The sequence below is a fragment of the Ovis canadensis genome, chromosome 3 (assembly GCF_042477335.2).
Source record: "Ovis canadensis isolate MfBH-ARS-UI-01 breed Bighorn chromosome 3, ARS-UI_OviCan_v2, whole genome shotgun sequence".
NCBI lineage: Eukaryota > Metazoa > Chordata > Mammalia > Artiodactyla > Bovidae > Ovis > Ovis canadensis.
Genome location: NC_091247.1, coordinates 139,616,938 through 139,686,761, shown reverse-complemented (window position 1 = coordinate 139,686,761; position 69,824 = coordinate 139,616,938). Strand labels below are relative to the sequence as shown.

The 69,824-nt window shown below is 48.4% G+C and overlaps 3 protein-coding genes and 1 pseudogene across 3 annotated transcripts; all 4 read right to left on the bottom strand.

The window, feature by feature from the left end:
- Nucleotides 1-4,454: 4,454 nt before the first annotated feature.
- Nucleotides 4,455-16,538, bottom strand: KRT82 (keratin 82). Its single transcript, XM_069586386.1, has 9 exons — nt 16,134-16,538; nt 14,232-14,440; nt 11,662-11,722; nt 11,020-11,115; nt 10,486-10,650; nt 7,866-7,991; nt 5,876-6,096; nt 5,635-5,666; nt 4,455-4,684 (listed from the first exon to the last, which is right to left on the bottom strand). Exons 1-9 carry the CDS (start codon nt 16,536-16,538, stop codon nt 4,455-4,457), a joined length of 1,545 nt encoding a protein of 514 aa, XP_069442487.1.
- Nucleotides 16,539-20,749: 4,211 nt separating this feature from the next.
- On the bottom strand, nt 20,750-32,750 carry LOC138438192 (keratin, type II cytoskeletal 5-like). The gene is made up of 9 exons (XM_069586385.1): nt 32,271-32,750; nt 30,319-30,527; nt 27,640-27,700; nt 26,715-26,810; nt 24,338-24,502; nt 23,436-23,561; nt 22,755-22,975; nt 22,119-22,153; nt 20,750-20,952 (listed from the first exon to the last, which is right to left on the bottom strand). The coding sequence occupies exons 1-9, from the start codon at nt 32,748-32,750 to the stop codon at nt 20,750-20,752; spliced, it is 1,596 nt and encodes a 531-aa protein (XP_069442486.1).
- Nucleotides 32,751-34,868: 2,118 nt separating this feature from the next.
- LOC138438191 (keratin, type II cytoskeletal 75) lies at nt 34,869-44,612 on the bottom strand. Its single transcript, XM_069586384.1, has 9 exons — nt 44,127-44,612; nt 43,378-43,592; nt 42,366-42,426; nt 41,920-42,015; nt 40,958-41,122; nt 38,898-39,023; nt 38,537-38,757; nt 36,957-36,991; nt 34,869-35,095 (listed from the first exon to the last, which is right to left on the bottom strand). The coding sequence occupies exons 1-9, from the start codon at nt 44,610-44,612 to the stop codon at nt 34,869-34,871; spliced, it is 1,632 nt and encodes a 543-aa protein (XP_069442485.1).
- Nucleotides 44,613-62,228: 17,616 nt separating this feature from the next.
- Nucleotides 62,229-63,855, bottom strand: LOC138436310 (keratin, type II cytoskeletal 6A pseudogene; annotated as a pseudogene).
- Between the last annotated feature and the right edge of the window lie 5,969 nt (nt 63,856-69,824).

Genomic DNA, 69,824 nt, shown 5'->3' with positions numbered 1-69,824 from the left:
CGAGCTAGGTGTGGGGATGCTAGCCAGCTGGGTGCAACCCTCTTCCGTCTATCAGACACCTAGATCCTAGGTCCCCTCCTCCACTTACAGCTCCATTTCTGTGGCCATTTCCCCCAGCCCAAGCCCCAGGAGGACAGTGGCAGTAGTGAGTCTCCCTGGAACCCCTGATGGGACCAGGATGAGGAAGGGATCCCAGGGGACTCAGAGTGTGGGGCAGAGCGCAACTGAGGGAGAGGGCAGTGGGGCAAGGAAGGGTCTCCCGGGGGTAAGAGGAACAAGAAAATGGGAGACATTCTGGGGAGACAGAAACAAAACCAAGGAACCTCGTTTCAGGTCCTCCACCCAGGCCTCTTTGGGCTGTTCCCCACCTGTCCTTGTGGGGGCGCTCTGGGAAGGGCTGCGATTTGAACTCCGGAGACGGAGTGGAATGCAGGGAGGCTCTGGCTTCAGCGGACATCTCTCCCTTCCTCTGGAGGGCAGGGCGGGGGCCTGATCCTCCCTGTATCCCTGCACCTGGGGCAGGGCGGGTCCCGGGAGAAGCTTGGGAGGTGTTGGCCCAGCTGATGGAGTGAAATTCTGGAGCACCACCAGGAGGCACTTTCATCCCGCCTGCCTGGCATCACCTCCTCTCTGGGGGGAAGCGGAGAGGGAGGGCGCAACTGCACAGCACTAAGGGGGCTCTCCTGGGGGGTCCTCTGAAGGGGCATGCTGGCGCCTGGCCTCTAGCTCATGTCCAGGACAGGGCCACCCTGGGATGGGAATTCCCGCAGGGATGGCCACCGGGCCGGAGCCCACCTCTCTGTGAAGGTGGAGGGATCTTCCTCTCTCCTCCTTTACTCCACTGGGGTGTTTCCTGGGCTGTGGATAGTCATCTGTGGGACAGAGGTGGCCTATTGTCATCTCTCTTTTTGCTAACTCCACACTGGAGTGTCTCTGTAGTTTTCAGAGCTTTGGGTTTTTAATCAGCAAGCAGCTTCCTGGCTCTAGGGCAGGTCCAGGGTGGCAGGGCTTCAAGTGGGAATGGAAGCTGTAAGGCCCTTGTTGTCCCATCTCTTCTCTTTCCCTGGGTGTGGATGTGCGTCCCTGAAGTCACCAGCTCTCACCTGTCTGACTCTGCGTGTGCCCTGACTCAGGGTTGCTGATCCCTCAGCCTTGAACCTCACCCCCCTGACCCTGCCACCACGGGCTTCCTTGCCTCCTCTCAGTCTTGCTGGCTTTTGGGGTCCAGCTTACCTGCCCCTCCTCAGGGGACCTACCCGAGGCCCGTGGCCAGGGTGGGAGCCTCAGTTCTGTCCTCTTTCACAACAAGCCTGACATCTATAATTTCATGTCTAAGTCTGTACCCTCAGGTAGGCTGTAAGCCCCCGAGGTCTGGATTGGAGCCAGGGCCCCATTTTTGAAAGACAGTTTTTTTAAAGATACAATTCATGGATCATATAATTCACTCATTTAAAATGTACAAGTCAATGGTTTCGGTATATTCCCAGATAAGTGCAACCAACACCATAGTCCATTTTAGAATATTTTCATCACCTCCAGAGAAACCTTTAGAATATTTTCATCACCCTTACCCCATCCTCTCCTTCCTCCAGGCCTAGGCAACCACTAACCTGCCTTCTGTCTCTATAGGTTTTCCTAATCTGGAATTTCGTATGAACGGAATCAGACTATCTGGTTTCTGTGTCTGATTTCTTTATTTACCTTATGTTTTTGAGGTTCATCCATGTTGTAGCACACATTAGTACTTCACTCCATTTTTATGGCCAAATAATATTCCATTGTATGGATAGATCAAAATCTTGATCACCCATTAGTCCATTGATGGGCATTCAGGTTGCTTTCACCTGATGGGGATTGTGACTAGTGCTGCTGTGAACATTCATGGATGAGTTTTCATGTGTACATTTATTTTTAAATTTTTATTGGCGTATAGTTGCTTTGCAGTGTTGTGTTAGATCCTACTGTACAACAAAGAAATCAGCTAATGTGTACATATATCTCCTCTTTTTTTAAATTTTGTTCTCATTTAGGTGACCACAGAGCGTTGACTAGAGTTCCTTGCATGCAGCAGGTTCTCATGAGCTATCTGTTTTATACATAGTATTAGTAGTGTGTGGATGTCAGTCCCAGTCTCCCAGTTCATCCTGCCTCCCCTCCCCTCCCTTGGTGTCCAGACGTTTGTCCTGTATGTGTTTTCGTTTTTCTTGGGTATCAACCTAGGCGTGGAGTCACTGGGTCACATGGTCACTCTAATGTTTCACCTCTTGAGGAATTGCTGACTGTTTTCCAGAGTTTACAGTCCCTACTGTGGGCTCTAGGTGCCCTGTCCTCTGTCCCTACAGGTAGGTGCCACGCCTATCGTCCCTAATGGGGCTGCCTAGTTCATCACTGTGACACCAGCCGCTGGGTGGCAGGACCCACAGCAGGTGCTTGATAAGTACATGGAGTGAATGAAAACTGAGTGGACAGGTCCTTTGGAATAAGACGCCCATAAATCAGTAACCCTCGCCTCTTCAAACCCTGTCCTTGCACTTTCTCCGTGAACCTCTCTCTGAGCCCCCTGCCCGGTATAATCATCAGTTGCTTTTTCTTGTCACTTCCATCCTCTCTGGCTGTCAGTACTTATGACTCCTCTCTGGGGCCGAGTCCCTCCAGGGTTCCGAGGGTGTTATAGTCACCTCTCTATCACCAGCTTCTAATGCAGGGCTTGGCACAGAAGAGCTGCCCCGTGAGGCAGGGCTGTGCGGTAAGGGAGTGCTCAGGACACGGGAGCACAGGGGGGCATCTATGGTGGGCGGATTGTTACAGGGGTCAGTGAAGCAACATGGAGCGTATCAGGGCCCCTCTGAGGGTGGACTTGCTGCCACCAAGTCTCAGCTCCAGGTCTTGGGGCTGTGGAGAGGGAGAGGCTCCTCGAGGATGCCCCTCCCTGGCCAGGCTGCTACCCAGCTTCCCTGTCAGCCCCAGGCCTGACTCTGTCCTGCTTCGAAGGTAGACGTGGTACACATAGTCCAGGCTGTGGAGGCAGAGTCCAGGCCTGGAGGTGAGTACAGACATGGCATAAGGGGCCCCACGGGCTTTCTCTAGGGCGTATGCAGGGGACCACGTGGTGAGGAGGCCTGTGGGGAATAAGACCGTGGTTTTTAACACGGCAAGTGACTTGTAAACTCTTGTGGTATGATGCACAGGCTTTAAGGGTAATTTGTATGGCTCCACACTTACTCCACAGGCCACTTGCCAATCATTCACATGTAGTTTCCCCGTTTGTTTAATAACCTCTGTTTCCACTCCCAATGCTCCCAACTGGCCCCCAGGCCCCCAAAGCTGTTCATCAGTGTCCCTTCAACCTCACTGTCCTCAGAGCAGGGGCAAACAGTGCTGATTCCTGTAGCCTGGGAACAGTTTATTGGGAATAGACAGGCCCAGAGGCTCATGGAAGAAACGTGGATCCCTGGGTGGGCAGGAGGCAGCACTATTGGGAGGGGAGTGCTCTGGGGAGGTGAGGTCAGTTCAGCACTTTCTCCTCCCTCACAGCCCTGAGGCAGAGCCTCCAAGCCTGCTGAGGCAGCTCCTTATCACTGTAGCCAGGAAAACATGCTCACATCAGACCCAAAGCAAGAGGAACTCAAGGGAGAGGGAGCTGGCAGGGGATGGCTATGTACAAAAGGCGCGGGCATGACTGATTCCATTGAAGGAATAATGTCAGCTCTTGATTGTCCCTTTTGTTTTAGGCATTTTTTTGCCATCAGCTGCCAATATCAGCTCAGGAAAGAGATGTATTTTTATAGTGCCAGTTCAACACAGCTGAGCAGGTAAGTCTATTGCCCAAATACCATCTCCTGATTCTGTGTGCCGAGAACAGCGTTGGCAGATTCCGCGTGATCCTGAAATCCTGGCATTTGGCTTGGGAATTTGGGATGGGATTTTGGGGTGTCTCCTTTTGATAGTTGCAACAGTGCATGTATTAGGTGGCAGCTAGAAGGAGTTGACTTTTCTCAGGTTCATGAGAGTCCAAGGTAAGAGAGGAGGAACACGTCTGGGGGTGAGGGGAGGCAGAATTTGTGTGGCAAGTTCCATGGGATGACCCACAAAGCAGAACTGTGATGTGCCCCTTTGACCTCCTGGGGAAGAGAAGCGTTAGGGGGCCATTGCCATTTTCTTGGTCACACTACAGCCTGACTGTCAGCAGTCCAGGGAGACGGGAGATGTGTTTTCTTCCTTTGTACCCTACCCTCACCCGAGGGCCTCGCTCAGGGTCTGCACACAGCTAAGTGAAAAGAGACTCTCGAAGATACCTGAGGGGCAGCTCCCAGTGAAAACCCAAGGGGAATCTTTGATCAGTAGAGAAAGGTGGGATCTTGGAACAGCCTTGTCTTGAGCCCTGGTTGTGGGGGACAACATCCCAGCCTGGAGCTTGGGCCCTGTCCCCTGGGCCACTAGCCTCGGGGGCTGTACTAACACTTGTGGCAGGAGGCGCTGCCCCCAGCCCCTAGCTTCACAGCGGAGCTCCGCCTGCTCCCACAGACGAGGAGCCCCTGGGGCTCACAGGGGATGTAGATTTCACCAGTGCCCCCGATGCCGCAGCCCCCACCACTCTTGAGGACAGTGGTGCTCCCTGGACAGTACACAGGTGTGCTGACCACACATGGCTCGTACAGGATGGCACCTTTGGAGCTGCTCACAGCTGTGGGAACAGGAAGGGGTATTCAGGGCCCTGCCAGGCCAAGCCCCGTGCCCCCGCTGGCCCCGCACCTGCTGTCGTCGTGTCTAAGGACACCCCCATCCCAGTTACCAACTTCCAAGTCTCCTATTGTTCTTTAGTTGCTCAGTCGTGTCCAACTCTTCTGTGACCCCATGACTATAGCCTGCTAGGCTCCTCTGTCCGTGGGGTTTTCCAGGCAAGAGTACTGGAGTGGGTTGCCATTTCCTCCTCCAGGGGATCTTCCTGACCCAGCGATCAAGCCTTGTGTGAGGAGTCACTTGTGTCTCCTGCATTGGCAGGCAGATACTTTAGCACTGAGCCACCGGGGAAGCCCAAGTCTCCCATTCCAGTCTCATAAAATGCTTAGCAGTTCCCCGCGTGTCCTTCTCTTGCCCCAGAGCCCTGTCTTCTGCTTTCCCCTCTCTTTCTATTTGTCTGCACGCGTGCATGCATGCTAAGTTGCTTCAGTCGTGTCTGACTCTTTGTGCCTCTGTGGACTGTAGTCCATCAGGCTCCTCTGCTCATGGAATTCTCCAGGCAAGAATACTAGAGTAGGTTGCCATGCCCTCCCCCAGGGGATCTTCCTGACCCAGGGATCGAAACTTTGTCTCAGGTGTTTCCTGCCCTGGCAGGGAGGTTCTTTATCCCCATCACCACCTGGGAAGCTCCCTATTTGTCTGCTTCAAGTCTCGTTTCTCCAGGAAAGCATCCTCTTGTCTAGATGGTGCCTGGCAGACCACGCTGGGTGTCTGCTTCTGCTTCTGACTCCCGTAGACCTGGGCAGCCCTGAGGGAGAAACTCTCCATACACCAGGAGCTCTTTCCTTTAGGGCGAGGGAGGCAGGCTAAGGTTTGGGCAGGGGCAGTGTGGTCTATGTTTGGGTGGATCAGTTCCCAAGATCCCAGAGCCGCTGCAGAGTCCTCAGTACTCACAGATATTCACGGGTCCAACACCTTCACATAGCCTGGAGGTGAGAGGGAAAGGACACGCAAGAGAGCTGCATCAGAGAATGAGAAGAACACAGCACCCCCTGCCCCTGCCCACACCGTGGACCTGCCAGTGAGGAGGGGATGCAGACTGCATGCTGTCCCAGATTTCCTGTGGATGGGCTGAGAGGCGGGCAGCGGCTGTAGCAGCAAGCAGAGGGCAGGAGAACAGACATCCCTGACCCACCTCTGCTCCTCGCCCTCCAGCAGGCGCCGGTAGGTGGCGATCTCGATGTCCAGGCCCAGCTTGGAGTTCATCACCTCCTGGTACTCCTTGAGCAGGCAGGCCATGTCCTGCTTGGTCTTCTGCAGGGCCTCTTCCAGCCCTGCCAGCTTGCACTTGGCATCATTGAGGGCTGCCTCGCCCTGCTGCTCTGCCTGGGTCACTGCAGCCTCCAGCTTGCAGCGCTGGGGGAGAGGGCACAGAAAAGTATTACAGGGGCCCTGGGACCCTGGGCTGACTCTCAGAAGAACAGAGAGCATGGTCATTGTGAGATCACTGAAAATAGCATATATTGGTCTCTTCCCCCAGTTCCTGGCACAGAACTCCTCCAAACCTTGTAGTTTCTTAAGTGATGAGCACACCAGAGCATCCTTTGTCCTAACCTTTGGTCTTTGACCCTGTGTCTGACACAGAGTCCCAAAACCCCTTAGAATTTCCTGAGTATTGACAGTGTCTTTTGTTTAAATAAGGTGACTCTAGGTGGGCTCCTGGGTGGGGGCTGGTCACCAGAAAAACCAAGCCTTGATTAGAAGCTGGGAATTTTCAGCCCACCCCACCATTCTCCTAAGAGGGGAGAGCAGCTGGGAATGGAGGTGGTAAATGATGATGCCGATGTGAGGAAGCCTCCATAAAATTTCAATAGTAGAGGCTTCAGAGAGCCTTCAGGTTGTTGACCAGGTGGAGGTATGGGGAGAATGGCGTACCTGGAGTGGGCATGAGAGTCTTGTGCCCCTCCCACACACTTTACTTTATGCATCCTTCCCAGCTGGGTATTCATTTGTATTCCTTATCATATCCTTTTATAATAAACCAGTGCATGCATCGGTGCTCAGGCATATCTGACTCTTTGTGACCCCATGGACTGTACCCTGCCAGGCTCCTCTATCCATGGGGATTTTCTAGGCAAGAATACTGGAGTGGGTTGCCGTTTCCTCCTCCAAGGGATCTTCAAGACTCAGGGACTGAACCCACATCTCCTGCATCTCCTGCCTTGGCAGATGGATTCTTTACTACTGTGCCAGCTGGGAAGCCCATAATAAACCAAAAAAGTAAACTATTTTCCTGAGTTTTGTGAGCCACTCCAGCAAATTAATTGAATCCAAGGAGGATGGTCATGGGACCCTCCAATGTACAGCCAGCTGGTCAGGAGCACAGCCTAGATGTGTGATTGGCATCTGAACTGTCTTGTGGGACTTGAGGGGGCAGCCCCTAACCTATGGGATCTGATGCTATCTCCAGGTAGGTAGTGTCAGAAGTGAGATCAACTGTGGAACACCCAGCTGGTGTTGCAGAGCTGGTTGGTGTGGAAACACTCTTCCCCACTATCTGGTGTCAGAAGTGTTGTGAGTGTGACTGTGTGAGAGTGAAGGAGGGACACAGAAGGAAGAGTGAGTTCTTCCTACGGTCATGGATATGTGCCAGGTTCACATCTGCTGTGGGTTTCAGCCTAGAATTGTGACGTCTGGTTCCCCCAGGGGATGGAGGCCAGTTCTCCTGTCTATGACATTTCAGGGAGATCTGAGAGTTTCCTCTTATGCCAAGCAATTACTTTGTGGTTAATACATTTTAAGCATCTGCCTGGTCTTCACTAGCCTAGGAGGAGAGGGTGGGTCTGATTTTATGGACTCTACAGCATCACCTTGAATTTGAGGATCATGGAATTACAGTCTTTGGTTGGAAGGGGGTGTGGAGGACATCTTTTCTATACTCCCGCCTCATGAAGTGTTCTTGCTATTTCATCTTGATGAATGTAGGCTGCCTAGTCTCTGTTGGGGACCTCACTATTGCCCGACCCTGCTTACCCAGCTGTGGATCAGCTCTTCTGAAGAAAGGGCTCACTCCCTCTCGTGGGAAACAGTGCAAGTTTATTCCCTCCTCCTCAGGTCCCCCAGGGAGGATGAACCTGCCCTGTACAACCAGGACCAGGTGGCGGGTCAGCCTGTGATGGGCTCACCTGGGCTTTGACATTCTCAATGTCTTGCTGCAGCCGCTGGATCAACTTGTTTATTTCCAGGATCTCGTTCTTGCGGTCGCGGAGGTTGTCGCAGTGATTCCCAGCCGTCAGCTGAAGCTCCTCATACTGCCGGACAGGGAGGTCAGAACCTGGGCACCCACACTGTGGTCCCTCTCAGCCCTCATTCCCACTGTCCCCAGGCTCTGCTCTCCTGACTTCCTGCACTGGGTACTCTGGATTCTTATACTTGTTATGTTTCTCCAGCCCTTTCCCAATTCTGGTCCTTTTCTGGACTGCTTCCCATTCCCTTCTCACCTCCCAGCCCTGAACCTTCAAGCTTATTAAATTCTCCCCTAAGCTCCAAGCACCCTTCCTCTCTGTTTCATGGGTTCTGTGTCTCATCCTTTTCTCTCTGCCCTGGAATATCCCTCCCTTTTGCTCCATCTGTGCTCTGGACCTTGGAGGGGATTTCTGCCCTCACCCTAGGGTACCTAACAGACCAACAACAGAGAACGCAGAACATCTGCCCCCTCATGATAGATATATTTGTATGTTTTCCCTCAAAACAATTGAAAACAAAATTCAATGTTACTTCCTATCTTGGCTTAGCACTTTTTTTTAAACCTCTGCACATAAAAGCTAATTTCTTAATAGTGAATTATAGATTACATCAATAGATTTTTAAAAATTAGCCAACTATATTTTCTGCATATAATGCATTTTCTATGCAAAACAAGATAAGCATAAGTCACTCTCTTTGGTTATCGTGAAAAAACCGGTAGTTGCCTAATCACTATCCACACTTCTTTTCCTCAGAACCCCAGACAAAAGAATATTTCTGAGCTCTCTCTTCAATGAAGTGTAGACTGTTGCAGGGTGGGGCTTCTAGGAAAGCTGTATAAAGTCAGCGATGATTCACCTGCCATGTTCCTTTAGCCCCTCTTCTTCCTTCTGCTTGGAGTGGACATGTGAGACTGGTGGTATTGGAGCCATCTTAGGGCATGAGGGGACCATGAGGATTAATGTTCTTAACAGAATGGCGGAACAGCAAGCTCGAAGGAGCCTGTGTTTCTGAGGGTAACTTGGGGTCATCTATGGCAGTCTATTTTTGTACTTCAAGTTATTTGAGAAAAAAATAAAAAATCATATTTGTTTTAACCATTATTATTTAAAATTTTTGATCTTCACAGCCAAGTGCAATTGATAAATAATAGAGTTATCATTCTGATTCTAACTTAGAAGGATGGGTAATTAAGATTTCTTTCCTTAAGGCCTGATGGGTGGCCCAGGAGAGCAATCAGAGGAGGGGCCCGCCGGAGCGAACCCTGGCTGTGGATGAGCCACAGACTGACTTACGGGGAGCTGACCCCAGGCTGGGGTTTGATACCTTGATCACCATGGATCTGCAGAAAAAGGACAGAGCACTTCTTGGGACATTTCCTGAAAATTGGTATCCACGGCCTTCAGAAAAATGTGTAAAGCCTTCAGGGCAGCTCTGCCGATTGCTGTGATCTAGCTGTGTCTCCAGCCCCATATCCATCCTGTGCTTCCCGCTGGGGACACCTCCCCTTCATGCTTCTTGGCCTGCTCCTGCTGGCCCTCAGCCAGACACCCTTACCCCATGCTCTGCTTATGGAAATCATACTTGGCTTCCAAGACCCAGATCAAAGGCCAGTGCTCCTGTCTTTCCATACACAGTTTGTCACTTCCGGCGTCATCATGCTGCGCCCTGGGCCTATGGCTCGACCTTGGTGGCCGCGTCATGCTACCTCGTATGCTTCTGGCTGTTTACACCTCTCTCTCCCATGGACTGTGACTTCCTCGAGGATGGGAATGGTCTGACTCTTAGTATCCTCGTGGTTCCACACACCTCAGTAAGGCCCTCCTTCCCTGGCCACCCATTTAGAAACCGAATTCCCCCACACTCCCTGTGCTTCACCCTGATTTAATTTTTTCCATAGCACATGTCCATCTAACATACATCCGCTGTGTTTATATGTCCTGTTTGCCTGTCCTGCCCCTGCCTCTGGAAAATGAAAGTGACACAGAGGCAGCGATTATTGTTTGTTCTGCTTCCTGTTGGATCTCCAGCATCTGGAATGCTGCTTGGCACATGATGAAGGTGCAAGAAACGAATGAATAAATGAGTGAGTGAACGAATGAATGAATGGTACCTTTCATAGATGGGGTAGGTGAGACTGAGATGATAGTATCTGTTAGGTCAGATTGCCCTTGGGGGCACAGCTGCCCTCCCAGCAAGCCCCTAATTACCCAAGTCTGGGGCCACCTTAATCACAGTTTCTGCTCCACCATTAGTAACCATTCCATGCCATTAGCCTCCTCCCACACCTGGAAACTCTGAGACCTCTTGGCCATCACTGCCAATTAGTATTCCTTGAATGCTACTTAGGGAAGCCCTTCCTGTGAGTCTACAAGTGTGTAAAGCTGGGGAGCTCTGATGAACAGGTCTGGGCTGTCTGTGGGTCTCTCTCACACTCATGGGGACCTGGCCTGAGGCTTGGTGGAAACAACAGAGGCTGGTGTGGCATGGCTCACATTTTCTCTCCTGATTCCTGGAGGAAAGTGGTTCTGGGTCTCCCAGGCCCTGCCCAAGACTCACCCGGCTCTGGTACCAGGCCTCTGCTTCGGCTTTGCTGCGGTTGGCAATTTCGTCATACTGGGCCTTGATCTGGGCAATGATGCCATCCGTGTCCAGCTCCCGGCTATTGTCCATCTTCACAGTGACTGAGGTCTCTGAGATCTGAGACTGGAGAAGGTTTGTCTCCTGGCAGGGGAGTGGGGAGCCCAGGTGAGAATGGGTGAGCTCTTTGAGGATAAAGTTGGCGAGGGAGATGGGGAGAAAAGAGGAGACCCAGCCCTGACATTCCCATGGCAGATTTGCCTGGCCGTCCCAGCCTTCAATCACAGATCTGCTCCAGTCCCCACCCTCCAGGTGCGCCAAGACCTAAGAGCCAAGGTGTGGGCCCTGTGACTTCTGGGAGTCTCTCTGCCTGAGACCCAGTTCCACAATGCCTTCTTCACTTGCCCACTTTTAAGCCACAAATGGACCCACAGGGCAGGAGCTTTCCCCGCCCATCATCCCTCCAGAACTGTCCCCCGGCCGACCGCCCGTTGGCAGCATGGCTGCAGGTACCTCGGTATACAGGGTTTTCAGGAAGTCAAGCTCGTGGATCAGAGCTTCCACATTGATCTCCAGGTCAGAATTTATCAGGAAGGCCGTGTCCACATCCTGCAGCCAAGAAAGTGACAGTCATAACCTGGGGCCACCCCTCTGCCAGCTGCGCCACCTCCCAGGCAAGCTGGTAGCAGGTGACAGGTGTGGGACCCAGTTTCCTTACTTAGGCCCACATGGAAGTGAAGAGGGTGACAAAACCAAGGAACTCATGCCTGGGCCTGGCGTCCCAGTGGGGAAGGATCTGAAGGGAATGGGATTAAAGGAGATGGGAGTCCATTCCTCAGAGCTCCTATGGACCGTGGGCAACAAAACACATAGCTGTCCATGTGAGGGGTCGGCAGGACGGTTTTCATCTCTGGGGATTCATTTGCCACATCTCCACCTTGTTGGACAGATGCAAATACAACACTTAGCACGGGAGGCGCCAGTCACTGCCCTTCTGGGGCTGGAGGCTGGCCTTTCTCTCCCTGGGGGTCAGTGGGGCTGGTACCAGGGTCAGCAAGGTGGGCTGGCTGCAGGCCCGGTCCAGGGGTTGAGTGTCCCCAGGCCTGCTAGGCCAGCTCAGAGCGCCTTCTCCCTCCATGGGCCACCATTCCTCACCTTCTTCAAGGCAACAAACTCGTTCTCAGCACTGGGCCGCAGGGAGAGCTCCTCCTCATATCTGGTGGAAGGGGCAGGGGGAAAGTGTTTTAGTCACGCTGGTGGGATTTGGAAGGATGTGGGCGTGGGGCCTGAGAGTAGGAGCCTCTGGGGACAAGTCACAGATTCAGTGCCCTATGGAGGCACCAGGTCTGGCCCTGTCTCTGCTCACCTCTGGCCCCTTCAGCCATTCAACACAGATTTTTTTTAATCATAGCCTCTTATTTGCCACTCTGTAAGTTTATGTTCCACCCCAATGCCTGGTAGCCTTTTCCTGTAATGAATCATTCTCTGGGAAGTCCTTCTTTATTTTAATTAAAAAAAAATTGTTTACTGGCTGTGCTGGATGTTAATTGCAATATGTGGGTCCTTAGTTACATCATATGGGGTTTTTCCCTGACCAGGGGTCGAACCCAAGTCCCCTGCATTGGAATATGGAGTCTTAGCCACTGGATAGCCAGGAAAGTCCCTGGGAAGTCCTTCTTAAAGCTACCGTTATTCTATCTTGCTGCTGAGGAAGCTTATTTCAGCTGGCTGCCTGTTGCTGGCACACCTGTCTTTTCTTTTTGAAAAAATATTCATTTATTTATTTGGCTGCGCCAGGTCATAGTGGCAGCGTGCGGTATCTTTTGGTCGCAGCATGTGGAATCTAGTTTCCCGACCAGGGATTGAACCTAGGTCCCCTGCACTGGGAGCATGGAGTCCTAGCCACTGGGCCACCAGGGAAGTCCCACAGCTGTCTTTTCTGAGTTGTTCTGAGAGTTGGCTGAGGCCACTGCAAGCCCAGCTGACCCCGTGCTCCTCCTCACCAGGAGAGCGCTGAGCCTGGCCTCTACCTGCAGCTCACTTGCAGAGGTAGCAATTACCCATTTTACCAGATCCTCAGAGAGAGCCGGCTTATTTCCTCTAGGCTCCAGGGAGCTCTTCGCCCACTCACTATACCCCAAGGCAACAGAATCAGGGTCAAGGGTTTAGTCTGGTTGGAATGACTCAGTTTGATGAGCGACATCAATCCATTAAAAGCTTCTCTGTGCTTCCTGACGCCTGAGCTTCCGTTTTCCTGCAGAACTCAGCCGCTGCACAGGCGCTGGATGCTGAGCCTGCTGCCTAGGTTTCAATCCCACTCTGTCCTGCACTTGTCATATGACTTTGGGTAAGTGGCTTGGCCTTTCTTGGCCTCAGTTTCATCACCTGTACAATGAGAATATCACTGGTCCTGTCTCACAATTACAAACACCACACAAGTTAATGTCTGCTGAATACCAGGTCAGTACCTGGAACAGGGTACTGTGTGTTTGCTATTGGTGTTAAAATACCACTTGGCCTCATCCTTCTCCAACAGCCCCACTTTTACAATTCAAAGTCCTAATCTTGAGCTGCGAAATATGTCTCCTGATCACCTTGTATCCATGAAGAAAGGCATCGCTCCTGCCGAGAGGGCTGATCCCGCCACACCCTCAGCCTTGCCACATCTTGCCTACAGTCTGCTTGAGTCGTCCCCTCTCACTTGCACACTCTGGTCCTTCCTTGTCACCTGCTTCTGTCTCATCTCCTTTTCTGTGGTCTACTCTGAACTTCTCTTTTAGAAGAAGCAACTGGAATGAAACATATCCTTCAAGGCCTTGAGCAAACTGACACCTCCCCTGGGAAGCCTTCCTGGGCTGCTTCTGCTCTCTCACTCTCTTGGGCTTCCTCTTCCCTCCTGCCTTGTACCATGCTGTAGCTGTTGGTGTGCATACTGGGGTATCTTGCTGACTCTACCAGGCCATCTAGAGGGAAAGAGCCAGATTTTCCCAACTTTATCAAACCCAAACTGCCCAGCACAGCATCTGACTTGGACTAGACATGTGGGTATGTGTGTGTCCCCAGCATGGCTCCACTCTACTGAACCCTCGTTCCTAGTGTATTCACACTGTCTTTGGAGACGTGTTTCTCTCAACCCTCTCCCACCAACACGAGAGGCTCATCCAGGACCACGAGGCAATTTATCTGGGCCTCAGCTTCTTGAAAGAATCACTGAATCTGTGAATTCTTGCAGGTGATGATTTCAAGTTGGACCAGGAAGATGCGAGGTAGAATATACTAGCCCAGATGTTACAAAGAAATGCTGAGGTGGGACTTATCAGGAAGAAGGAACTGCAGGAGTCCAAGCTGGCAGGAAGGAGGGCTTGGGAATCTGTTTGGAGGCTACGAAGTGTTCAAAATCTGTCAAGGGATTGATGGAAGATGAGGCACAACAGGTATGAGGCAGAGCCCTGGAGCCCTGGGAACAGCAGGAGAAAACTTGTTTTACATGAAGAGAGGTCGAGTGTGGTGGGAAGGGGGATGGATACACACCTAAAATCTCAGAGCTTGTACGATGTGCCTAATGTGTAGTAAGGATGCTCTGCCTACGCTATCCCACCTGACTGTGGAACCCCCTAAAGGTCTACATTTCAACTTCCCATTTTATAGATGGGGAAACCCAGTGCCCAGCTTGTTTATGTCACTTGCCCTAGGTGCCCGGCTGGGTAGCAGTGGGGCAGACTCACTTTTTCTTGTAGCCCTCCAGCGTGTCTTGGAGGCAGCGGAACTCTGACTCCAGCTGGTCTCGGTCCCCAGTCAACAAGTCCAGCTGCCTCCGAAGGGTGGAGATGTAGCCCTCGAAAAGGGGCTCGATGTTGCTCGAGCAGCACCTCTGCTGCTGCATGAAGTTCCACTTGGTCTCCAGCAGCTTGTTTTTCTGTTCCAGGAACCGGACCTGCAGCCAAGAATAGGATGTCACGGGGCGGCAGGGACCCTGGGGACCACAGCTGGCGAGAGCAAGTGCTGCTGCAGGCAGTGGAATCCGTCTTTGCTCCGACCTCCATCGCATCGCTGCTGTGTCTCTGTCTCTCCTGCCTGGGGTGGCTTAGGGGACCCCCAGCTTCCACCAGGGGTTGTGTTGCAGTGGAAACAGGGCTGCCTCAAGAGGCCTGGGGTGGTTTCTCCTTCCAGCCCTGCCTGCCTGCCACCAGCCTTGTAACCTGGGCAGAGCCACCCAGCCCCTCAAGCTTGTTTTGCTGCCTCAAACTCATACTTAGGATTGCATGGGGAGAGCTTTGTACATCTTCATGCTAATGGAAGCTGGCGAAGCTACTGGAAATTGGGGTTTCTTTAATTACAGCCCAGGGGTGCTCAGGGAATAAAGCTCAAAGTTCGGTCCTAGCACTCACTGCTACTCTGGCCCATCCCCATCCTACATGGCCAAGTGCAAACCATGTCCCTGCCACAGTAACGCGGAGAGCTGCTGGCCTCCCCTTCATTTCCGTGGCTTGGAGATTGAGGTTAAGAGACGCTGAGTGAGCTGGCCCTGGTCACCCAGCTAAGCTAGTTGCTGGCTGGGCACACACTGTCTCCAGTCCTCACCTTGGGATTTTGCACCTTGTGCACTGTCTCTCAAGAAAATGATAGAGGAAGTCACATCATCTTCCTTCTGGCCAAAGGCTTGGTCAGCAGAAGGCCCCCAGCCTCCCAGACGGAGATGTGATGCAGCTGATGATCAGGGCTCACAGTGTTGGAATGAGTTTACAAGCAGAGCTTAATGAGCTTTCAAAATAAAACTGCAAGTTTAACATTTTCCATTTACTAAAACAAGTTCCTTTTGGGAACACTTTTGTGAATATTACCTCCTTTAATTCTCCTTCCATCTCTGCCCGCTTTCCTGGGGCTGGGAGTCAGGGTCCAGGTCTCCTGACTGCCAGCGCAGGACTCTGACCTAAACTTGGGATCACCAAGAACACCAGCTTAGCCCTCGGTGTGTATCCTGATCCCAAGCGCTTCCCTGGGATATAGGGGCAGGCCCAGAAGCAGCCGAGGTGACCGGCCAGTTCAGCGTCTTCCAAAGGCAGCGCATCACCCTTCTCTCAAGGCTTTCAGAGCCGTGACTTGGGGACTGAAGATGCTTCTCTCAAGGCTTTCAGAGCCATGACTTGGGGGCTGAAAGATATGATGCTTGCTCATGGCCACTTTGGGTCCCGAGCTCTGACTGCCCCACCTTCTCTTCATCACAGACCTAAGCTGATGGCAAATTCCAGGGTCACAGTGCCAAGGGTCTCACCCCAGTTCATGTCATCGGAAGGAAGCTCTTTCATTAAAGCCTCATCAGAAAGGGCAGGTCTCTGCCTCTGATTGCCCCATTCAGTATCTTATAGTTAAGATACTAAGGAGTTCCTCTTATAGTCTGACCTCAGGCCCTCTTGGTGAGTTTATCAGATAATACCCAGAGAGAAAGATAACATATTATAAAAAAAGACAGACAAGCAGAAATGTCCACTGCTGAGCCTGATCTAACCAGCTCTCAGCGACTAGGGGTCATGGAGCAGCCACCCAGCAGCCCCACGTTGTGGCTCCTGCGACAGCCTCAAGGTGCTGTCTGTCTCCCATGGCCTTGCACCTCGGCACCCACCTCCTACCTTGTTGATGAAGGATGCAAAGCGGTTATTGAGGCACTTGATCTGCTCCTTCTCATCCCTCTTCACCCTCTGGACAGTTGGATCGACCTCCAGCTCGAGTGGGACCAGCAGGCTCTCATTGATGGTTACAGGGGCGATGCAGGCAGAAGACCCACAAGTGGTGCCTGCTCGATACCCAAAGCCAGGCAGGCCACACCTGGAGGCCACCCGGGGCCGCCCGAAACCCACGTTGCACAGGCTCCGGGAGCCGAGACAGCCCAGGGCACGGAAGCTCCCACTGCCCCCAGTCCGGCATGGCCCCTGGCTCACTGCATAGTGAGTGACCACCCGGGGGAGGACAGCTGAGCAGGAGCTGAAGCTCCGGCCGCCACATCTGAAGCCCTGCTGGAAGGAGCGGCACGACATGGTGGGTGTGAGAGGCGGAGAGACGGCGCCCTGGCGGGAGGACAGAGGCGGGAGTTATCAGGTGAGCTCAGCCTCCACCTTTTTATCTGGTCAAGGATGGAGGGCCGAGCTGGGCCGAACCCCAAATCACCATGAAATCAGGTTTATGAGCTTGGCATATTGGCAGCTGCTAAGTACCGAGGTGGATAATTAGGGTAGCAGAGAGCAAAGGGTAGGAGCCAATTGTCCGTGCAGGTTGGACCCATAAAAATCCTATTTGTCCTCTTCCTTGCTTGCAGCGGTGATGAAAGGGGCCAACCAGACAGATATTGGGTCGGCCCAAAAGTTTGCTTGGTGTTTTTCTATAAGATGGCTCTGGTAGCCCTTAGTTGTCTTTAACTTCATTTGAGACAATTTTGTTCAATTGTATTGTGACAGCTGTCGTATCAGCGTGTCTTAAAAAAGCTTACCAAAACTAGTAAATTTTTGTGTAGCCGTTTCAATATTGAAGATAGAGGAAAGAAGCAGTATTTTCGGCAAATTACGCTTTATTATTTCAAGAAAGGTAAATTCGCAACTGAAATGCATGAAAAGACTTGTGTAGTGTATGGAGGAGGGGCTGTGCTGACTGAACATGTCAAAGGTGGTTTGTGAAGTTTCATTCTGGAGACTTCTCACTGAATGGTGCTCCATGGCCAGGTAGACCAGTTGAAGTTGATGGTGATCAAATTGAGACATTAATTGAGAAAAATCAGCGTTACGTCATGCAGGAGATAGTTGACATACTCAAAGTAACCAGATCTAGTGTTGAAAATCATTTGTACTGGCTTGGTTATGTTCGTTGCTTTGATGTTTGGGTTCCATACAAGTTAAGTGAAAAAACCTTTTTGACCATATTTCTGCATGTGATTCTCTACTGAAATGTAATGAAAATGTTCCTTTTCAAAACAAATTGTGATGGGTGATGGAAAGTAGACACTGCGCAATAATGTAAAATGGGAGAGATTGTGGGCCAAGAGAAACGAACCACCACCAACCACACCGAAGGCCAGTCTTCATCAAAGAAGATAATGATGTATATACGGTGGGATTGGATGGGAGTCCTCTGTTATGAGCTCCCTCTGGAAAACCAAATGATTAATTCCAACATGTGCTGCTCCCAGTTAGACAAGCTGAAGGCAGCACTCAATGAAGAGCATCCAGAGTCAGTCCAGAGAAAACACAAAATCTTTCATCAGGGTAGTGCAAGACCATATGTTTCTTGATGACCAGGCAAAGACTGTTACAGCTTGGACAGGAAGTTCTGATTCACCTGTTGTATTCACCAGCCATTACACCTTCAGATTTCCATTTATGTCGATCGCTACAGAATTCTTTTAATGGAAAAAAATGCCAATTCCCTGGAAGAATGTAAAAGACATCTGGGACAGGTCTTTGCTTAAAAAGATAAACAATTTTGGGAAGATGGAATTATGATGTTGCCTGAAAAACTGTAGAAGGTAATGGAACAAAACGGTGAATATGCTGTTTAGTAAAGTTCTCGGTGAAAACAGAAAATGTGTTCTTTATTAATATTTTTACTTAAAAACCAAAGGAACTTTTTGGCCTGCCCTATATGTTGGTTTATTCAGTTGCTTGGCCTCAAGGAAAGTTAGAGTTGGGACTTTAGGCCCTTTTGTGGGGGTGGGGCAAATGGTATGAATTATCTACCTGGCTGCTCTGGGATGGGCTTTCCTGATAGCTCAGTTGGTAAAGAATCTGCCTGCAATGCAGGACTTTGATTCGATTCCTGGGTCGGGAAGATCTGCTGGAGAAGGGATAGGCTACCCCCTCCAGTATTCTTGGGCTTCCCTGGTGGCTCAGCTGGTAAAGAAACTGCCTTCAATGTGGGAGACCTGGGTTCAATCCCTGGGTTGGGAAGATCCCCTGGAGAAGGGAAAGGCTACCCACTTCAGTATTCTGGCCTGGGTCACAAAGAGTTGGACATGACTGAGCCACTTTCACTTTCACTGGTCTGGGATTAGAGGCCAAATTAGATGTAATTGAGGATACTCTATTTCCCCCAAGTGGTTTCCATGTTTTTCTGCAGATGCTTCAGACCCAAGTACCCCCATGGGCTCCCAAGTGGTCCTAGAACCTCCCTAGAAGAGGGAGGGAGGCTTTGGGCATAAGAGAAGCTTCCCTAAGCAGGCTGGGCCCTGGCCTTCTCAGGCCAGGTGGGGTCCTGACTCTGAATCAGCTACCCACCCCTCATCCCTCTAGGGCTCCTGAGATAGAAGGCTCCAGACACAGACTCTTGTCTCCAGGGCCCTGGTTAGTCCAAAGGAGGCTTCAGGAGACTCAAAAGGGGGTTCCTTGTGCTTGAGGAGGGGAGAGGAAGGGATGGCCTCCCTAAGATTCTTTGGGCCCCAGATGGCTGTTAGCATAACTGACGGCATCTTGACCCTTACAGTTCCTCCTGTCCTTTCCCTGACCTGACCTAGGACCATACTGTGTGGTAAATCACTTCTTTGCCATCAGGGGCTTTGTGGTTAATAGATATTGCTTAATAATCATTAAGGCCAGGTGGCCCTATGCTCTGTTGATCCTCAAGCAGTGATGACAACCTTCCCTGACAAGACTAGTAACCTATTCATAAACCTTGACTTAGCATTGCATGTCCTGTTTCAAGCAGCTACCCCTGAATCCCAAGTTAAATATAACATTATCCCTGTGGCCACTTGGTGGTGTAGAGTGCAGTTGCGAAAGCTTCTGTGTTGTTGTCGGCCAGATCTTACCGTGTGAGTAAGTTACCCTGTAATAAACTTATCCATTGATGATATGGAGCTGCTTGCCTTGTTTTTTTTTGCTTCAAGATACCTTCTCAGTTAGGTGGGCATGTTTTGTTCCCTCCATCCTCCAACAGGCCCCCCAAGTATGTACTGATGTCAGTCACTAGGTCAGGGCTCCTTTCCCTGTCTCTGCCTTCCCCATCCTGAGCCTCCCAAGGATGGATGCTCTGACCTGAGGACATTTCTGGGAAGGGTCATTGCCCTCAGGAATTGTTCAGGTGGAAGCAGGTTACAAGCTTTCTCCCCAGAACCTAGGACACAGCTCTTTGCTGATGCCTGAAATGCCTCCTTTCCATCAGTTCCATCAGTGAAGCCACTGTAGCCAACTTGTCTTTCCCTTCCACACTGTGACCTTTTGCTAGGTTAAGATCAAGTCAACAACAATAATAGTAACATCATTTACTGGGTGTCTGCTATGTGTTGGAACCCAACTGAGCTCTACATCCATTATCCCATTGAATTCTTATGATAACCATGATATAGTTTCTATTTTATGGACAAGGGAAGTGAGGAGCAGAGTGGTGGAGTAAAACTCCCAAGACACACAAACAGGCTGGGATGGGAGAGGATCCAATCCCAGCACTTCTGATGTCACTACGCTCTACTGCTCTCGTGGGGAGGAGCCTGGGTTAGGACTCAAGGATCTACTGTTAATATGCATTGTATCCTCTCTGTTTCTTGGCTTCCTCACCTCTGGATTAGGAGACTGAACTCAAACATTCTTGTGCTTGGCAATTCTTAGTCTAACTGTGACACTTCACACTGGCGCCTTTTGCATTGTCTTGGCTTGGGTCCTGGAGTGCTGGCGAGGGAAGACTGGGGCTTGGGGAGGTAAGGGTGTAATGAAAGACTCTAGGAAATGGCAAGAGGCAGAGGTGAGTGGAGGTCCTGTTGCACGATGTCCAGGGGAGGGGATTCTCATTCTGCCCTGGAGTAAGCCCTGCAGGTAGATAGAACCTGCCCCCAGAGAACTCCATTTCTGAGGTCATCCTCTGAGTGTGGGATAGGACACAGACTCAGTCAAGACCTAGAGAGCTTGGTAACATTTTTATTGAAGCAATTTGAGGGGATAGGCAGGCACCGGAAGCAGGAGAAGTGTTCTGTCTATGGTGGGAAATGCAGGCCTGGACTGCACTCAGCATCTCTGGGGACACCAAGATCAGCTCTAAGCAACCCCAGAAAGGACTGTGGCTGCCAGGGATCTGGGATGAGGAGCAAGTGGGGTACCTTTGCGGGAACCCATTTGGAGGCAGAGGGATGAACAGGCGAGCTAGGGACTCACAGGCTACTTCCCTGCTCCTGGTGCCTCTTGTGATTCAGTGCATGGGGGTCAGCAAAGCGGTGGGTCTTAGGCCTTGGGGCCAGGGGCCTTAGAGGGGAGGCAGTGGGGCAGGGGGCCCTTTAGCTCCTGTAACTCTTGCTGGACGAGGTCTTGGAGATGATGCGCACGCTGGAGCTGGTGCCGCTCATGCCGCGGCCGCTGGTGGAGCTGAAGCTACCGCCGCTGCTGCTGAAGCCGCTGCTGCCAAAGCCATAGCCGCCCCCGGTCATGCAGAGGCCGCCGCCCCCGCTGTAGCCCGAGCCCCCGGAGGAGGAGACCACGGCTGTGGAGAGAAGGCACAGGGCACACTGGCAGCCTCGTCCCTGGGTCTTATGCCCAGGCGCCTCCCTCCCACAGGCTCCCCGGGGAGCCCCACGGTCCCCATCACCCGCTGCCTCAGCGAACACAGGACATGGCAATTTTCATAGCTTGCCCAGCTGTGACCACAGAGGTTTCTTTGACAGGCCTGAGAGGATGCCCTTACTATGATACCCCTATTTTTCAAGGGAAGGAATAGGTGCAAAGACACCAAGTGGCAGGCCCAAGGTCACACCTGCCGGAAAGCAAGGCTTGGGCCCCTGAGCCGTGTTCGTCCCTCCTCTCTAGCTGGGGCTTTCCCACTGGGTGAGACAGGAGGTGGGCATCACAGGCTCCCAGATGGGTGGGGCCTGACGGCTATACAGGTGAGCCTTCCCCAGACAGGAATCCCCTCTACTGCCTCCCTGAGAGGCGATCCTTTTGTTTCTGCTCAAATCCCTTCTGCAATGGGAAGCTCCCTGCCTTGGAGAGCAGCTCCCCACATCCTGTGGAACATTTGAAGATGCTTCTTCAACCTCCCCTCTCAGTGTCTGGTTCTCCAGGCGAGGCATCCCTGTTCCTTTAACTCACTAGTTTCCAGCTCTCTCTCATCCTGGTTTTCCAGCCTCCCTCCCAGGGCCGGACCCACGGGGGCCCCAGGGAACTCTCCATCCCATGTCCAGTACGCCACACTCCATGGATGCCGCTGGAGCCTGCTGGGTCCTTCTGCAGAATGAATCTCCCTGGCTTCCTTCCTGGGACCTGAGGGCAAACCTCTCTGCTCTCTTGTTCAGTTAATTTGCTTCAATTTTCAACACAGGTCTTTTTAATAGCCTCTTGTTAGTTTGAATTTCTGCCAGAACTAGCTGAGAAATCAGGTGTTCGGATGAGAGAGCCGTTGCTTTGTGAGTAGTCCTGTCCCATAACTGAGGTCCTCAGGGATTTGGGTAGAGTGGGTTTATGCTTCCACCAGAAACCTCTCTTGACCCCACTGGGAGGAAGGGCCAAAGAAGAAAGGGGTCTCCACAGAGCATCTCAGAGAATCTTAATGATATCCCTGCCCCTGCTCATTCACTATCTGTTCACCAAAAATGATGCTGTTAGCTTCTGTTTTGTCTCCCACTTCTCAGTCATCCCAAGACATTTACTCACAGATATTCACGGGCCCGACACCTTCTCCGGTGAGTCTGTTGCAGGAGGGGAGAGAAAGACATATTTCATTTGCTGAGAAGTTAGAGAACCCTGGGTTCTTTGTATTTAAAGCTATCAGCACAGAGGGCTGGCTGTGCTCTCGGCACTGTGCTGAACAAGACTTTTAATCATCCTATTAGCTGTAGGAAGCTGGTGTGACTCTGAGAGGGGACATTAGAAGAGAGAGCAAATCCAAATATACGGCGAAATGGGGAGACAAACTCGTGCTCACTATGTTGGGAAGGACAGTCAGATGGTAGGCCTCTCTGGGCAAACAGAGCCCCCGAGCCTCGCCTTGTCCTGAGTGTGGCCTCATTGATCACAGGGCCTGGGCAGAAATGACCCTGCCGATGGCCTTCCAGGTAGTCACGGACCACCTCCTCCTGACACCTTCTATCCTGGCCCCTGCTCTGGGTCCCATCGGAGCTCAGGGAACGACTTCAGGACACTGCAGGAGATCACTGAGTTTTAGGTCCGTTTCTATTCTGAGCATTTCTGTTTGGGGCCTCACACTGTGGGGGTCTTGGCTGCTGTGGCACTGCTACAGTGCTCCGGTGGCATCTATCTGAACCACAGCAGGAGGAGGAGCTTGCCCACCTGCACTCCTCGCCCTCCAGCAGCTTCCTGTAGGTGGCGATCTCGATGTCCAGGGCCAGCTTGACGTTCATCAGCTCCTGGTATTCACGCAACTGCCGTGCCATGTCCTGCTTGGCCTTCTGCAGGGCCTCCTCCAGCTCGGCCAGCTTGTGCTTGGCATCCTTAAGAGCCAGCTCCCCACGCTGCTCAGCATCAGCAATGGCAGCCTGGAGCGTGGCACACTGCCAGGAGGACACAGGAATTGATGAAATTGTCCACAAGGAAGGAGGGAAGATATGGGCTTTAGGTTAAAAATGTGGAAGGATTTCCTGAAATGGATTTCATGCAAAGGAGGTTGGATGGAGTATCATCATCTTTAAAAATAAGATTAATCTATGTTCTCCTTGGATACTTTGTGACTTAAAATGGAGAAATGGTTTTCAGGGTCCCGTTCAATATGAACTTCTCTGAATTGTGGGTAAGTAAAAAGTGAATCAGTTTTGCCATATATGCCTCCAGAGGACAGCATCTTTCCAAGAGGAACTGATGTTGGACAGATCTCAGAAAGAAGGTCCTGGCCTCCCTGGTAGGGGCAGAAGACTACAATTTTATATTACTGGACGATCATTCATCTGGGGAGAACTCTCTGCATGGGCTGAGGCAGGGGAATGGATGAGATGGCCAATGGTTCCTCAGCCCTACCTGCTTCTTCACATTTTCAATCTCAGAGCGCAGCCTCTGTATCACTCGGTTCAACTCAGAGATCTCCATCCTGGTGGAGCGGAGGTCTTCCCCGTGCCGGCCGGCAGACCGCTGCAGCTCCTCATACTGGGGGTCAGGAGACGGACGAGAAGGGGCGGTGAGGCCAGAAGGTGGTGGCTTCCCAGGGCCCAACAGGGCTTCTGAGGCAACGCTTAGAGGCACCTCCCTTTGCACGCAGCTGTCTCCATCAAATCCATTGCACTGTCTCTTGGCTCTGCCCCTCACTCTCCATATCCAAAGTCCACTCCACAGGTGGACCTTCCTATACCCCAGCTTTGGTCCTTTGTCTTCATAGTCAGATGTCTCACCCCCACAAACTCAGCGTCATTCGGGGGTGCTTGTCACTTTCTAATTTTAAAGCTCATTCATATTTGTTTTTTCCTGGCACCAGGTCTTGTATCCCCAGAGACTCCTCAGCTCTAATCTGGAAAATGTCATTGGGTAACCCCTAACCAGCCTTTGCTCAGCCTCTCAGCCCCAGCTATTTCTACCTCTCATCTCTGGATGCAGGAAGCTAAACCTACCTCTTGCTCTCACCCTCCCTCTCTTGCGCCTGCTAGTACTAGCGGCCGGTACTGTTCAGCTGTCCCTGGCCTCTCCTCTACAAGGCATCAGAGGGTGTTCATCCTCCTTGGGGCAGGACTGACCACCTCTTGCCTTTGTCTGGCTGTTCCCCCAGGTCCTGACGATGCTGCCTGAGGAGTGCTCTGACAGAGTGAGCCCCAAGCTGAATTCAGATCTCTTCAAGTCCGTCAGACTGGGAGGACAAGGCTTTTATCAAATCTGCCTTTGAAATCTCAGTTCTCTGAGACTGTTTCATGAAATTGACCTTGACACCTCACCTTGATCTGGTACCAGGACTCAGCCTCGGCCCGGCTGCGGTTGGCGATGTCCTCATATTGGGCCTTGACCTCAGAGATGATGCTGTCCAGGTCTAGCTTGCGGTTGTTGTCCATGGACAAGACCACGGAAGTCTCAGAGATCTGGGCATGAAGCTGAGCCAGCTCCTGCGAGGAGGTCCACATGGGAAAGCTGAAGTTGGGTGTGTTTGTGTGCTTATGTGTGCGTGTACCTGCGTGTGTATTGTGTGTGCGTGTGTGCACGCATGCATGTGTGTTGGGAGACTGTGCCCAGCACCCCAGAACAGACCCTGGCACTGAGGGCCTCCCTTGCACCACAGGACTGAACATAAAGGGCTGGGGGGACAGGAGGCAGGTCACCAGGTGAACACCTGCTCTCTATCTGCACAGAAGGAGCCGCGGCTCAGGGAGCTGTAGCCGGGTTCTCCAGAGGTCACTCCCACTGTCAAGGGCACGCACCTTGTTATAACCTGTCAGTTCTGCGATGTCTCACATTCTGAGAAAATGCAACCTTTCATTCCAAATAAAGCAATTATCTTGGGAAAGAAAGCTGAGTCAGAAAGAGCTGGAAAGCTGTGCTGTCCCAGCCCCATTTCCTAAACTTGCTCCTCCCTGTTCCCCGGGGAAGGGAAACGGAAACCCCCTGGAAACAGTAGAAAGACCTGAAAAATTCAAGCCTAGGATCTGCCAAGCAGGTTAGATGGCATCTCTGAGCCTCAGAAAGACTAGTCCTATTGCTGCCTCCCATGATTTCTGTGAGCGTTAAATATATTCACGTTTGTACGGGGCTTCCCTGGTGACTCAGATGGTAAATAATCCTCCTGAAAGGCAGGAGACCTGGGTTCGATCCCTGGGTTGGGAACATCCTCTGGAGAATGGAATGGCTACCCACTCCAGTATTCTTGCCTGGAGAATTCCATGGACAGAGGAGCCTGGTGGGCTATGGCTACAGAGTTGCAAAGAATCAGACATGACAGAACAACTAACACTTGTATAAGATGTGTTTTGAAGCAGAAAATCCACAAGTAATTTGTTAATGATGACTTTACAGAATCATCTAAAACAGTGGTTCCCAAAATGTGATCCTCAGACTAGTAGTATCACCATACTGAATCACAGTTGGTGCTCTCACAAGATCTTTAGGAGATTCTAATGAGCTGTACAATTTAAGCATCACTGATCCAAAGCCCAACTCTTTAAGCAACAATATCAGTTGTTAATTAATTGTTAATTCCTTTCTTTATTAACAATTGGTTCATGAATTTCCTGATTCAAGTAGTTATTCTTTTGTTGCTGTTAGGTTGTAATTTGCGTTTCCAAAATTGTTTTTCCTGATAGTTGACCTAGCTAGGGGAGTCTCAGCCTGCAGGATTGCTGCTCAGCATTGGGAGCCAATATCACTCTGGTTTTCAGCATTGAAGTGAATAAGCAAAGAAAATGATGGGGTTTTTTTTTTTTTGCCCCCAAGTGGGTGGTCATTGAAGCCACTTGAAGACCCAGAGTCCATGTTCCTGCTCCTGGAACATGACCAGATTGTGTTGGGCATCACACACATGCAACCCCATGAGCGGATTACCTGTTGTTACCAGGCCCACCTGCGATGCACACAGCCCCCTGCATCCCCACCTCCACATCACTAACCTCATCTCGGCTGCTCCCCACTCACTGATTCTACACCGCTCACATGGGCCTCCTTCTGGCATTTCTGGATCCTCAGTTCCTTCAGGTTATCACCCACCGTCTGCCTGCCACTGCTCCCTGTTGTCTATTTCTCCATCCCCCCTCAAATAGGGTAGTTATTTGATTTTCTCCATGCTGCCCATCTCCGGGGAGCTCCAAGAACTTACGGCCTTGATTGCATTTGCCCAGTGCTGTGTTTTGCAGCCTTGAGCTCTGCGTTGGGCTTATAGAGGCACACAGCAAAACGCCTCTTCAGGGGAGCCAGTTCAATATTTTGTGTGCTTCTAGAAACACCTGAAGGCTCACTAGTTGCCACTTGATCTGCATAATTACATCATCCTGCAGTTGCCATGGGAAAAGTAACAGGTAAATCTGAACTGGGCTGGGTGAGCTGGGTTGCTCAGATCATTCTATGGAAACCGCAAGTAATTCGCTCACAGGCAGCTCTTTTGTCTGACCCACAGAACATTCTTGAGTTTCTCACATTATCTGATCCACCAGCTGCCCTGGGAAAACTCACATTCTCCCTTGGTAGGGGAAGCAACATCTACCGCATCAATTCCAACTCAAGCATGGGGTGAGGAGCAGAGGGGTGACCAGGGAAGGGGCCAGCAGCCTCTGTGCTCAGCCGCGGCCCCCAGCCTCCAGCCCTTCTGGGGGAGCCCCCGGCCCTGCTTACCGCTTCGTAGAAAGACCTCAGGAAGTTGATCTCGTCCATTAAGGCTTCCACCTTGGCCTCCAGTTCCACTTTGTTCATGTAGGCAGCATCCACATCCTGGGCACAGAACATGCAGTCACTCCGAGTCCCACCCTTCCTGGGCTAGCTGGCCCCTCTGTCTGTGAGTTAAGCTGGAGGACTTCAGCTCCCGGGGACAAGAGCATTTCTCTCTCCCAGGCTACAGATAGAGTAGAACTTACAGGGGGATCCAAACTCCGTGTGGACCAGGTTCTTGGGGATCGCCCATCTGCTCATCAGCTGGTGCTACGTGGAGAAACCTTGCATGTCACCTCCTTGCAGTGAGGACAGCCTGAATCATCCTGGGCCCTTGGGCCTCCGCTGCCTGTGGCCTCACCTTCTCCCTGAGGCATCCCCCTCCTTGCACTCTGTCCCTTCCTCCCCTTCCCACATTGCTGCTCCCGCTCTTCCTCCCTCTCCAGATTAGCTTCAGGGCTGGATCTCCCCTCCTTCTGCCCATCCACACTGAGCAGAAGGGTTCACAGTTTCTGGAGCTGGGCGCCGTCCTATGCCCATTCCTGAGCCTGACTTGAGGTCTCACAGACTCAGCTCAGCACAGGGCTCATTTTGCTTCTCCTTTCCCTGCATAAGATCCACGTTGGGGAGGGGACTGGTGTTAAGATTTATAGCTCGGACTTGGGTGTCCTGGATCCTGACTCACTTCTGGTTATCTGGGTAACCTGGGGCAACTTATTTAACCTCCACGCACCTGAGTTTTCTCACTTCTAAAGTAAAACGTGCTTCCAAGATTGGTTATGCAAATTAAATAAAGCCTCGTATACAGGGCCGCAGACTGATGTGGCAGCTATCACTCCTGGGAGGGGCTCCCTGGGCCCGGAGTCAGATCAGGGCACCCCTGTCTCCTCACCTTCTTGAGCACCACAAACTCGTTCTCAGCTGCTGTGCGCCTGTTGATTTCCTCTTCGTACCTGTGGGGAGAAGGAAGTGGGTGGATGTTCAGAGCGGGGCTTCTAGGAGTGAGGTCCAGTGTAGGGGTGTAGGTGGGAATCCAGAGCAGACTTGGAAAACACACTGCTGAAGTGTTGCTCTCCTATTACACATGTTCAGTTCAGTTCAGTTCAGTCACCCAGGTACTTCATGTTACCCAACCCCAAATCCATCACACAACCACCCCTGTCCAAACAAAACCCAGACTTGAAATAACACAAAACAGAACTGCCCCTCATTCTTTCTGAGGTCTTCCTCACAGCTGTATTCTCAGAGGTCCCGTGAAGGGGTGCGATGCTTCCTTTTACCCCATGGCCTCGCCTAAGCCAAGAAGAGGGACAGAGATCAGTAGAGGGGGGCAGTCTGGGCCAGGCCGGCGCCTGCACCCAATGGCGCCCTCATGTTGCCTCACTGTTCTGTTCTCAGCTGCTGACCCGCTGCCTGGGAAGCAGAGTCTTTAGGCTAATAAGAGACCTCCCTTTTCTCCCCTCCACCAAGTTTCCTCATCTTCAATTTGCCCCTGAGCAGCAACCCCACTCTCCCTAGCGCCCCCCACCCCACTGATCTCTGGGAAGGAAGCCTCAAGTCTGCTCTAGGTAACATTCCCCACCCCACCTCTTAAGCATCAGCCAATCCCACCTTCTCGGAGGCTTGGGATGGCTGAGCTGTGGAGGGGGCTTCATCCCTTTTCCCTGTTGGCTGAATAACCCAGGGCAGGTCCCTTCACCTCTCAGAGGCTCTTTCGCATCCGCGAGGCAGCTTGTTGTTGGCTATATACGAACCCGCGGGATGGGTGCCACTAGACTCTCCCTCACTTTTCTATTGCGCCTTTTGTCTACAGAATCTTCAGTACTGTGCCTTCTTCCAAGTTCTTTGGGAAAACGAATCTGATTTTTCTTATTGTTTCCCAAAACTGTCTTTTCATTAAACATGGTCATCTTTGCTTCACCCAACTCCATGTAATTGTCTTTCTCTGTTTCCCAGCTCACAGTCCCTCTGGCCAGAGGGAAAGCCTCAAGTGGCCCTGCACAGGCCTCTTAGACACCTACCACAGGAACACTGCTGTCCTCTAACCAGCAGCACACTCTCCAACAGATCCCCCATATACCTCCAATGTGCATTTTTTCTTCGCGCCCTTGAGTTTTCTGTCTCTTCCTCCTGGAAGCCTTCTTGGATTGAAATACTGTTATCCCATATTTGCATGATATTATAAATTATCTGTCAGCGCTTGTTTCTCTTGTCTATGTTCGCATCACTACATGCATTATACTTAATCATCAATATAATGAAAATAGCTAACACGTGTTAACAGCTTACTATGTACCAGGCACTAGATACCCTATTGAGTATTTTACAAGCAAGTGTTGCTTTAATATTCTCAGTCTCCCTATGAGGTGGGTACTATTAATATCCCCTTTAACAGACTAAAGAACTAGGACTTAGAGAGTTTCACGTTCTTTAGATATTGAGTCAGTAAATGATTAAGCCAAGATTGTAAATCTGAGGATTTCGCTAGTGTCTAGTGGCTAAGATTCTACACTCCCAGTGTGGAGGGATCCAGGTTCAGTCCCTGGCTGGGGAACTAGATCCCACATGCCTCAACTAAGACTTGATGTAGCCAGATAAATAAATAAATATTTTTTTAAATCTTAAAGAAAAATGATTGTCAATCTGACTAGGTTCTCTAGCACTGTTCAGCAGAACTTTCTCATTGATAGAAATGCTCTATACCTGCCTATATTATGGGACCCATTAGTCATATGTGGTGACTGAGCATTTGAAATGTGGCTAGTGTCCTTGAGGGCCTGAATTTTAAATTGATTTTAATTTTAATTTAAATTTTCCCATGTGGCTTGTGGTTAACATGTTAGAGCAACTCTAAAATCTGGGCTCTCAGGACCTTATACAAATGGTAACAAAAACTGGTTTGGCCCAAGAACAAACATTAAAACTAAATTAAAACCGTAGAAATAAGAAATTGTTTGTATCTTTAGATATGAGCACACCATTATGTTTAGCAGGGTGTGTGTGTGGTTCCAGGGAAAAGGCAGTAGTTAAACCTTCTTGTTCTTCATACAACAGCCTTGGCCAGGGTTGGGGTGGATATGTGAACGTTGTGTAAATCAGCAATCAGATTGAGGTGAACAAACGTGAGCATGAGATTCTATGGGTTCAGTTCATCACTAATGCGTTGCTACTTCTATAACACTGGATGGGTCATTTGCTATCTCAGAGCCTCACTTTCCTCATCTCCAGAGTTTTCAGGGTTGTATGTATCATGCTCTGTGTGCCCATATGAGTTATCATTTCTAAGCCCAGCCCCTCCCCCAAACCTCAACATTCTTTTTTTTTTTTTGGCTGCACAGCGCACGTGTGGCATGCAAGATCTTAGTTTCCCAGTCAGGGGTTGAACCCCTGCCCTCTGCATTGAGAGCATGTAGTCTTAACCGCTGGACCCCTAGGGAAGTCCCTAAGAGCCCCAGTTCTTTTCCTGGGTCCACCTCTGTGTCCTGAGTGTGAGCCCTATTCCCCACTGGCTTGGGCATTTCAGGAGAGTCCGGCACCTTCCCCGGAGCCTCAGGGCCGAGCTACCACTCACTTGTTCTTGAAGTCCTCCACCACTTCCTGCATGCTCTTCAGCTCCACCTCCAGCCTCGAGCGCTCTCCCCCCAGGCTGTCCAGCTGCCGCCTCAGGTTGTTGATGTAGCCTTCAAACATGGGCTCGAGGTTGGCCCGGGTCGCTTTATGCTCCTGCAGGAGGCTCCATTTTGTCTCCAGGACCTTGTTCTGCTGCTCTAGGAACCGCACCTGCCGCCGCCAGAGGTGAGAACCCATGAGCATGTCTTTACAGCCGTTGCCTCCAGAGGGCTCTGGGATTCAGGACCCTCGACAGTGCAGGGGGGAGCCCTGCAAGATCTCAGAGTCCAGGTGGCAGGCTGGACTCCTTGTTCTCAAGCTGGCAGGAGCCTGGGATGTAAATAGCCAAGCCCATGTTGGTGCGATGGGGCTGGGAGAATGGCTAGTGGCTGGTTTTGGGGGTGAGAATAGGCAGGAGGGCCAGAGTGCCAGGAAACCATCTGAATACATCAAACCATGCTGATGTGTGGTAGCTGAAGAAAAGAACACTCCACCACATTACTTTGGTTCCCAGTAAATGGGCAAGAGGTTCTTGGCAGAAAGTCCACCCATTTGCTTTCAACATGATTTCTCTAGATCTAGAATCTGGACTCAGTTGCCACCACAATCCAGGAATGCTGGAGTAGATCACTCTGGAGTCACCTTAGGGGGATCTGGATACAATTTCAGACATGTCCCTCATAAGCTGTGTGGCCTTGGACAAGCCTCATCTTGTCTCTATTCTCTGAGACCTCAGGTTCCTGTGATCTTGTGCTACTAATCTGGTTTTCCTGAATTGCACTCAACTGCTCCTCAGGCTGGGAGACAGCCTCGGGAACATGTAAAACCTTTGTCTCTAAACTAGTCCTTCTGTTGGGAGCAGCTGGAGTGACACACAGCCTCAGAGAATGAAGGAACAGAGCCTCCAAGACTTTGGAATTGGCAGTGTGCCTACGGAGGGTCTTTAACAAATGCATCCCACTTCCGCTTTCTCTTCCATTGTCCTGGCTCCAAGTCCTCCCCAGCCACATGCCTTCATTCCCCAAGACCCCGCCAGATGAACTGTGGAAATGCAGGGCCCACATCCTTCCCCTCAAAACCGGGCTCCTGGAAATCTCACATCTGTTGGTACAAACATGACATCAAGTGGAGGACATGGGTGATAAAGGTTCAGCAGTCCCCGTGGTTACGTTTATACATTCAAAGGTCTGAGTCCATATGATGAGGCATTTCATAGCCTGTTAGACCTGCAAGAGGACTTTGGAGTCCATCTGTTCAACCCAACTGAGGCCTGAGAAGTTGGGGATTCTCCCAGCAGGAGAGCTGACGATAGGAGCTGGTTACCCCTCAGTTTAGCCCTCTTTGTTTCAGACTCCAGGATCGGAGCCTGAAAGATCTAGATTTTTGAGCTGGTTTTTCCCAGATGGAAGCAGTTAGCTCCAATGTGAACTGGTAGTACTGCACACTGGAACTGGGGAAACCTTTAGGGTTCCAGGCCAACAGCAGGGGAGACTCAGGGCTGATGTCATGACTTTCCTCTCACCAAAAGGAAAGTCTGAAGCCCTGAGTGCCTCCCTTGCCAATCAAATCAATAGTGAGGCTGCCAAGGACTTGCCCCAGTTGCCTGGCAGGGAAAAATGACCTCAGCCTGTGAGGTGAACTTGTAACCTTCCATTTCTTGATCCTCTGCCTCTGAACCAATTCCTTTTGCTGTCTAATTTTAAGCCAAGTTCATGGCTATCCATCAAGAGAACAATATTCTCGCAGTGGGTCAGACAGGTCTGGTGCCCAAAGATGAACATTTTTCTAATCTCAACAAAGTGGAAAACCACTTCCTCCACACCCCTGGCCCCCAGGACCTCAGAGAAGAACAGAAAGCTGAGATATTCCTGGGTGCCACCTGCTCTCCTGGCAGGAACCCCATGGCCCTCTCACCTTGTCAATGAAGGAGGCGAACTTGTTGTTAAGGGTCTTGATCTGCTCCCTCTCCTCCTTCCGTACCCGCTGGAGGGACGGATCGATCTCCAGGTGAAGGGGGGTCAGGAGGCTCTGGTTGACGGTGACCTCATGGATACCTCCAGCGCCAGACATCATCCCACCTCCAAATCCATAGCCACTGCCAACTCCTCCCACTCTGCACCCCATGCCCCCCAGACCCAACCCATAGCCAGCACCCCCGAAGCTGGTCCGGTTGGAGCGGTAGCCACTGCTGATGGAGATTCTCTTGTTACCCCCAAGGCTGTGGAGGCTCCTGGTTCCAAAGCCTCCTCCAAAGCCACCCCCGAAGCTCTTCCCACTCTGGACCATGGAGATGGAACTGAAGCTGGGCCTGCAGCCTGAGAGGAGGTTGGCTGAGGAAGCGCTGAAGTTCCGAGAGCCCCCTGACTTGATGGTGATAGAGGATCGTTGGGTCATGGTGGGAGCTGGTGTCAGCGGGTCAGAGGAGTGAAACTGTCACAGGGATGAGCAGCCTTCCAAGTCTAGCTCTCCACAACTCTCCTTGACTTTTATCCCTTTCGAGAACTGGGCTTGGCCAGAGAAGATCAAAGACCACTCTGTTGAGTTCATCTTAATGGTATGTCTGGACACGACCCATCTTCTTGCACCGCTCATCATCACAGGGAGCACCCCACCCAGGGCAGGACCAGGCCTGGGAACTGGGACCTGGGGCAGGCCTGGTCCCAAGCCCCCACCCCACCCCACCCCGCAAATCATCCCATGTTCTCAGCCACATGCTGCAGATATTCCCATGGCTTTCCTTCTCCTCCCCTTTTCTTGAGTCTTGGACTCTGAAACCATACACTTGATTACAGCCTTCCCATCATGGTCACTTACGAGGGAAAATTTTTTTTATTGAGGATTTCATCTGTGCCAGACCATATGCAGGTCAGTTATAAGCATTAAGTTACTTGATTCTCATTGTGAGGTTGGACAACAAGAATAATAATTGCCAATATTTATGGAGCAGCAATTATAAGTAGTGCTTTCCACATGTTTCTCATTCAAACTTCACAGAGCAGGAAGGGGTAGCTCTTATTATTCTTGTTTTGCACATGAAACAGTTGAGGTGTAGAGTAGTTCGGAGACTTAGGACCCAGCAGTCCGACTGCAGGTCACCGGCTCTGCTTCACTAGCAGATGGCGAGGTGGCTTGTTTGAGGGAAGGAGCAAATTCAGGATTTCCCTCCACATTCCTGTGCCCTCTACCCCTCACCCCAGCGGCTCATCCTGTGGTCACCCTGAGGGCCAGGGACATATTCTCAGTGTCATTTCTCTCCTTCCTTCCATCCTCTCCCTCCAAACCTTCCAAATGTTAGCCCCTGGTTTTACACTCATCGTTTCTCATCCTAGTTCATGGCCCCTTCCTTCCCTTCCATTTAACTTCTTGCTCTTTCACCCTGGACAGCTGTGTTTGAGATCCCTGGTTCCCAGAGCCCATCGGTGTGGTCCTGAGCACTGACCCAGTCCCTCCAAGCCCACTCGGGCTGCCCCAACTCTGGGTGATGCCAGGGGCTGAGGTCTGATGGGAGGTGTCCAGAGCCTGTAAACTCAGGGATGTGGGAGCTTCCTGCAATTATGGCCTAAGTGGCCCTTCTGTTGGCTGAAAGCATTGCCCCCAGGGCTGACTTTTAACTCTTCTCCTGACCTGTTATTTTCCTGCTCACATCTGCAAGTTGGAAGTTGTCAGGAAACAATCAGCCCTTTTCTGGCAGAGGGCTGGGCTGCCCACACTACGTCAGTGTCCTCAGAACTCAGTCTGGTTTGGGAGGAGATGGCATTGCCCTGCATGACATACAGAGTGGGGAGTCTGAATAGAGCTTCCGCCCAGGGTCTTGGGCTTCTCAAAGAAGGCATCCTGATGGGAGGAGGGGGGAGGTGGGCAGAAGGAGGGAGGGAGGGAATCTGGCCTGTGCTTGGCCCTCCTGCCCCTCCCATCTTCTCAGCTCAGTCTTCTTAGCTCTGAGGGAAAAGGAGGGAGGTCAGATGCGCTGAGCCCTCCCTGTGCCAGGACCCCACGCTGAGAGGAGGTTTGGACGGGGAGAAGGATCACTCTATGCTCCATCACCATTCCAAATAGAGGGCTGGACACCAGACACATTATACACGCATTTAATAGACATGATCCTGGGAGGAAAGAGAGAGAGGCTTCACTCTCGTCCAGCAGGCAGCTCGTAAGCATCGTGAGACAGGTGGGCTGACACTGAGATGGCCTGGGAGATACAGACTGCATCTGGAGGAAGGGAGGAGGGAGGCAGAGCTGATGGGGAGTCTCTGAAAGACAATCTGACAGTGAAATTGGAAAGAGAGCGGGTTTGGCACAGAGTGGGTACTAGGAGCAGTCTGGGGGCTGGGGGAGGCTTAGGCTGGGGAATGGGATTCAGACAGGATGCCAGGCTTCCTGGCAGCACAGGTGGACCTCGAGGAGGGGAGACGAGGAAGAGCACCTAGGTGAGCAGGGACGAGTGCAGACAGGTCAGGGGAGTGGGCGGAGCTGGGGCTTCAGTGTAGGGGTGAGGGAGCAGGGTGACTGCGCTTAGTGCTTGTAGCTCTTCCGGCTGGAGGACGTGGTGGAGACAAATTTGATGCTGGAGCCGCTGCCCCCGAGGCCCCGGCTGCTGCTATTGCTGAAGCTGGAGCCGCCCAGGCTGTGCCCACCACTGGTAGAGAAGGAGTAACCGCTGCCCCCGCCGAGGCCCAGGCTTCCACTGCCAATACTGCTGCCACCTCCGTAGCCACTGGAGACGGTGGAGGTGACCACAGCTGCCGGAAGAGAGGAGACGTGGTCAGAACCAAGGGCAGGAGAGAAGCACCTGGGGCATCGTGGACAGCTCCCCGAAATCCATGGGGTGGGGACGGGTGGTTTGCCTCTTTCCAGTTTTCCGCCCACTTTGTGAGCTCGCTGTCCCGTGTCTCAGTCTAGTCCCACCTGCACCACAGCGCCAGATGTCCTCCCAGTCTGAATGGCTTCCTGCCTCTCCTCTGCTACTTGGTGCCTCTCTTCTCCTTCCAGAACTCACTGGGATGCCCGTCCTCTGGGGAGCTCTTGTACCCACCTGCCTTCCCTTTGATTCCCCTGCTGTTCTATCCCCACCTCCCCTGGCCCTGGTGTCTCCCTTCCTTCTGGAAGCTCACAGCTGGTTGTGGATACGTTTCCCTTTGTGTCCTCCAGCCCACACTGTCTGAATTCCAAGGCAGGGCTGGAATATTCTCGATAGACCAAGTGACAGATGACCCACTGGCTGGCTAACCCTGTCCCTTTTCTCCTCCCGAACTGCTCCCTCCCTAACTTTCAAACCACCCATCATCTTAAACATCTAGTACCTTACTTTGGGCCCTTCTGAAGGAAAGCTGAAATAAAATATAGACTCTGTTATTGGATGAATTGTATGCTCCCCAAAATGTGTAGAATAACTGTAAAGTGTCTTTACTTGGACATAGGACCTTGTAGATGTAATCAGGTTAAGATAAAATCATTAAGGTGGGCCCTGGTCCATTATGACTAGTGTCCTTTTAAGAAGAGGGAAGATGTTCAGTTGAAGACAGACACACAGGGAAATGGCCTGTGTGTCTCATAGAGACAGAGGCTGGAGTGAGGCAAGGAACACCAAGGCTGGAAAGCTACCACCAGAAGCCAGGAAGAGGCAAGGAGGGTCCTCCCTACAGGTTTTAGGGACACATGGCCCTGCTGACACCTCCGTTTGTAATCTCTAGCCTCCAGAACCATGAGATAGTGTATTTCTGTTGTTTCTCACCACCCAGTTTGTGGTACTATGTTATGGCAACCTTAGGAAATAAGCACAAACTTTAGGTGCTTTCAAGAAAGGAAACTTTAGAGGTCATGCCAGCCAGTCCCCAAATTAGCTTTGAGGGTCTCTGGAGCCACTGGACAAGGACCTTAGGGAAGGAGGACCTCTGGGTGGTTCAGAGTCATTGCTTAATATCATCAATCGCTAAGGTGACTCTCATGTCAAGAAAACTGAACTCACTTGCAGAGTGTAAGGTGTAAGAATCGTCTCTCGGCCTCACAATGCCAGCACTGAGCTCTGTAAATGGTGACTTCTGTGCTTACCAGTGCAGGCTGCGCAAGCTTGTTAATGAATGCCTCTCCTGCTTCTGGGGAGCGGCACCAGCTGCCAGGTCTCCTAGAACTCTCACTGCCTTGAAATCCTTGGTATCTTTCTGTGTTATATTCCACAGAGTTAAGTCGAGCAGTGGGGCTTCTCCCAGACTGTTCTGGAAGAGGCTGCCCAACCGGCAATGCCCTAGTGCCCAGCATGGAGGCTGTCTCTAATGCTTGAGAGCAGTCAGTATCTCTCTAGTGTGATCCAGTCTGGGCAAGGGAAGGTGTGGCCTGAGGATCCTGCAACCCATGTAGAAGGATGAGAGCAAACTTCCCATTACTCCCCTTGTGGTGCCCTCTCACTTGCAAAGAGGTAAGGTCGGTGACTTTAAGGTCTCTCCTAATAGAAACATAGAATCTCAAAGCTTCTCAAAATGAACCTCCCATTGGTGGGCTCCCCTCCAATGCCCCATACATCCCTGGCACCCTCTGACATGCCCACCATCTCCCCAGTCCCCAGCCACATACACTCCAGATGACACGAGAGGATGTCATACTCACAGATATTAACTGGAGAAACGCCCTCTCCACTCAGCCTGATGGGGAGGAGGGAGAAGGAAGGTTACTGTGGTGTCCAGCAGCTTGTGGTCTTTTGAAATGACATTTGTGCAATTGTTTTAAATTCACTGAGAAAGCCTTCAATTATTTTTATTGCAGGAGTAATGGAGGTTGAAATTATTTAAATACCATTAGTATTAATAATAATAATAATAATAATAATCTAATGAATGAACTAATGCAGAGTTGGGGTTCATAGGAGTCAAATCTGTAATCTCAGAATTTTTGGTGTAAACGAGATAAACACCTTAAGAAAATTAAAATTAAAGCGAATCATATGTTAGCGTCAGCTGGAAAGGCAGGGCTGTCATAGAACAAGAAGATCACTCTGTCAACAAGGGCCTATTGTCAGGTACCAAGGTTATTACAGGTGTGGAGAGGAGTCTGAGTCATAAGTGTAACAATAGCAATCATCGGTCTAGCCTTGTTGTAGCAACTAGAGTAGTTTTGCTTTAGCATCTTGAGGACAGAAGTGGCATTCATTATAAATGCAGACCTAGCCCTTGAAAGGGCTACCTACCTATTACCCACATTATGCCACTTAATTCTCTCAACAACCTCTAAGTAGGTATTACAATCTCGGTTTTACCGATGGGGAAATTGAAGATCAGAGAGGTTAACTAACTCGATCATGATCACAAATGAGGTCAAATTAATTTGACTCCAAAGCCCACATCTTTGGCCACTGAAATGAGAGGGAGCTGACCATTTGCTGTGTCCCATCCATTGTTCTGAGAGCTTCGCTGGTAGTCCCTCACTTTAGCCCTCTTAATAACATAGAAGATGGAAACTCTGGTTGTCCCATTTTACAGATGAGGACTGGAGAAATCACACAGCTGGTCATACAACTGGTACTGGCAGAGTCCAAAGCCCCCAGTGGGCTTTGGGGATCATGTGACCTGGCCTCTTTATTCCATCATTAAAGACATAGAAAGCGGGGGTGGGGAGCATTGGTGGGAGGAGGATGCTGAATTTCCTAAGCTTATGTAGCTAGTTCGGAGAAGGCAATGGCAAGCCACTCCAGTACTCTTGCCTGGAGAATCCCAGGGACGGGGGACCCTGTTGGGCTGCTGTCTAGGGGGTCACACAGAGTCGGACATGACTGAAGCAACTTACCAGCAGCAGCAGCATGTAGCTAGTTAGTGGTAGACCTGTTGGCCCAAATCCTAGGACAATTTATTCTCAATTCAGAGTCTTTCATACTACATATCCAGACGCACTGTGTGACCAAATTTCTCCTTTGAGTTGATTTTACCTAGATCCAATCAGCTTCTAGATTTCTATGGGGTGCTCAAAGCAGTTGCACCTCAAATTAGGAATTGCTGATTATGATTTCCTTGGAAAGAAACTGCACCTGAACTCTTTGTCAGAGTCCAGTTCTACCAGCATTTTGCTCCCCTTTCCAGGCAAGGAAGGGCCTGTATCAGCCTGCGCGCATGCATGCATGCAAAGTCCCCTTCAGTCATGTCCAACCTGAGCCCCTAGGAATGCCCAGGCTGCTGGGATGGGTGATCTGCCCTCACCTGCACTCCTCGCCCTCCAGCAGCTTCCTGTAGGTGGCAATCTCCACATCCAGGGCCAGTTTGATGTTCATGAGCTCTTGGTACTCGCGCAGCAGCCGGGCCATGTCCTGCTTGGACTTTTGCAGGGCCTCCTCCAGGTCCACCAGTTTGGCCCGTGCATCCTTGAGGGCCAGCTCCCCGCGCTGTTCTGCATCGGCAATGGCTGTTTGCAGGTTGGCACACTGTAAGGAAAGGAGGAAGCCATGAACCTTACTGATAACCCCTGGAAATCTGGTGCTTCTTGGGAAGAGTCCTGTAAGTGAGGCAGAATGACCCAGAAGACATAAGTGTGCAGGGAGCTCTGGGTCCTGCCAGAATGTACCTGCTTCTTGATGTTGTCAATCTCGGCTCTCAGCCTCTGGATCATCCGATTTGTCTCGGAGATCTCTTGTTTGGTGTTGCGGAGATCATCGCCATGCCGGCCGGCTGTGACCTGCAGCTCCTCATACTGACAGAACCAGAGCAGAGTCAGTCACTCCTTCAAACCCTGGCCTGAGCACTACCTGCATGCCCAGCCTGGCCCTCAGTGCTCTGAGCAAGCCCATCCATGCACTCATCATTCACCCATCCCCTTGCTTGTTTCTTGACCACATCTACTCACCAGGCATGTCCTGGGCTCTGGGAATATCATGAAGAGAATAATCAGACTCCTGCCTACAGTTGTTTTTTTTTTTTTGAGATGGCAAATAATTGAACCAGGCTGGCATTTGATACCAGCAGTTATCAGTAAGGCTCCTGGTTTGTTCCTTTCCTTACCAGCCTGCATATTATTGAATTTATAGCTTCAAATTGAGCTGAGTGTCCCTTAGGAAGTAAACTAAGTCCTATGGGGCTGTGATAAAGGAATCTGACTTAGATATGGAAGTGAGGGATGGGGTAGGGAATGGACAGGGACGTCCCTCTAGAGATGGAGATATTCACACCAGGCACTGAAGGCTGGGAAGGATTGACCGGCTCAGGGTAGAATATTCCAGACAAGGGAAACAGCCTGTACGTGAAGCCCCCAGAGCACGCAGAGCGCGAGGAGTGAGGGATGATTTGGCACTGTCCTTGGGGAGTTCTTGGTCATGGGGCAGACGTCAAAGACCAACTGCGACCATGAAGTTTGGCGGCCCTCCTGATGCCAGTGCTGGGGAAACAGAGGCACTGCAAACAGCATTGGAAGGAGCTCAGGCTATAGAGGACCCCGTTCTGAAGACTTCAGAATCCTCCATCTTAAATTGCTCTCTGTCTAATGGTGTGGGTCTAGGACACCATCATTTAGGAGAAATAAATGCACCCTGTGTCCTCCAGCAGACTGGAGGAAACTCACACCTTGCCCAGTGGAAGAAGAGCCCCTGCCTGAGCGAAGATCTGTCCAATTTCAAAAGTGCTGAATGGTTCAGCTTCTTCGTTTCTGGACACACATGGTTAAAAGCAACAACAGTCTTCGCCAACGCTGCACATTGCAACCACCCCACTTGGAGTTAAGTGCATCCCACCTCCACTCACTGCCAAGGAGCTACATCCACTCTTGTAGCCCTGGCACCTGACACCTGCTTCTTTTCTACCACTTCCAGTGGCAGCGACTAAGGCAGGGCAAAGACCAAGGCAAGGGATGAGAGCCAGCTTGTAGGTGAGCAGCTGCCCTGGAAAATCATCTGCATTTGGCCGATAACTGGTCTCATGGGTTGGAACATTCAGGCTGCTACACCCCTCCAAACCCAAACCTTCTGGCCATCTGCACCTTCGGACAATAGTTCTCTGTGGTCATGCCAACCTCCCTCTTCCCAGGGCAAGCTCTCTTGTTCGGCAAAGTGTTCATTTCTGCCCCCTAGCCCCACAGGACTGCTTGCTCAGCCTTGCAGGCCCTCCCTGCTACTTGGCAATCTTTTGTTCCCCGCCACTTCCAAAACAGACTAAAGCCCACCACTTCTTGGAAGTGTTTTATTAATGCTTTTCCCCTTCTATGACTGTTCATTCATCTCGTGGCCTCCCAGACCTTGGACTCCTTTTGTATTTTGCTCATTTACAACTTTGTAATTCTGCTTGGCATACAGTAGGAGTTCTGTAAATGAACAAGCCTGTTGGAAACAGCTTTATGAACATTTCTTGGTTGTTTGAGTCTCATCCAGCCCCTTGTCAGTTGGTAAGTGGCGGGGGGACTGTGGCTGTCCTTCTGAGCATCCAGCATTGCCTGACCGCTTATCAGCATATGTGTGTATTGGGATTTCCACATCCATTCCAAGCTAAGTTTTCATAGCCTCCTAGACACTTCTGCCAAGTTGAAAGAAACGGGAATGCTTGCATGACTCCTGAGGCTTATGGCTAGTAGTTAAACAATGATCTGAGGCTTCAGAGAACACTAGATCTGCAGCCTATCACGGAGGTGCCCATGCTCACCTTGGTCTGGTACCAGGACTCAGCCTCCGCCCGGCTGCGGTTGGCGATCTCCTCGTACTGAGCTTTGACCTCAGCAATGATGCTGTCCAGGTCCAGGCTGCGGTTGTTGTCCATGGACAGGACCACGGACGTGTCGCTGACCCGCGTCTGCATCTGACACAATTCCTGCAGAGCCAGTTAACTCAGCGTCACCACGCAATAAAAGAAGGAGTCTTGAAATTACGCAATTGACCACCCATCCAAGTCAGGAATCCTTCTTTGGCATCCCCAGCCGGGAGTGCCCAGCTCTTGCTATGCCAGCCGACCCTTGAGGAGTTTCTGGGTCATAGATCAGTGGAATGGGAGTGTGTCCCCAGTATCCATTCTCAAGGCTCCCCTCTGTGCTTTTTCTCTGAATATGAAGGATGAGCAAGTATTCTCTGAATCCAAATTAGATCACGTTGAATATGACATATGTGACTCATATGCCAGCATGAAAGGTTTCTTCAGGATGGGGTGATTTTTAGGACCCCTCCCCCCACACACAGTGTGACTTCATTGCTCTCTACCCCTGTGTCCCCTTCCACAGGCCCAGGTGTCTGCCATCAGAGTGGAGATGCTCAGAAAGAGGCATCTTCAGGGGCCAGGAAGCACCCTGACCAATGGGCCGAGGGGCAGCTTGCCTTCTGAAATTCTCTGAGACAGGAAAGAGAGAGATGGGTCTTGATTCCTTGGGAATGTTACCCAGTGACATGGGAGTTTAGGAATCAACATTTGCTCCTTGCTCAGCCATGGGATTGCAGGGAGAAGACTCAGAGCTGGGGTGGGGTTAAATGTGGCAGGACTTCAAGCAATTCTTCCCAATCTTCATGACCTCTCCAACCCTCCATCCCAGGGAGACACTATATGGATAACATCCTGCCACATCCTTTTCTTGCCAGGCTTTAGACGTAGGAGGGACAAACACACATGCAGGATCTTACTGCCTCAAAGAGCATCTGGAGGAAGTTGATTTCATCGGTCAGAGAGTTGGCCTTGGCCTCCAGGTCCACCTTGTTCAAGTAGGCAGCATCCACATCCTGAAAAGACAGCACAACATGCTCCTCTGAGACCCTGGCCCCAGGCAACAAGCCCAAAAGAAGCTGGGTGGACTCCCTGGCCCTTCTAGTTTGGATTTTAGCAAACTCTGTATCTGGGGTTTGGGGCTGGGGCTGGGTAATTGCTGGGAATTGTGGCTTGAGTCTCCTGGGCTAACAGAAAACAACAAGGTCACTGGGGCTATAAACATGGAGGGAGGGTCTTGGCCGGTTTGAGCTCTCTAGATATCCTAAGGGCTAAAATCACTTTTCTTGGGTGGCCCAAGGGTCTGTCACCCCACACTCTCAGATTCGGTTTTGAATCTTCTCCTTTGAGAGACATTTCCACCCACCTTCTTTAGAGCCACAAACTCATTCTCAGCAGCTGTGCGCTTGTTAATTTCATCCTCATACCTGTAAGCACAGAGGAGAGGGGGCGAGCGGTGAGTGAGGGTTTGATTGAACTCTTCTCAGGCTGAGGTGGACTACTTGTGTAGCAAGAGACCTTTGTGTGACTTCAGGTGATTCACTTAACCTCTGTTTCTCCCCCTGTAAAAGGAGAATAATTTCTTCTGCCAGTTTCTTTTTCCTTTTTTGCTTTTGTAAGACTGGAAGGTGGGCATGGAGCTGACAGGGATAGTAAAACATATTTATGCAACTCTATCCTCGTCGAGATGCACAATTTCAATCTTGAAAAACTCTTTGCTTCTTAAATGCCTGCTGGAACTGTGAGATAAACTTTGTTCAGGATGCTGCTTCAGTTGATTTTTGATATATTTTCACTGAACCTCAGGGCAGCCATTTAAATAGTGGGGTTTTTTTGTTTGTTTGTTTGTTTTTGTTTTTTGTTTTTTTTTAGTAAGTAGGTGTTGCTTTAAAATAGAAACCAAGGGTGAGCCACCTGAGGGGTTGGGGAGGACCATCTTTTCTGTTGGATACCTCACCTGTTGCAGCCTGGGTGATGGCAAGTCAAAATTGACTCCCTCAGGAGGATCAGATTGCCTGGTTCATACTCTAGGGTACACCTTGGCAATGCAGGCATCTCAATAATAGAGCCCATGTTCAGTGCAGTTAAATAATAAACTGACTGTAAAGTAGTATATCGCTTTCAGAGCTAGAATGTTTTGTTAGATGACACAGATGTCCCTTTGCAGTCATGGACACATTTAAGAGTCAGCTTCTTGTTGGTAGTGATGCATGAGATGAGAGTCCCTTTGTTACTCCATGCTCTCCTCTTCTCATGAGATGATGATTACAGGTCGAAACCTCTCTGACATGGGCATCTGCTCCTTTGCTCTCCTCTGGCCCTCATCAAGAGGAGTTTGGGGATGACCGCATGTGATCAGAAGGGTCTCTCACTCTCACCTGACTTTGAAATCCTCCACGACATCCTGCATGGTTCTCAGTTCAGCATCCAGCCTGCCTCGCTCGGTGGTGATGCTGTCCAACTGCCGCCGGAGGTCGGCGATGTAGGCTTCGAAGAAGGGCTCCAGGCTCTGCCTCACAGTCTTGGTACCCTGCTCCTGCAGGAGGCTCCATTTGGTCTCCAGGACCTTGTTCTGCTGCTCCAAGAACCGCACCTGGATGGGAGAAGAAGAGAAGAAATTCTGGAGAAACTGGGGAGGCAGAGCCAGACACCACCCCAATGGATATAGAAGAGAGGAAAAGTACTTTTCACCTGATACCCTTCTGCCAATGATATAAGTGACAACCCCTGTCGAAAAGGAAAAGCCCATCAAGCTACCCCGACATTCTCTAGGGCTCCAGAGAACTAGTGCAGTGGCACCTTGATGGGGAGCCGCCATTCTTAGAGTGTCTCTACCAGCCCTGCTCTGGGTTAGGTTGGCTTTCTCAGGGAACTTGAGAACTTCACATTTCCCTCTGTGTTGACTGAACCAGCCAGCATGGCTCCCAAGGAGGATGAAGGGAAATACCCACAAGTCCTGTGGGGCAAGCTGGCCCCACCTGCAAATACGTCTGCCCCTGAGGGATGCTTGCTGAGTGAATGTGCTTTCCTGCAGGGAAGCTGTTGGGCCATGGCTGCTGTCTGAACTTGGCCTCCCCAAGAGTTCCTGGCACCCAACCCTGTGGACCAGATGCAGCTCCCAACTCACCTTGTCGATGAAGGAGGCGAACTTGTTATTGAGGGTCTTGATCTGCTCCCGCTCCTCTTTCCGCACCCGTTGGATGTTGGGGTCGATTTGCAGGTTGAGGGGAGTCAGGAGACTCTGGTTGACGGTGACCTCTTGGATGCCTCCAGGGGGACAGACGGAGAAGCCGCAGCCCCCGTGGCCCACTCCAATTCCACCCCCATAGCTGAATCCACTGCTGACCCCAAACCCGCTGCTTGCCCTGCCACCAAAGCCACTTCGGAAGTTGCTGCCACACCCACTGATGGAGACCCGCTTGGTTCCCCCCAGGTTGTAGAGGCTGCGGCTGCCGAAGCCGCTGATCCTTCCCAGTCCTCCACTGCCCCCTGAGGAGTGGGTCACGGACACGGAGCTGAAGCGAGAGCGGCCGGTGGCTGGGCTGGTGGCTGAGGCTGTGCTGAAACCCCTGCGGCTGCCGGTCTGGAAGGTGATAGTGGACTGTCTGGACATGGTGTCTGGGAGAGGCTGATGAGGAGTGCTCCTGCTGTGGGTACGTGTGGAGGGGGATGGAAAAGACAGGGCGTCTGGGGTGCCCTGGCCCCCTGGGCTTTTATGGGCTCTGGGGGGGGGGGGGGCGGAGCACGCTCCTGCAGGCCTCTGATGGCATTTTCTCGGCATCCACCAACCCTGAGCCCACACTCGGCTCCCCTCCGAAAAAGGCGTAAAAGCCACGCGCTTGTTCCCTGGCATCCCTCCCCCACATGGAAACTCCTTTCCAGTTGCAACTTGATCAGCAGATGAATGAGAAGCACGTTAATTGCCTTCAGTCATGTCCTAATCATGCATTTTAAAATGGACTCAGAAAACACTGCCTCATTTCCAAACCGCTCTCTTAGGCCTGGGACCAACTCCCTCCTGTGCAAACATCTTGTGTCAGCCCCAGTGACCATGGTTCACTGTTGCCTGTTCCTTCCTACCCCTTAGGTGTGCATCTTACTCCTGAACTCTTTCTCAGCTATTAACTCTCAGAGCCCCCACTCCCAACCCCAACCCTGGCCCAAGCTGTCCGTCCAGATCTTGAAAATCCTGCTCTCCACCCATCTTTCTCAGGAATCCATCCCATTTTGATGGCCCCTTTGCTTAACTCTGAAGCTGCCATCAGTATTGTGCGGGTCACACCAATGTTCTGGGATGTGAGTGAGTGTGTTCGTGTGAGCACGTATGTCCTGTCCACTCCAGTGTAACGTGACCATTAAGGTCAGGTCCTCTGCCTACGTGGAGAGAAGCTGTGAGAATGGGAAGATGGGTTTGAATCCCAGCCCTGCCACTTCCTAAAGGTGAGACATGGGGCCAGTCATGAAACATCTCCGGGCCTCAATTTGAGTGTCTGTAAAGTGGGGTTTGTGATGACTATTCATGGGAAAACGGATTTTGCAATGCCAAGGACATGCAGATGCTGAGCCAACTCAACAGAGTCTTCTCTCCTGATGTAATCACATGTTTGTGAAGGAAGTGCCAGCAAGGTGCCCATCCTGAGACAAGTACTCAGTATTTGAAAGCAGCACAATGCACATTCTTTTTCTTTATTAACAGGCTTATGGTTCTGTTGGGAAGACTAAATTAAGACACACTGAGGAACTTATGAAACGGTGATGCTCCATAAAACACTGCCTCTTGTCTCTGTTTGAAGCCGTCTCATCCCAGAAGTGGAGAAGGCAATGGCAGCCCACTCCAGTACTGTCTTGCCTGGAAAATCCCATGGATGGAGGAGCCTGGTAGGCTGCAGTCTATGGGGTCACGAAGAGTCGGACATGACTGAGCGACTTCATTTTCAGTTTTCCCTTTCATGCATTGGAGAAGGAAATGGCAACCCACTCCAGTGTTCTTGCCTGGAGAATCCCAGGGATGGGGGAGCCTGGTGGGCTGTTGTCTATGGGGTCGCACAGAGTTGGACACGACTGAAGCGACTTAGCTGCAGCAGCAGCAGCAGCAGCAGCATCAGCAGCAGCAGCAGCAGCATCCCAGAAGTCTCCTTGACCAGCCACTCCTCCTGTTGTTGGCCAAGGATCCTGACCCTTTAATCCTTCATCAGAAAGTCCCATGGCTACACTGAATAGAGGGCTTGTTTATTTCCCCCCGTTAGTCTTAATATTTTTTTGAATTGAAAACTTTTATACAATTTTAAAAGGTTACTTTGCATTTGCAGTTATGACAAAATATTGGCTGTATTCCTCACGTTGTACAACACATCCTTGTAGCCTATCTTACACTCAATAGTTTGTACCTCCCACTTCCCAACAGCTATATTGCCCCTTCCACTGGTAATCACTGGTTTGTCTTCTGTATGTGTGAATCTGTTTCTTTTTTTTGTTTTAATAGCCACTGGTTTGTTGAGTTTTTAATATTCCACATATAAGTGGTATCATATGGTATTTGTCTTTCTCTGTCTGACTTATTTTACTTTAGCATAATGTCCTCCAAGTCCATAAATATTGCTGCAAATGGTAGAATTCTGTTCTTCTTTATGGAGGAGTAGTATTCCATTGTGTGTGTATATATATATTCTTTATCTCCCACATCTTTATTCATTAATCTGTTGATGTACACTTAGATTGCTTTCATATCTTGGCACTTGGAAATAGTGCTATGAGCATAAACATGTGGAGGCTAAGTAATATGTCACTAAACAAAAAGCGATCAATGGATCATGGAAAAAATTAAAGAGGAAATCAAAAAATTCCTAGAGTTGAATGAAAATGAAAATAAGCTGACTCAAACCCTATGGGATGCAGCATAAGTGGTTTTTTTCATGCTTTAAAAATTGGAGTAGAGTTGATTTACAGTGTTTCAGATGTATAGCAAAGTGATTCAGTTTTATAACTGCAAAAGCAGTTATAAGGGGGCAGTTTATAGCATCCCTGCTGGTCTTGTTGACTGTGTCTCCAACCTCCATAAATCTCAATTGATAAGAAAGCTCCTGGTTCTCTTTCTTCTGCATCTCATCTCCCCATGGAGGGTGGAGGTGGAGTCAGACAGAAATCATTAGATCTTCTTTTGTCTTGCTGACTTCTTGCCTCTTGCAGTGGCTTTAAAGGATGGGAGAGGGAGAGAGGAGCTGAAATGTATTCTGTTTGTGTTTTGTGCATGAGAAGCCAAGTCCCCATGTGGTAAATGAAAGAGATCAGCATTGTCTGGCTAGAGAGAAGCAGAGCCGCATTCTGTGGTCTCTCCACGCAGGGGTCCTTTCAGAGGTGCAGCCAGTGGTTTGGCAGATTCTCACCAGCCTGGAATGGCAACTTGGCACTCGGAGCGGTGGTTCTCTGGTCTCTGTGCTATTTCCTTATTGGGGCTGAGGCCAGGGAATGGGCCTCTCCTCTGTCAAGAGAGTGTTTGAGAGTCTCAGTTTCCACGGGGAACCTGTGAATCATAGCTTTTGTTGATACAGGCCAGGAGGAGCGCAGGAGTTTTCTCGCTTGGTTGCCAAAGTGTCCAGGTCCCAGCTGGGGTGGTGCATGTGTCTGTGGAGGAAAGAAAAAATGTCTTTGTTTTCTGTACTCATGGCATGATAATCTTTCTCCCAAAAAGGGATACTTGTTTTCTGAGCCATGCTGAGTAAGCTTTTCAGAATTTTCCATGGAACAAAAGCTGGTAAAGGGTCAAGGCTGGGAGGGCTTTCACTGACCCCATCCATGAGAATGGGGTCACCACAGCCCTTGCTCATTGAGCTTTCCATCTGGAAGCTGCTCCAGGCTGCCTGCCCTCCTGGGTCATGCCTTTACTGGCCAAACCCTCTCCTGGGAGCCTATTCCAGGTGTTGCTTCATTTCCCTTGGCCGTCACCTCTTGTCTGGGGTTGCCCACTTCCTTCCTTCCCTCCTTTCTCTAATTCTCCCACCTAGACCATTGTTTCCAAAGCTAGTTTGTCTTAGATGCTGACTTTGGTGAAGTAAATGGAAGAAGGTAAGTCTCACCCCTCTTCTTCCTCATTCCCTCTCCTGTAACCATTGACCCTCACTGTGACCTTTGCTCTGATGGACGATGTCTATATGAATGCCCAGGACACCCTGGCCCCACAACAGCCTGTGGAAACTTCAGAACTTAGAGACTACGAACACCTTTGCTTTCCTTCCTGCCAATGAGGTTTTTTGTTTTGGTTTTTAACCTCCTTTGTAATTATGCTTTGAACTTTCCCCCTGAAGACTTCCTAGTAAACTGCACCCAAGGAGTGCCCCTTCACACCTGTTCCCAGAGCAGGCCTGGGCCTGTGCTTGGCTTGCACGTCGGCATGGTTTTCGCTTGCTTTGGCTTCCTGGTGGTCTCTGGAGGGGTGGGGTGTGTCCCCTTCCCCTGCCCTGTCTCCTAGCCCCCTACAGGGAATTGTGACTGCAGTTCATGGATGTAGGTTGTCTAGTTTTCAAAAAGAGCTTTAAGGAACACATTCCTTTCTGTTCTCCGAAACTCCTGAATCTCCCCAGCCCTGTGTTGTTGAGTTTGTCTGGGAGGAGTTCTCTCGAGGTTTGGGGAGTGGTGGATTCAAAATATGGTATGGGCTCTGGTGCCTGAGGCTGGGAGTGGCAAACTCCTCTTCTCCCTGGTTCCTGCGCCTCTGCTCAGGGTGGTCTCTCCTATCCTCAGAGGGATGCTGGCACTCTTGGCTGTGGTAGATTTCAAGGAGACTGACCTGTAGTGGCAACAGGGCTTGAGGTTGGTGGAGCTGGGGAGGAAGGCATGGAGGCATGCCTCCCAACGCTACAGGAGTAGAGAACATAGCAAGGGGGGCTTCCAGCCAGGCCAGAGCCAGAGGAGGCAGGCTGGAGGGGGCAGAGGGGACTGGGCCATTCTCTAGAGCAGGCTGCCTGATGCTTAGAGCCCAGGGTCCTTGGGCATGGTGTCTCCCGGGACTGAGAGTAGGGAAGATAATTCTGTTGGATGGTACCTGAGACAGCCCAGCGGAAACAGTCTTCAACCTTGACTGCTCTTGTCTGTGCAGCTGACTTCCTCTGCCTTTGGCATCTCCAACAGGCACCACCCAGCTTCCATTTACAGGTGTCAAACCCTCCAGCACATGGCACCTTTGCTCTCACATTCTGTGGAAACAATGCAAGGATGAAACTTGCCAGTTGACTTCAAGAAACTACCAAGGCTCAGGGCTTGAAACGTGTGCTTGGGCACAGCCAGACCTCACCTGATCTGTTCCCCTCCACTGCCCACATAACCAGGCTTTCACTTGGGCCCAGATTTGATGGGCAGGTAGAGTCTAGTGTAAGTAAGCAGGTGGCCCTCAAGGTCCCTTCACCAATTTTAGCAGCAAATTGAGGTGCTCTTCCTATTCAGACTTGTGCTTAACAGAAGCAAGATGGAGCAGTCCCTTCCCTCTATGATCAAGCTCTTCGGACACACCCAACAGATGTGCCTGTACAAGGCACAGATGGACCCAAAGATACTCACGTCCTAAGAACATCCACAAAACAATGATCTACACGTGATGTAGCGTATACTGAGTGTGTCAGGTTCAAGAGGTGAAGCAAAAGAACAGAGGCAATATTTAGAGCGACCAAAGACTTAGAGAGGAAAAAACCAAGGGCAGGAACCATCAAAGGCCACACAGCCATCTAGTAGACCAGCCAGAGCTCCCGCTCCCTTCTGATGTCACATTTGGCCTGAGCCTCCTTCATATCACAGTGCCTGTGAGAAAAGCTCCCTGTTGCCTGGGCCACAGAGCGGGGGTTTTTCCTGGAGGAAGGGGATGGTATGACACCAGTGTCTCAAGGGCTCTTGCAGTGCAAGCCTATAGGAAGCCTCTGGAAGGATTCCAATGTGTCTTGGCCATCTGCCCTGACCACACTAATGGCCGCCCTTGTCCCCAGGAGGGGGCCCTTCACCAAGTCTCTCTGGTTGGTGCTGAGGAGGAGCTGCCAAATAAGGATGCTGTTGTGAGAGGAAAGTGGGGGAGAAGAGCCCCTGTGGCTTTTCCTGGACTGTCTGTGGAGAGAGGAACACACTGCCTAGGAACGCACTTCAGCCAGGGAATCATGGCTCGTTGCCATGGCCTGCGGGCACAAGCTGGGTGGGCTGGGGGGTACCTGAGCACCAAGGGAGACTCTTTACACCATCCCTTTGCCTCATTACGGGGCTTGGGGCTTGCTGTCGAGGGTGGGGGTGTGTGTCACCAGCTGGGAAGTGATGGCCAAAAGCGTCAGCCTTACCCCCACACTGAGTTAGCTACCACCTCCGTGTCTTGTGAACTTGACATCACAGAAACGCTCTCCTCCTTCCTGCTTCCTAGACTCATCCTCTCAGCCCCAGTTATTGTGGCATGAGCCATCAGACAAGGTGTAGTTGTTCATTTATTTATTCATGCAACAAATATTTGTGGAACTTACAATGTACTCAGCACTGGGGTATGAGAGTGAAGAGGGTCCCATCACTAACACTGTATCCAGGGGACAGACCATTGTGATATTGTCACCATATGGATAGAAATAGGCACAGGACATGTCTGGGGAGCTCTGACAGACCTGCCAGGTGTCTAGGAGGCCAAGTCAGGTCCCTGGGATATAGACCCCAGGCCCTTGATGTTTGCCTGGGATCCAGAAAACTTCACAAGGTATGGTTACAGAGATCCCTATTTTATGGATGAGGAGAGTGGAGCCCAACATCCCATGGGAAGCTGAGAGTAAATCTGGAGCTGGCACTCCTGTCCCCTGTCCCTTAGCATAGGGTTTGTCACCCTATGCCACCCCATGCCACCCTGGTCCAAGCTGGATGAGAAGTTCTGCATGATTCTTACCCCCAGGTGCTTGCTGGGCTGTGAGGAAGAGAAAATTGGTGTATGTATGCGAAACAATAAAAGTCATACAAAGTGGCACATAGAATTTAAAAAGATGCAATTCTGAGCAGCATGGCTGAAGGCAGGATGGATGCTGAGGGGTGCAGAGGAGCCTCCTGAGCATGGGAGAGGAGGCTGGGAGAGCTGGCTTGACTTAACATTTCTCACTAAGAAATTATAGAGTGAAACCATCCTTGGATCCTTGAGATGGGATTGCAACGATCTGCTGAATGCATACCCACCTGGTCTGTAAAGCTGTGTTCCTGTCTGAGACATCTTGGTGTCACATTATTTACCTGGGTATTTCCACAGGCAGGAGTTTCTGGATGTGGGGCTGTGTATTCCACCATCCCCTGGAGGGCTGGGCACGTGAACATTCAGCCTGGGCCTTGGAGTCTCTGCCCCATTCTGGGACTCTCTGATACCCAACTGACTTGCTGGCACTGAGTGAGTACACCCTGATGATGAGGATGGCATTGGGAAATGGAGAGCCATTAAGCTAGGAGCAACTGCTTCCAGGTAACAGGGGAACAGGCAGCTCTCTGTGCTCTGCCTAAAGACGGTAAATTTCCAAAAACCCAGACACAAAGGGATGAAATATAGGACCTGTGATTTGTTACTGCAAAACAAGTTTTCTTTTCGAAGGACTCAGCAGAAGACACCTCCAACTGGTCGGCTTTCCTCATGTACAACCAAAGTGTGATTGGTTGATATGCAACCACCCAGGAGGGCTTCTAGGAAAAAGCCCACTGCAAAACCACATGTTTTTCTGGAATACGATGGGATGAAATAGTTTTCACAGAACATACCAGCACCATATTTGTGATACACATTTCACTGAGTGGCCAGAACATCGCTCTCACCTCCCTCCCTGGAAAAGGGCTAAAATGGTGTGTGACCTCACTGGCAGATGCCCCAGCACCCTCTGTGATTCTCCCCGGGGGATATTCTGAATATGCTCCCATCAGGCCAATGAGAGACACTCATTCCTTTTAAAGGAAGGCTTCAAAGTGCTTTCCATTTGCCCCAAGCACTGGTTTGTTAAGCAAGAGTTGGCCAACCTGGAGTGAGCCCAGAGACCAACGCATATGATGAAAAGAGTTGGGAAACAGGAGTTGTGAGGAGAGGGAAAATGCAGGACATGAGGAGGCCGTCTGCTTCTTGGAGCTTGTTACAGCCACCAGGGAATACACTTCAACTCAACAAGACAAATTCAACTCAGAATCAAAGGGCTTCTATGATCTAGTGGAAAACACAGACATCCTCTCTCAGAGAAATCGTGAGATTTCTGGGGATTGTTTCAGGAATGATTGAGAGGGTGTGATTCTGTAACAAATGGAGTTCTTTTTGTTCCCTCGTTCTGTTCTTCTGGACATGAGTCTCTTTGACATTAGTACCTATATGCTTCACCTTGATAAGGTTGTTTAGATATTGTGGCATTTTATGGATTTAGTTCTAAAGTGTAGCTTATCCATATTTTTAAAAGCTTGCCCTTCCCTCGAAGGAGCCGACACCCGTGCAGCCTCTCAGCAGCTGGACCCGACATTGTTCGTGCGCCTGCATGGTTTGCATTCACCACTTCGCCTTTCAGTTCTCCTGTTGTGTAGTGTGTGTGTGTGTTTATGGGTATAGTTCTGGCTCTGCCAGGTGAGAGGGTTTTTTTAAGAGTAGGCACATAATTCAGTTGAATCCAACATATGCTTAATAATGTACTTGCATGTGTGTGCTAAGTCACTTCAGTTGTGTCTGACTCTTCGCGACCCCATGAACTGTAGCTCACCAGGCTCCTCTGTCCATGGGATTCTCCAGGCAAGAATACGGGAGGGAGTTGCCATGCCCTCCTTCAGGGGATCTTCCCAACCCAGGGATCGAACCCACATCTCCTGGGGCTCTTGCATTGCAGGTGAGTTCTTTACCACTGAGCCACTAGGGAAGTCTAACAATGCGCTTCCTTGCCTTTAAATTATCTGTAGTGTCCAGAAGCTAGCTCAACCACAGGTAACCTTACACTGTACTGCTGAGTGACTTTGCTGGGTTGCTGAGTGACACAGAGCATTTATGAACAAATATAATGAGGTTTCGAAAACATGTTTTGAGATAAGAGTAATACAGGCTAAAGATAGTCACACTGTACACATCACTCCCCCATCACTGAGGAATAAGTGAGAAGTCAAAGTGGAGAAAATAGGCTGCAGAAACTGCTAAGGCTCTCAGAAGGAGGAAAGACAAAATAAAGCTTGGATGGAGTTCAGATCCAGGGGAGGAGCGAGCAGGGCATTGTGCCAGCTTGGGCAAAAGCAGTCATTCCTCATCTTGCCAGTGTGGGCTGGCAGTCTCAGGCTCAAGGGCAATCCAGCTTGGTTTTTGCTGTCGGGGCGGGGTATGTCACCAGCTGATGTCATGAGCCAGCAGACATCCCATTGAGGTGAGGAGCCCACTCCTGGGTCTGCTCTTAGCACCCCAACTAAGCAATGGCATCTCCACCAGACAGCAAGAAAAGTCAGGAGGGGCTGGAGCCATGGGAAGGACCAGTTGGCCCCTCCTGGTCCACACCTGCACCTCTCCCCACAGCCAGAGGGGGCACTGATGGAGCCAGAGTCCGCAGGCAAGACTGCACCACCCTAGCACTGGGGAAGAGCACAGATTATGCAAAGGGGCAGGTCAGTTCTTGGATCCTAGCTCTGTCTCTTTCTTGCACTTCATCTTTAGAACTGGGGAAAAGTTTAGCAAGGTGGCTGGGTACAGGAATTAGTAACTCTCATTCACTACCTTCCAGTGATTAGAAAGCACAGCAGAAAAGAAGAGGTTCTAATTCACAACTGTGAAAGGAATTGACACTGCACAGCCTCTCTGAAGTCGGACCTGCCATTGTTCATGTACATTCATACTTTGTGTGCACAACCTTTGCCTTTTAATTCCTATGTTGTGCGAGTGAGTGTGTGTGTTTATGGGTGTAGTTCTGGCTCTGCCAGGTGAAAAGGTTTTTTTTCCAAGAGAAGGCACATAATTCAGTTGAATTCAACATGTGCTTGGATTCAAGCACGCACACACATAAGTGTGTTGTTAGAAGTTGTAAAATCCCCAGGGAAACTTATTAGCAACAGCAACCTGAAAACAAAACACACAATAATCACAAAAAGAACAGTGAAAGCAAGCAATGAGTAGGAATCACTGTATCAAAAGCCATCGTGGAATAGAAAGCCTTAGTAATGACAATGGTGTGATTGCACAAAGAGGTAAATGGGACACTACAGAAAAAATATGAATTCAACATGTAATAAAAATAGTATTTCAATGTGTTTATATATATAATAATATAGCAAGAAAGTACAAAAAGGAAAAGAACATTTACTCAAATTTCCACTCATTGGAATCTATCACTATTAATATTTTGACTTACGTTTGCTTTCACCCTTTATCCTCATTAACATCATTTAATAAATCACATACATAGTTAATAAGCACAACATCCTTTAGAAAAACCTATAGCTACCGTTCTGGCTAAAGTGGCCAAACAGCTGTACTGCTGTTTCCCTCCTCTAGGATCAAGTCTGAGCAATTACAGAAACAAATGGAAGTCCTGGTACTAGGGATCACCAATGGTGACACATAACTGTGAGAAACCCAGGAAAGCCCAGGGCTGTTTGAACTGATCTGTGTGGGAGTTTGGTCTTTACCTTTCGTCTGTCCCTTCCCAATGGGAATTTGGAGCAGCAGCTCAACCACCTGTGCCCTTGTCTGTGGTTCAATTTGTCTGTAGTCCACAAGTAGGATTGCCGTATTTAATAAATAAAAATATAAGATATGCAGTTCAATTTTAAGTTCAGAGAAACAGCAATCATTTTTTTTTAGTATAGGTAAGTCCTGTCCAATACTGGGGACATGTGTGCATGTGTGCTAAGTTGCTTCAGTTGTGTATGACTCTGCGACCCCATGGACCGTAGCCTGCCAGTCTCCTCTGTCTATGGGATTCTCCAGGCAAGAATACTGGAGCAGATTGCCATGCTCTCCTCCAGGGGATCTCCCCGACCCAGGGATTGAACCTGTCTCTTACGTCTCCTGCATTGACAGGCAGGTTCTTTACCACTAGAGCCATCTGGGAAGACCCACGGGGGACAAACTTATGCTAAAATGTTTTTGTTGTTTGTATGAAATTCAGGTTTCACCAGGCAGCCTCTGTTTTGTCTGGTGGTCCTATTCACAGCTGACGGGGATAGTGATGCCTACCTCCAGTGTCAAGCTGCTGGTATGTAGTTGGCTTCCACAGAACTGGGGACATACCTGACCCTCATTCCAGGGTGGTGAGGAAGGCCTGTAAGTTAACTGCTGTCATGGAGAGCTTCACGTGGGGAGGGGAAGCAGAGTCTGTGCCTGGCGCTAGTAAGTTTCCCCACCAGCCTTTGCTGCTTGGCAGTTCCTAACCTCTACTTCCATCCCTTGACTCAAACCCTACAGCTGCATTATGGCAGGGTAGAGAGGTCACTAATCTCTATCAGAGATTTTAAAAAGTGTCAATTTAAAAAAATTCCACACACACAAAAAATAAATAAATAAATAAATAAAATTGCACAACGTGAGCTGTGAGTTAAGTTTTATTTGGGGGCAAAGTGAGGACTACAGCCCAAGAGACAGCACCTCAGCTGAGAAACTGTTCCAAAGAAGCACGGCGGAAGGTCAGTATAGATGTGATTTATGTCAAGGGGGAATAATACGTGCAATCAAACACATATTTTTCCAGAAGGTTTCTGTTAGTCTCATGAAGCTTTCTGCTCATCATGAGAAACAGTCATCACTGTGAAGGATTTTAGTGCTTTTCTAGATATGAGGAGATACAATAATTGGGCTCATAAAATCAGCTCCTGAAAATATCTAACTCTCTGAAGACCTGCCCTGCCAGTTTTCCCCCAAGTCCAGGGTGCCTTGTTTCTGCTCTCCACCCTAAACTCCTTTCAGGGATTGTTGAAGGTCAGCAGCGACTTAATCCTTGTAGATGTAGATGTCAAATGCCCATGGCAAGTGCCAATTTGCAGTTGACAAGAAGTCTCCCCTAGCTCCAAAGTTTCTGCCTAGTGACCTGCTCAGCTGAGAGACCCTTGCCCAACTGTAGACAACCACAGAACAAGGCTGGATTGCCACTTGATCCATGACCCAGGGCAGAGGGTTTCTGCCGTGGCTTCAAAGTAGCAACATTATTATAACAGAATTGGCTCTTGTTCTTAGGGAATTTTACTTTACTTTTTATTCGTTTGCATACAGATAGGACCTGGTTGAAAAGCCTGATTAGCTAAATTCTAGAATAAACCTGTGTAAACTTGGCCTAAAATTCTGTTTCTGTCTAAAAGTAAAAAATCATCACCTTGACACAAATATACGGGAAGATCTGAATAAACCTCTAACATCGATCTTGCTTGTAAAGAATTTTACAGTGAAAATGGTTTTTGATATCCTGTCACAAAAGGAAATGTTCCCAACCAGAACCACCTTCATGCTAATCTGATGTCATCTGTCAACTTGAACCGTTTTTCAATCTCTTTTTTCTTTTTTTTTTTGCCAACAGCATTTCAAAGCAAAGTCTCTAAACAACACTGTTCAGAGGTTTTATTAATTTATTTCATTGACTTTTTTGATAGCATTATTTTATTTCAGCATTATGGAGATATAATTTACAGGCAGTTAAATTCACCGTTTTGAGGGGTACAGTTTTATGAATTTTAACCAGCATTTGTTGAAAGTTCTTCAGTGGATCCCAAATATCTTTGGGTAAAAGGAAATCCATTCCAACTCATTAAGCACCACATGGTTTTAAGCCCATCCACCAAGATCTGGAATATTCCTTTTCTGTACCCGTCAGCTTGACTGATGCATATCAGATGTTGTAACAAAGTGATAGCTTTATGGCAAAAATTGGTATTATCACAGAGAGGGATCAAACATTTCACCTTCCTACCAACTATCCCTGAATCAGTGCTGAGGTGTCCCAGTGATGGGTGGAGGCTGTGAAGGGTATCTCTAAGAGAGTCTCAGAGATCAGATGGGGACCAAGTGGAGATGGAAAAACAAACATCTCAGTTATCAGATCATGCTGATCCAGTTTTCGGGAACCCAGATTCATTTTCTTTCCTAATGTATTTTCAAAGACTTCATTTTAAAAGTCATTTTTTACTGAAGTATAGTTAAATTACAATGTTATGTTAATTACTGCTGTACAGCACTGACTCAGCTTTATATGTATACGTATGCATTCTTTTGATATTCTTTTCCATTGTGGCTTATCATAGGATATTGAATATAGTTCCCTGTGCTATACAGTAGACCCTTGTTTTTGTTGTTGTTGTTGTTCAGTCGCTCAGTAATGTCCGACTCTTTGTGACCCCATGGACTGCAGAACGCCAGGCTTCCCTGTCCTTCACCATCTCCCGGAGCTTGCTCAAACTCATGTTCATTGAGTCAGTGATGCCATCCAACCATCTCGTCCTCTGTCTTCCCCTTCTCCTGCCTTCAATCTTTCCCAGCATCAGGGCATTTTCTAACGAGTCAGCTCTTTGTATCAGGTGGCCAAAGTATTGGAGCTTCAGCTTCAGCATCAGTCCTTCCAATGAATATTTAGGATTGATTTTCTTGAAGATTGACTGGTTTGATCTTCTTACAATCCAAGAGATTTTCAAGAGTCTTCTTCAACACCACAGTTTAAAAGCATCAATTATTTGGTGCTCAGGCTTTTCATGGTCCGACTCTCACATCTATATGTGACTACTGGCAAAACCATAGCTTTGACTATATGGGCCTTTGTTGGCAAAGTAATGTCTCTACTTCTTAGGATTGCTGTCTAGGTTTGTCATAGCTTTTCTTCCAAGAAACAAGCGTCTTTTAATTTCATGACTGTAGTCACCATCTGCAGTGATTTTGGAGCCCATAAAAATAAAGTCTGTCATTGTTTCCCCTCCTACTTGCCATGAAGTGATGGGGCTGGTTGCCACGATCTTCGTTTTTTGATTGTTGAGTTTTAAGCCAGCTTTTTTACTCTCCCTTTTCACCTTCATCAAGAGGCTCTTTATACCAGTTTGCATCTGCTAATCCCAAACGCCCACTCCCACCTCTACCACCCCCCACCCACCCTCTTGGCAACCACCAGTCTATCCTGTATGTCCCTGATTCTGCTTCTGCTTCAAAGATAAGTTCATTTGTGTCATATTTTAGATTCCACATACAAGTGACATCATACGGGATTTGGCTTTGTCTTTCTGACTTGTTCCACTCAGTATGATAAGCTCTAGTTGCATGCACGTTGCTGCAAATGGCATTATTTTACTATTTTTTATGGCTGAGTGATATTCCATTATATATATGTACCACATCGTCTTTATCCAATCATTTGTCGATGGTCATTGAGATTGCTTCCAATTGGCTATTGTGAATAGTGCCACTATGAATGTAGGGATGTACATATCTTTTTTAATTATAGTTTTGTCTGGATATATGCCCTGGAGTTGAATTGCTGGGTCGTATGGTAATTCTATTTTTAGTTTTCTGAGGAACCTCCATACTGTTTTCCACAGTGGTTGAGCCATCAACAGTGTAGGGAGGGTTCCCTTTTTCCACTCCCTCTCCAGCATTTGTTATTTGTAGACTTTTAAATGATGACCATTCAGACCATTATGAGGTGGTACCTCCTTGTACTGATAAATTTGATTTGCATTTCTCTTAGTGATGCTGATCTTTTCATTTGCCTATTGGCCATCTCTATTTCTTCTTTGGAGAAATGTTTCTTTAGGTTTTCTCTCATTTTCTGATTGGACTGTTTTTGTTGTTTTTTTGTATGAGCTGTTTGTATATTTTGAAAATTAAGCCCTTGTCAGTCACAGCATTTGCAAATATTTTCTCTCATTTGGTAGATTTTTTTTATAGTTTGCTTATGGTTTCTTTTGCTGTACAAAAGCTTGTAAGTCTGATTAGGTTCCTTTTGTTGTTTCTATTGCCCTGGGAGACTGACCCAAGAAAATATTAGTACTATTTATGTCAGAGGATGTTTTGCCTGTGTTCTCTTTTAGGGGCTTTACGGTGTCATGTCCTGTGTTTCAGTCTTCAAGCTATTTTGAGTTTATTTTTGTGTATGGTGAGAGGGCATGTTCTAAATTCATTAATTTACACATAGGTGTCCAACTTTCCCAACACCCCTTGCTGAAGAGACTGCTTCAAAGACTCCAGTTTGAGAAAAAGCTGAGTGGCAGACAGCCAAATAGCAGTGGATAGTCATCCACCCACAGGACTGAGTATCACACGATGTTAACCAACAGAGTCGGGTATGAGACAGGTTAAGTCATCAGTGGGGCTTAGAGGTGGTTCTACAAAGATGAAGCTCTCTGTGTGGGATAAGAAAATTTCAGGACCAGTACATGATCAATAATACAATCTAACACAGAATCTTTTTATTAGAAATCTGCTTTCTTCAACACAACAAAAGAAAGCAAAGAGAGCAAAGCATTGCAGGGATATCTGTGAGGGTGGTGTCAATACCATTTAGGGACACTGCAGAAGAAAATAACTTATTCATTCTGTGAGGAACTCTTGAGTCTTGTTAGAATGGATAGGATAATTAAAATTAAAGGGAAGAGTCCCTACTCTGATAGCATGATGTGGATTGAGCTTCAGTTTTCAAGGCGGGTGTAAGTCATTTTCTTCCCAGAATCATGGTAGACTGATGAAAATGATGATAAGATGGGAACATCAAAAGGATGTCTGCATATCTCCATGACACTGACTGTTGACCTTCTGATGGTGAATAAGGGAAGCTCAGGTGAAGTTGGTATAGACAGAGGAAATGAGAACTTTGCAATTTCAGCTCTAACTCATAGGCCAAGAGAAGTCGGAGGCAGGAGAGAGGTGGCATCCTAAGGAATGGGCAATGCAGCTGGACAGGGGACTGAGACAATGTGGGACCAAATACCAATAGGATGACTTCAGTGCTTTTAGATCTTCCTGCTGGAGGAGGAGGAGGTGGTGGTATATTTGATGGTGGAACTGCTGCCCGCAGAGGAGCTGAAACCAGCCCGCTATGGCTCTGCCACTGCCAGAACTGAAGCCACCTCCGAGGCTGTGAGTGCTGCTGTAAGGGTTGCCACTGCCACTGTGCAGGCTGCAGCCCCTGCTGACACCACTGACGCTGCCATAGCCACTGGAGATGGTGAAGTGCACGTGGCCGTTGTCTATCTCAGATCGGTCTCCGGATCATGCGGGTTGAGCTCAGCAGTCTCCTGCTTGATTTTGTGCAGTTCATCCCTTTGACAGTCTATCTTGACCTGCAGCTACTTATACTGTAGTTCAGGACAGAGAAGCTGTGTGCATGGGGGGAGATACAGTGTTTCTGGCCTTTCATGTGCCAACAGTGGCTTTCAATTCCCAGTCCTCTAAGAAACTCATGCCAAGTGATGTGACTTCTTCTCTAGAAAAAAATAGGTGGCATAAGATTATTTGCTGCTGCACAATTGAATAGTTCTGTTTGATCACTGAGCATCTAGTTTTTCAATTACCTGTGATGTTCTTTGTGATATCTAAGGAATTTCATAATCAGAAAGAGGTTGAAGGCAAAACTCAGTAGGGCAATGTCATTAAACTTTTTTCTTTTTGTTCAATGGGCCTTATTGCAAATTCTTTAATTGTCTACATGAACGGAGCAATGACAGACATCCTATGAGATCACCCAGTATCTTTGTATTTCAGACTCCACACAAAAAACTGCAGTTAAGCTGGTGCAGCTGAATGTAACCAACTGTGAGCAGGGAGTGGGGGGCACAGAATTCCTCTCCCATTGCTGGAAACTGCTCACATTTGTTTGGTATAAGGACTTGGCCTCATTTGAACAATCTTCCCTATAGCCCTTCGCCCTCAGAGATGATGCTATCTGGGTCCAGATTATGGTGGTTGTCCATGAAGAGGACCATGAAAATGTCTAAGCTCTGAGATTGCATCTGAGGGCACTCCTACGAGATATGGATTATCAGTACCTCTGCTTCCAGTGATACATCTATGAAATCAACCCCCCCAGCATTCCATACACTCAGACCCTTAAGAAGAAAAACAAACAGGGTGAGGAGCTCACCATCTCAAAGTAGGAATGTAAGAGAACAACTTGATCACTAAAGGTACTTATCTTGGTGTGCAGTTCAGCCTCATTCATGCAGCATCTACCTCCTGGGAGAGGAGGAACAACTCAGACTCAGCTGACCCCCACGCCCAGCCCACCCAACATCTTCTCTTCCCAGATGTGGGCTCTTCTAGCCTTCAACAAAAGGATGGGGACACCTAACCTTGCTAAGCTCACTTTCTTCAGTGTTACAAATTGATTTGGTGCTTATTTATTTCTTCATTTCCAGAAAGAGAGGATGAGGAGAAATGCTTGAGCCAATTCATAAAGGATTTTGAAAGAACCTGTCCTGACCCAACATTTTTCATTAAATGGATAATTATTGAATGGAACTATCAGTCCAAGGAGCCTGAGAAGTGACTATCCTCTCATCTTTTCCCCTAGTATTGGGGATATGTACTTGATAATGAAGTCTATTGCCCATTTTGTTCTTCATATTTTTCTTAGGCAATGTATTTATTTTTAATTAATTTTTATGGGAATAAAGTTGCTTTACAATGTTGTGTTAGTTTCTACTACTGCAAAGTCAATCAGTTATATGTATACATATATCCCCGCTTTTCTGGATTTCTTTCCCATTTAGGTCACCACAGAGCACTGAGTAGAGTTCCCTGTGCTGCACTGTAAGTTCTCATTAGTTATCTATTTTTTTAAAAAACTTTTTATTTTGTATTGGAGTATAGCTGATTGACAATGTTGTGATAATTTCAGGTGAGCAGTGAAGGGACTTAGCCATACATATACATATATCCATTCTCCCCCAAACTCCCCTCCCATCCAGGTTGCATATAACATTGAGCAGAGTTACATGTGCTATGCAGTAGGTCCTTGTCAGTTATCCATTTTGAATGCAGCAATATTACAATACAACCTTCCCAAACTTTCTTACTGTCCCTTCCCCCATCTTCCCCCCCACCCCCAACCCTGGGAACCATAATTTCCTTCTCTAAATTTGTGAGTCTGTTCCTGTTTAGACAACAATTTACAATTTTCATTTCCACTGTATATTTTTCTTAAGCAATCATGCCCACAACTGAACCTAGTCACTCAGTAGACTAAGTGTGGGTTTCAGAAAGCTGAACGATTTCTCTCCTGTAATCTGCTTGTTCTTGAAGTTCTCCACCAGATCCTGCATGAACTCTGAATCTGGGCAGTCACTAAAAAAAGAGAAGGTAATCCTTCCACTCCCTGAGGTTGTTGATGTACTGCTCAAACATAGTCACTAGGGTCAGCTTCACGGGCTTGGATCCCTGCTCCTTAGGGAGGGTCCTCTTGGTGTCCAGGCACTTGTTTCTCCAGGAACTACATCTGGAAGAAGGCAAGAGAGTCATTTGCTGGAGATAGAGAGCAACAAGTGTCCGTGTTACTAGGTTTCCAAGGAGGCTGGAGTGGTGTCCATGGTGCTGGGCTACTAAGAGAAAACAGAGACTCAGATTGGGAGGTATGCTCCCCTAATCTTCTTCCTTCTAAACTGACAGATCTCGCTGATGAAATTCCCTCATGGATTTTTGAGCTGTTCCTGCCCTTTAGGTAAGTGTGCCTATATCAGTGAATTTTCATCATTTCCTCTCTTTATTTTGGCAAGCAGAATCAAATTTCAGTTTAAAATGGTTTTTATCCAATATAATATACAAAGCTTTTATTTTTACTGGATTTCAGTAAAAGGGATGTTAAATGTTATATAATGATTAAATACTAATCTAAACTCACATTTAGTGCTTGTATCTCTTCTAAAGCATTGTTATAGGTGGCCATGCTCTGTTTCTAGAATAACTTCTTTTCAAAAGCAAATTACAAATATTTACACATCTCAAACACTTCTTTTTTTCATCTGTATGGAATTTTTTTTAAATTTTTTCTTTTCTTCTCTTTTTATTTCTTCCTACTAGAAAGGTGGGCCAGAACCTCAGAGTAGGTAGTGACTGGCCTTTTGTTTGTATCCCATTGTAGACCTATTAGTGGTAAGTGTTAATCTATTTCATTCTTTCCTTTCTTTTTCTCTGCTTCAGAGTTATTAAGAGTTGACAATGTTTCCTAGGCAGGAATGAGAGAAATTTGCAGGATCTAAATGATTTCCATCATCTCCTGCCTGTGATGCACATGGAACCTGACTTGCATGCCAGTAGAGAGCTCCTCTGAGTCCCCTCTCTCTTGAATATCCCGAGGCTCCCTCTGGTCGGACATTGGTTGGGTCTCTCTTGGGCATTCTGCAATCCCCATTGGTGGCAGATGCTCCCAGCTCACCTTGTTGTTGAAGAAGACAAACTTGTTGTTGAGGGTCTTGATCTACTCCCGCTCCTCAGTCCTCACCCGCTGGATGGTGGGGTCGATTTGCAGGTTGAGGGGAGTCAGGAGACTCTGGTTGACGGTGACCTCTTGGATACCTCCAGCGGGGAACACAGAGAAGCCATAGCCCCCATAGCCACCTCCAAAGCCAGCTCCACCACCGAGCCCAAAGCCACTACCAGCCCCAGCACCAAAACCAATTCCACTTCCGGCTCCACCTCCGAAGCCATAGCCAACTCCAATTCTGCCGCCATAGCCACCACCGATGACACAGCTGCCCCCTGCGATGGAGATCCTCTTGGAGCCCCCCAGGCCATAGAGGCTGCGGCTGCCAAAGCCAGCTCCTCCACACACTCCAGCGAGGCCGCCACTGCCCCTGGAGCGGGACAGGGACACGCTGCTGAAGCCAGAGCGGCATACCCCAGGGACTCTGGCTGAGCCGGCACTGAAGCCCCTGCAGCTGATGCTTTGGGTCTTCACGGTGGATTTGCAAGACATGGTTCCTGAAGAAGAAGAGGTTGAGAAGGGCATGAGAGGAAAAGTATGAGATGGGCTTCCAGTAGCTAGTGTAAAAGGAAGAATGGGCTGGGCTCAGCCCTGGAGGGTGAGCCTGAGATTGGGAAGGGCTGGGCTTTATAAACAATGAGATGATACTTTGGTTATTAGAAAAGATAAGAAATAAGAAGGCTGCTTTTTGGCTTCCTTTAACAAAGGAAAAAATTCTCCTGCCTTTGATCTTTGATATCAGTACAAGATTATTCTCAATTAACTGAGGCTAGGAGTTAGACTTTGTCTCAAACAAAGGTTCAATATGCATTGAATTATGGATTTTATGAATTTTATGAATTTATGCATTCAATATGCTTGTGTATCAGAATGTACATGCCCATTACCTTGATTTTGCAATTATTATGTCAAGGCTAGCTTTGCTTCATCCGTAATTCCAATCTGATCTTTTGTAATAGCTGAGAACTTGGAAATCTAAGAGCAGTCTACTGTTTATGCTCTAACAGAAAGATTACCATTTTCCCAGTGATTATAAATACCTTAAATTTGACTTGCTCTTCCCATTCTGTAAAAATTAACAGACAGAAAAGTATAGGAACAACATAATAGGTCCTTATTGATTTATTATGGATGGGTGCCCATTACGCAGATTTTGTGATTATTATCTCAAGGTCAACTTTATTTCATCTATAAATCCACCCACTTTCTTCATCCATCTTAAATTATTTGAAAGGAAATTCCAGAAGGAAGGTCATAGAGTTTCATATTCAATTCAATGTTTATGTCTAAACAATAGACTCTTTAGAAAATGACCAAAATGCTATTTTTATACCTTAAAAAGTTAAAAATAATTCTTTAACATCAAGGAGTTTAGTGAACATTCAAATTTCCCTTTATTTTTATAATTTGTTCAACTCAGGGTCTAAATAATGTCCATGCATGTTTATTTGGGTGATATATCTTTTAAATAATACATCCTTTATATAATTTTGATCTTAATTTTTTGGCCACTTATTTGTTAAATAAAGTAGGTTGCCTGTTTACAAAGGTCCATATAGTCAAACATATGGTTTTTCCAATAGTCACATATGGATGTGAGAGTTGGACCATAAAGAAAGCTGAGCACCAAAGAACTGACTCCTTCAAATTGTGGTTCTGGAGAAGACTCTTGAGAGTCCCTTGGACAGCAAGGAGATCAAACCAGTCAATCCTAATGGAAATCAACCCTGAATAATCATTGGAAGGACTGATGCCAAAGCTGAAACTCTTATACTTTGGCCACCTGATGTGAGGAGTTGACTCATTAGAAACCACCCTGATGCTGGGAAAGATTGAAGGCAGAAGGAGAAGAGTACAACCGATGATGAGGTGGTTAGATAGCATCCCCAAGTCAATGGACATGATTGAAAAACTCTAGGAGAGAGTGGACAGGGAAGCCTGGCATGCTTTAGTCCATGGGGTTGCAAAGAGTCAGACATAACTTAGTGACCAAGCAATAACAGCAACCTATCTTGAGTTCTCCACTCTTTGGCTTTTGTGATTGCCTTCTCTGATATCATTCCATATGAACCCAGGTCTCCTGCATTGCAGGCAGATTCTTTATTATCTGAGCCACCAAGAAAGCCCTATATAGATATATGGGTATAGGCAAATGTATAAATATATATGTATATATATTTACAGAATGCTTGCATCATTTTCTGTTTCCACAGCAGTGTATGAGTGTTCCAGTTGCTCCATATTGTTGCCTTGGTATCCTCAATTATTGCGAGGTTAGCCATCACATTCTAAGAATATATGATTGTATCTCTGTGTTTTTTTTTTTTAAATTTATTTAAACTTAAAACCTGCAAAAACATTTCACCCATTTCTCTCACCTCTCCCGCATCTCCCCACCTCTGGTATCCACCAATCTGGTCTCTGCATCTATGAGTTTAGTTTTTAAATTTTTGAAAATGCATTTGCTTTTTGGATTTCACATACGAGAGATTTGCAATACTTGTCTTTCTCTGTCTGACTTATGTCACTTAGCGTAAAGCCCTAGAGATACATCCATGTTGTCACAAGCTGCAAGACTTCATTCTTTATACCCATATATGATATTTGTTGTTCAGTTACTAAGTCATGTCCAGCTCTTTGCAACTCCATGGACCGAAGCATGCCAGGCTTCCCTGTCCTTCACTCTCACCTGAAGTTTGCTCAAGCTCATGTCCATTGAGTCAGTGATGCCATCCAACCATCTCATCCTCTGTCTTCCCCTTCTCCTCCTGCCCTCAATCTTTTCCAGCATCTGGGTCTTTTCCAATGAGTTGGCTTTTTGCATCAGCTAGTAAAAATATTGGAGTTTCAGCATCAGTCCTTCCAATGAATATTCAGGATTGATTTCCTTTAGGATTGACTGGTTTGATCTCCTTGCAGTCCAAGGGACTCTAAGGAGTCTTCTCCAACACCACAATTTGAAAACATCAGTTCTTTGGTGCTCAGCTTTCCTTATGGTCAAACTCTCACATCTGTACATGACTACTGGAAAAACCATTGGACTAGATGGATCTTTGTTGGCAAAATGATGTCTTTGCTTTTTAATATGCTGTCTGCTGCTGCCAAGTTGCTTCAGTTGTGTCTGACTCTGTGCGACCCTATCCCTGGGATTCTCCAGGTAAGAAAGGTTTTACATATTTTAAAATGACTAAATTACACACATTTGCCTATATTTATTTGTCAAAATGAATCTCAGCACAAATCCCCAACCACTTAATTGAAGATGTTTCTGTGCTTTGGGAGGGACCATTTGTGTGTGTGAGGTTGTGTATGTGTGTGTACACTCTTTTCCGTTAGGTGTTCAAATTATGCTTGTGTTGAAATCTCCTTTGTATCCTTTGTTTATCCTATATGCTCTTGATCTTTCTTTAATCTCTTATTAACTCCCACTAAGACCCCTGATTCTCTTTCCTCAGTATTCTCCCCTATGCTCTTTGCTGTGCATTCAGCATGTGTATTGCCCTTTGTACTGACGTCAGCTTGACCTTCATCTCCCTGCTAGTTTTATTTTTCTCTCTGCCTCATATCTGACTTCTCTAAGTAATGTTTTATATCTTACTCTCTCATTATTTGCTTTTTTCCTTGAATTTTATAGAGGATTTATTTTATTTTGGGAATATTTTATGATGACTTTGTTCTGATGAGTGCTCATTATCTGCCTTTTTATTTTCCTATTCATTTCATTTTTGAATGTGTATCTCTTTTGTTGATCCTGGGATGGTTCCCTTCTGACTAGTGTTCATCTTTGAAAGAGGTGAACTCCTTCTAGATGAGTTGTTGGCAGAAAATATTATGGGGAGTGAGCTGGGGGCATATTCAGGCTAACAGGCTATGTGAATAATTCTAAAACATACCTCAACATAATAAAAGCTATATATGACAAACCCACAGCAAACATTATCCTCAATGGTGAAAAATTGAAAGCATTTCCCCTAAAGTCAGGAACAAGACGATGGTGCCCACTCTCACCACTACTATTCAACATAGTTCTGGAAGTTTGGGCCACGGCAATCAGAGCAGAAAAAGAAATAAAAGGAATCCAAACTGGAAAAGAAGTAAAACTCTCACTGTTTGCCGATGACATGATCCTCTACATAGAAAACCCTAAAGACCCCACCAGAAAATTACTAGAGCTAATCAATGAATATAGTAAAGTTGCAGGATATAAAATCAACATACAGAAATCCCTTGTATTCCTATCCACTAATAATGAGAAAATAGAGAAATTAAGGAAACAATTCCATTCACCATTGCAACGAAATGAATAAAATACTTAGGAATATACCTACCTAAAGAAACTAAAGACCTATATATAGAAAACTATAAAACACTGATGAAAGAAACCAAAGAGGACACTAATAGATGGAGAAATATACCATGTTCATGGATTGAAAGAATCAATATAGTGAAAATGAGTATACTACCCAAAGCAATCTATAGATTCAATGCAATCCCTATCAAGCTACCAATGGTATTTTTCACAGAGCTAGAACAAATACTTTCACAATTTGTATGCAAATACAAAAAACCTCGAATAGCCAAAGCAATCTTGAGAAAGAAGAATGGAACTGGAGGAATCAACCTGCCTGACTTCAGGCTCTACTACAAAGCCACAGTCATCAAGACAGTAAGGTATTGGCACAAAGACAGAAATATAGATCAATGGAACAAAATAGAAAGCCTAGAGATAAATCCATGCACCTATGGACACCTTATCTTTGACAAAGGAGGCAAGAATATACAATGGAGAAAAGACCATCTCTTTAACAAGTGGTGCTGGGAAAACTGGTCAACCACTTGTAAAAGAATGAAACTAGATCACTTTCTAACACTGTACACAAACATAAACTCAAAATGGATTAAAGATCTAAATGTAAGACCAGAAACTATAAAACTAGAGGAGAACATAGGCAAAACATTCTCTGACATACCCAGCTCCCAGAATATTGGAAATAAAAGCAAAAATAAACAAATGGGATCTAATTAAAATTAAAAGCTTCTGGGCAACAAAGGAAACTATAAGCAAGGTGAAAAGACAGCCTTCAGAATGGGAGAAAATAATAGCAAATGAAGCAACTGACAAACAACTAATCTCAAAAATTTACAGGCAACTCCTGCAGCTCAATTCCAGAAAAATAAATGACCCAATAAAAAAATGGGCCAAAGAACTAAACAGACATTTCTCCAAAGAAGACATACAGATGGCTAACAAACACATGAAAAGATGCTCAACATCACTCAGTATCAGAGAAATACAAATCAAAACCACAATGAGGTACCATCTCACGCCAGTCAGAATGGCTGCTATCCAAAAGTCTACAAGCAATAAATGCTGGAGAGGGTGTGGAGAAAAGGGAACCCTCTTACACTGTTGGTGGGAGTGCAAACTAGTACAGCCACTATGGAGAACAGTGTGGAGATTCCTTAAAAAACTGGAAATAGAACTGCCTTATGACCCAGCAATCCCACTGCTAGGCATACACACTAAGGAAACCAGAATTGAAAGAGACACGTGTACCCCAATGTTCATTGCAGCACTGTTTATAATAGCCAGGACGTGGAAGCAACCTAGATGTCCATCAGCAGATGAATGGATAAGAAATTTGTGGTACATATACACAATGGAGTATTACTCAGCCACTAAAAAGAATACATTTGAATCAGTTCTATGAGGTGGGTGAAACTGGAGCCTATTATACAGAGTGAAGTAAGCCAGAAAGCAAAACACCAATATAGTATACTAACACATATATATGGAATTTAGAAAGATGGTAATGATAACCCTGTATGCGAGACAGCAAAAGAGACACAGATGTATAGAACAGTCTTTTGGACTCTGTGGGAGAGGGAGAGGGTAGGATGATTTGAGAGAATGGCATTGAAACATGTATAATATCATATAAGAAATGAATTTCCAGGCCAGGTTCAATGCAGGATACAGGATGCTTGGGGCTGGTGCACTGGGATGACCCAGAGGGATGGTATGTGGAGGGAGGTGGGAGGGAGGTTCAGGATGGGGAACACGTGTACACCCGTGGTAGATTCATGTTGATGTATGGCAAAACCAGTACAATATTGTAAAGTAATTAGCCTCCAATTAAGATAAATAAATTAAAAATTAAAAATTAAAAAAAGCCTTGCCCAATGAATCATTGCAGAATAACTTACAATTCACAGCCTCTGCTTTTTTCCCTCTTGTTTAACAAAATGCTGCCAATAGGCAAACAAATGTCTCTGGTTTGTTATCCAATTCTACTTCCCAGTTTCTAGAAAGTTCATGACTAACAGGGTCCTGCCTCAGGTCATGCATGCACCCCATGACTTTTGCAAACAAGAGATTCTTGGATTTGTGCCTGAGGACCTATGCTTCACATTGACTAGTAGTGTTAAATGAGTCAACCACGCCTGGCATGCTGCTCCTA

What these genes read in the sequence shown, in the direction of transcription:
- KRT82 (XM_069586386.1), bottom strand. Translation starts at nt 16,538, where the DNA reads ATGTCGTGCCGCTCCTTCCAGCAGGGCTTCAGATGTGGCGGCCGGAGC. An exon ending in TTGCATCCTTCATCAACAAG is followed by an intron (nt 14,441 to 16,133) that starts GTAGGAGGTGGG and finishes TCTTGGCTGCAG; the next exon opens with GTCCGGTTCCTGGAACAGAA. An exon ending in TTGAGAATGTCAAAGCCCAG is followed by an intron (nt 6,097 to 7,865) that starts GTGAGCCCATCA and finishes CCTCTCCCCCAG; the next exon opens with CGCTGCAAGCTGGAGGCTGC.
- LOC138438192 (XM_069586385.1), bottom strand. Translation starts at nt 32,750, where the DNA reads ATGACCCAACGATCCTCTATCACCATCAAGTCAGGGGGCTCTCGGAAC. An exon ending in GTGGAGGACTTCAAGAACAA is followed by an intron (nt 27,701 to 30,318) that starts GTGAGTGGTAGC and finishes TTCTCCCCACAG; the next exon opens with GTACGAAGAGGAAATCAACA. An exon ending in TTGAAAATGTGAAGAAGCAG is followed by an intron (nt 22,976 to 23,435) that starts GTAGGGCTGAGG and finishes TCCTCCTGGCAG; the next exon opens with TGTGCCACGCTCCAGGCTGC.
- LOC138438191 (XM_069586384.1), bottom strand. Translation starts at nt 44,612, where the DNA reads ATGTCCAGACAGTCCACTATCACCTTCCAGACCGGCAGCCGCAGGGGT. An exon ending in TCGCCTCCTTCATCGACAAG is followed by an intron (nt 43,593 to 44,126) that starts GTGAGTTGGGAG and finishes TCTCCCATCCAG; the next exon opens with GTGCGGTTCTTGGAGCAGCA. An exon ending in CGTTTCTCCAGTTAATATCT is followed by an intron (nt 35,096 to 36,956) that starts GTGAGTATGACA and finishes CTCTTCCGGCAG; the next exon opens with CTGTGGTCACCTCCACCGTC.